We start from the raw sequence: 71,145 nt of genomic DNA, 5'->3' as shown, positions 1-71,145 counted from the left end.
AAGATGTGAAGTTGAGAGCACCGGCTGACGGGTCGCAGTGGAGAAAAATCGAGAGAAAGTACTGGGATGAGTTTGCAAAAGACCCAAGGAATGTATGGTTTGCTTTAAGCGCGGATGGCATTAATCCTTTCGAGGAGCAGAGCAGCAATCACAGCACCTGGCCCGTGACTCTATGTATGTATAACCTTCCTCCTTGGATGTGCATGAAGCGGAAGTTCATTATGATGCCAGTTCTCATCCAAGGCCCTAAGCAACCCGGCAACGAAATTGATGTGTACCTAAGGCCATTAGTTGAAGAACTTTTACAGCTGTGGAATGAAAATGGTGTACGTACGTGGGATGAGCACAGACAGGAGGAATTTAACCTTAAGGCGTTGCTGTTCGTGACCATCAACGATTGGTCCGCTCTCAGTAACCTTTCAGGACAGACAAACAAAGGATACCACGCATGCACGCACTGTTTAGATGACACTGAAAGTATATACCTGGACAAATGCAGGAAGAATGTGTACCTGGGCCATCGTCGATTTCTTTCGACCAACCATCAATGTCGAAAGAAAGGCAAGCATTTCAAAGGCGAGGCAGATCACCGGAAGAAGCCCGCCATGCGCACTGGTGATCACGTGCTTGCTATGGTCAATGATTTACACTACGTAATCTTTGAAAAGGGTCCCAGTGGACTAGCTGTTCCGAATGACGCTGAGGACACACACCCATGTGGAAGAAGAAATCTATATTTTGGGACCTACCCTACTGGAAAGACCTAGAGGTCCGCTCCTCAATCGACGTGATGCACATGACGAAGAACCTTTGCGTGAACCTGCTAGGCTTCTTGGGCGTGTATGGGAAGACAAAAGATACACCTGAGGCACGGGAGGACCTGCAACGTTTGCACGAAAAAGACGGCATGCCTCCGAAGCAGTATAAAGGTCCTGCCAGCTACGCTCTTACGAAAGAAGAGAAAGAAATCTTTTTTGAATGCCTGCTCAGTATGAAGGTCACGACTGGCTTCTCGTCGAATATAAAGGGAATAATAAATATGCCAGAGAAAAAGTTTCAGAACCTAAAGTCTCATGACTGCCACGTTATTATGACGCAACTGCTTCCGGTTGCATTGAGGGGGCTTCTACCGGAAAACGTCCGATTAGCCATTGTGAAGCTATGTGCATTCCTCAATGCAATCTCTCAGAAGGTGATCGATCCAGAAATCGTACCAAGGCTAAGGAGTGATGTGGCGCAATGTCTTGTCAGTTTCGAGCTGGTGTTCCCACCATCCTTTTTCAATATCATGACGCACGTCCTAATTCATCTAGTCGACGAGATTGTCATCCTGGGGCCCGTATTTCTACACAATATGTTCCCCTTTGAGAGGTTCATGGGAGTCCTAAATAAATATGTCCGTAATCGCGCTAGGCCAGAAGGAAGCATCTCCATGGGCCATCAAACAGAGGATGTTATCGGGTTTTGTGTTGACTTCATTCCTGGCCTTAACAAGATAGGTCTCCCTAAATCGTGGTATGAGGGGAGACTGACTGGAAAAGGCACTCTTGGAAGAGACTCAATAATATGCAGGGACGGATATTCTTGGTCTCAAGCACACTACACAGTTCTACAGAACTCTACCTTGGTGACCCTGTATGTCGATGAACACAAGAATAGTCTGCGCTCCAAACACCCGGAGCAGTGCGACGACTGGATTACATGTGAACACATCAGGACTTTCAGCAGTTGGTTGGAAACACGTCTCAGAGGTGACAACACTGTTTGTGATGAGTTGTACTTGTTGTCCAGGGGACCATCTTTGACTGTATTGACTTACAAAGGATACGAGATAAATGGGAATACATTTTACACGATCGCCCAAGATCAAAAGAGCACCAACCAAAACAGCGGTGTCCGCTTTGATGCAGCAACCGAGAGCGGAAAGGATACATATTATGGTTACATAGTGGACATATGGGAACTTGGCTACGGACCTGATTTTAAGGTCCCTTTGTTTAAGTGCAAATGGGTCAATCTGTTAGGCGGCGGGGTACAGGTAGACCCACAGTACGGAATGACAACAGTGGATCTGAAAAATCTTGGGTACATTGACGAACCGTTCGTCCTAGCCAATGATGTGGCACAGGTTATCTATGTGAAGGACATGTCTACCAAACTGAGAAAAAGAAAAGATAAGGAAGCGAATACATCATACGATGAGCCAAAGCGCCACATAGTTCTTTCAGGAAAAAGGGACATCCTAGGAGTGGACGGCAAGACAGACATGTCTGAAGATTATGAAAAGTTTCATGAAGTTCCTCCCTTCAATGTCAAGGCTGACCCAAGCATCCTGATAAACAATGAAGATTATTGTAAGTGCATCTAGTGCCACCCCTAGTTGGTTTTGGAGTATTGACGACAAACCTAGTTGAGGGACTAATGTGTTTGTGAGAATTGCAGGATAACACAGGTAGAAGTCCCTCATTGATTCGGTTTTCCTACCAGAGATGACCCCTAAAAATGTATGAAGACATTGAAGTCATAGGTGGTATATGAAGATATTCACATTGAAGACCATGACAAGAGAAGACTGTTGGAAATATGCCCTAGAGGCAATAATAAAAGCATTATTATTATATTTCCTTGTTCATGATAATTGTCTTTATTCATGCTATAATTGTGTTATCCGGAAATCGTAATACATGTTTGAATAATAGACACCAACATGTCCCTAGTAAGCCTCTAGTTGACTAGCTCGTTGATCAACAGATAGTCATGGTTTCCTGACTATGGACATTGGATGTCATTGATAATGGGATCACATCATTAGGAGAATGATGTGATGGACAAGACCCAATCCTAAACATAGCATAAGATCGTATAGTTCGTTTGCTAGAGTTTTCCAATGTCAAGTATCTTTTCCTTAGACCATGAGATCGTGTAACTCCCGGATACCGTAGGAGTGCTTTGGGTGTACCAAACGTCACAACGTAACTGGGTGACTATAAAGGTATACTACGGGTATCTCCGAAAGTGTCTGTTGGGTTGACACGGATCAAGACTGGGATTTGTCACTCCGTATGACGGAGAGGTATCACTGGGCCCACTCGGTAATGCATCATCATTATGAGCTCAAAGTGACCAAGTGTCTGGTCACGGGATCATGCATTATGGTACGAGTAAAGTGACTTGCCGGTAACGAGATTGAACGAGGTATTGGGATACTGACGATCGGATCTCAGGCAAGTAACATACCGATTGACAAAGGGAATTGTATACGGGGTTGCTTGAATCCTCAACATCGTGGTTCATCCGATGAGATCATCGAGGAGCATGTGGGAGCCAACATGGGTATCCAGATCCCGCTGTTGGTTATTGACCGGAGAGCGATCTTGGTCATGTCTACATGTCTCCCGAACCCGTAGGGTCTACACACTTAAGGTTCGGTGACGCTAGGGTTGTAGGGATAAGTATATGCAGTAACCCAAATGTTGTTCGGAGTCCCGGATGAGATCCTAGACGTCACGAGGAGTTCCGGAATGGTCCGGAGGTAAATAATTATATATAGGAAGTGCTATTTCGGCCATCGGGACAAGTTTCGGGGTCACCGGTATTGTACCGGGACCACCGAAAGGGTCCCGGGGGTCCACCGGGTGGGGCCACCTGCCCCGGGGGGCCACATGGGCTGTAGGGGGTGCGCCTTGGCCCATATGGGCCAAGGGCACCAGCCCCAAGAGGCCCATGCGCCAAGAGATAAGGAAGGGAAGAGTCCCAAAGGGGGAAGGCACCTCCTAGGTGCCTTGGGGAGGACGGATTCCTCCCTTGGCCGCCGCCCCCCCTAGGAGACTGGATCTCCTAGGGCCGGCGCCCCCCCTAGGCTCCCTATATATAGTGGGCGAAGGAGGGCCTCTCAATCCACGCCTTTGGTGCCTCCCTCTCCCTCTCCAACACATCCTCCTCCTCCATAGTGCTTGGCGAAGCCCTGCCGGAGTACTGCAGCTCCACCACCACCATGCCGTCGTGCTGCTGCTGGAGCCATCTTCCTCAACCTCTCCTTCCCCCTTGCTGGATCAAGAATAAGGAGACGTTACGCTGACCGTACGTGTGTTGAACGCGGAGGTGCCGTCCGTTCGGCGCTAGGATCTTCGGTGATTTGGATCACGTCGAGTACGCCTTCCTCATCCCCGTTCTTTGAACGCTTCCGCGCGTGATCTACAAAGGTATGTAGATGCTATCCGATCACTCGTTGCTAGATGAACTCCTAGATGGATCTTGGTGAAACCGTAGGAAATTTTTTGTTTTCTGCAACATTCCCCAACAGTGGCATCATGAGCTAGGTCTATGCGTAGTTCTCTTGCACGAGTAGAACAAAATTTGTTGTGGGCGTTGATGTTGTCAACTTTCTTGCCGCTACTAGTCTTATCTTGCTTCAACGGTATTGTGGGATGAAGCGGCCCGGACCAACCTTACACGTACACTTACGTGAGACCGGTTCCACCGACTAACATGCACAAGTTGCATAAGGTGGCTGGAGGGTGTCTGTCTCTCCCACTTTAGTTGGAGCGGATTCGATGAAAAGGGTCCTTATGAAGGGTAAATAAAAGTTGACAAATCACGTTGTGGCTTTCACGTAGGTAAGAAAACGTTCTTGTTAGAACCCTATTTCAGCCACGTAAAACTTGCAACAACAATTAGAGGACGTCTAACTTGTTTTTGCAGCAAGTGCTTTGTGATATGATATGGCCAAAGTTGTGATGAATGATGAATGATATATATGTGATGTATGAGATGTTCATGCTATTGTAATAGGAATCACGACTTGCATGTCGATGAGTATGACAACCGGCAGGAGCCATAGGAGTTGTCTTTATTTTTTGTATGACCTGCGTGTCATTGAGAAACGCCATGTAAATTACTTTACTTTATTGCTAAACGTGTTAGCCATAGTAGTAGAAGTAATAGTTGGCGAGCAACTTCATGGAGACACGATGATGGAGATCATGATGATGGAGATCATGGTGTCATGCCGGTGACAAGATGATCATGGAGCCCCAAGATGGAGATCAAAGGAGATATGTGATATTGGCCATATCATGTCACTATTATTATTTGATTGCATGTGATGTTTATCATGTTTCTGCATCTTGTTTACTTAGAACGACAGTAGTAAATAAGATGATCCCTCATAATAATTTCAAGAAAGTGTTCCCCCTAACTGTGCACCGTTGCGACAGTTCGTTGTTTCGAAGCACCACGTGATGATCGGGTGTTAGATTCCAACGTTCACATACAACGGGTGTAAGACAGATTTACACATGCAAACACTTAGGTTGACTTGACGAGCCTAGCATGTACAGACATGGCCTCGGAACACAGAAGACCGAAAGGTCGAGCATGAGTCGTATAGAAGATGCGATCAACATGAAGATGTTCACCGATGTTGACTAGTCCGTCTCACGTGATGATCGAACACGACCTAGTTAACTCGGATCATGTTATACTTAGATTACAGGAGGGATGTCTATCTAAGTGGGAGTTCATTGAATAATTTGATTAGATGAACTTAATTATCATGAACTTAGTCTAAAAATATTTACAATATGTCTTGTAGATCAAATGGCCAACGTAGTCCTCAACTTCAACGCGTTCCTAGAGAAAACCAAGCTGAAAGATGATGGCAGCAACTACACGGACTGGGTCTGGAACCTGAGGATCATCCTCATAGCTGCCAAGAAAGATTATGTCCTACAAGCACCGCTAGGTGACGCACCTGTTCTCCCTGCAGAACAAGACGTTATGAACGCTTGGCAGGCACGTACCGATGACTACTCCCTCGTTCAGTGCGGCATGCTTTACAGCTTAGAGCCAGGGCTCCAAAAGCGTTTTGAGAGACACGGAGCATATGAGATGTTCGAAGAGCTGAAAATGGTTTTCCAAGCTCATGCCCGGGTCGAGAGATATCAAGTCTCCGACAAGTTCTTCAGCTGTAAGATGGAGGAAAACAGTTCTGTCAGTGAGCACATACTCACTATGTCTGGGTTGCATAACCGCTTGACTCAGCTGGGAGTTAATCTCCCGGATAACGCGGTCATTGACAGAATCCTTCAGTCGCTTCCACCGAGTTACAAGAGCTTTGTGATGAACTTCAATATGCAGGGGATGGAAAAGACCATTCCTGAAGTATTTGCAATGCTGAAATCAGCAGAGGTAGAAGTCAAAAAGGAACATCAAGTGTTGATGGTGAATAAAACCACTAAGTTCAAGAAGGGCAAGGGTAAGAAAGCCTTCAAGAAGGACGGCAAGGGAGTTGCCGCGCCCGGCAAGCAAGCTGCCGGGAAGAAGCCAAAGAATGGACCCAAGCCCGAGACTGAGTGCTTTTATTGCAAGGGAAGTGGTCACTGGAAGCGGAACTGCCCCAAATACTTAGCGGACAAGAAGGCCGGCATCACGAAAGGTATATGTGATATACATGTAATTGATGTGTACCTTACCAGTACTCGTAGTAGCTCCTGGGTATTTGATACCGGTGCGGTTGCTCACATTTGTAACTCAAAACAGGAGCTGCGGAATAAGCGGAGACTGGCAAAGGACGAGGTGACGATGCGCGTCGGGAATGGTTCCAAGGTCAATGTGATCGCCGTCGGCACGCTACCTCTACATTTACCTTCGGGATTAGTTTTAAACCTTAATAATTGTTATTTAGTGCCAGCTTTGAGCATGAACATTGTATCAGGATCTCGTTTAATTCGAGATGGCTACTCATTTAAATCCGAGAATAATGGTTGTTCTATTTATATGAGAGATATGTTTTATGGTCATGCTCCGATGGTGAATGGTTTATTCTTAATGAATCTCGAGCGTAATGCTACACATGTTCATAGTGTGAGTACCAAAAGATGTAAGATTGATAATGATAGTCCCACATACTTGTGGCACTGCCGCCTTGGTCACATAGGTGTCAAACGCATAAAGAAGCTCCATGCTGATGGACTTTTAGAGTCTCTTGATTACGAATCATTTGACACGTGCGAACCATGCCTCATGGCTAAAATGACCAAGACTCCGTTCTCAGGAACAATGGAGCGAGCAACCAACTTATTGGAAATCATACATACTGATGTGTGCGGTCCAATGAGTGTTGAGGCTCGCGGTGGCTATCGTTATGTTCTCACCCTCACTGATGACTTGAGTAGATATGGGTATGTCTACTTAATGAAACACAAGTCTGAGACCTTTGAAAAGTTCAAGGAATTTCAGAGTGAGGTTGAGAATCAACATGACAGGAAAATCAAGTTCCTGCGATCAGATCGTGGAGGAGAATACTTGAGTCATGAGTTTGGCACACACTTAAGAAAATGTGGAATAGTTTCACAGCTCACGCCGCCTGGAACACCTCAGCGCAATGGTGTGTCCGAACATCGTAATCGCACTCTATTAGATATGGTGCGATCTATGATGTCTCTTATCGATTTACCGCTATCTTTTTGGGGGTATGCTTTAGAGACTGCCGCATTCACTTTAAATAGGGCTCCGTCGAAATCCGTTGAGACAACACCGTATGAATTATGGTTTGGGAAGAAACCTAAGCTGTCGTTTCTAAAAGTTTGGGGATGCGATGCTTATGTCAAGAAACTTCAACCTGAAAAGCTCGAACCCAAGTCGGAAAAATGCGTCTTCATAGGATACCCTAAAGAAACTATTGGGTATACCTTCTACCTCAGATCCGAAGGCAAGATCTTTGTTGCCAAGAATGGATCCTTTCTAGAGAAGGAGTTTCTCTCGAAAGAAGTAAGTGGGAGGAAAGTAGACCTTGATGAAGTATTACCTCTTGAACCGGAAAATGGTGCAGCTCAAGAAAATGTTCCTGAGGTGCCTGCACCGACTAGAGAGGAAGTAATGATGATGGTCAAGATACTTCTGATCAAGCTCCTACTGAAATTCGAAGGTCCACAAGGACACGTTCCGCACCAGAGTGGTACGGCAACCCTGTCTTGGAAATCATGTTGTTAGACAACGGTGAACCTTTGAACTATGAAGAAGCGATGGCGGGCCCGGATTCCGACAAATGGCTAGAAGCCATGAAATCTGAGATAGGATCCATGTATGAAAACGAAGTATGGACTTTGACTGACTTGCCCGTTGAGCGGCGAGCCATAGAAAATAAATGGATCTTTAAGAAGAAGACAGACGCGGATGGTAATGTGACCATCTATAAAGCTCGGCTTGTCGCTAAGGGTTATCGACAAGTTCAAGGGGTTGACTACGATGAGACTTTCTCACCAGTAGCGAAGCTGAAGTCCGTCCGAATCATGTTAGCAATTGCCGCATTTTATGATTATGAAATATGGCAGATGGATGTCAAAACGGCATTCCTTAATGGTTTCCTTAAGGAAGAATTGTATATGATGCAGCCGGAAGGTTTTGTCGATCCTAAGAATGCTGACAAGGTGTGCAAGCTCCAACACTCGATTTATGGGCTGGTGCAAGCATCTCAGAGTTGGAACATTCGCTTTGATGAGATGATCAAAGCGTTTGGGTTTACACAGACTTATGGAGAAGCCTGTGTTTACAAGAAAGTGAGTGGGAGCTCTGTAGCATTTCTCATATTATATGTAGATGACATACTTTTGATGGGAAATGATATAGAACTCTTGGACAGCATTAAGGCCTACTTGAATAAGAGTTTTTCAATGAAGGACCTTGGAGAAGCTGCATATATATTAGGCATCAAGATCTCTAGAGATAGATCAAGACGCCTCATAGGTCTTTCACAAAGCACATACCTTGATAAGATATTGAAGAAGTTCAATATGGATCAGTCCAAGAAGGGGTTCTTGCCTGTGTTGCAAGGTGTGAAATTGAGCTCAGCTCAATGTCCGACCACGGCAGAAGATATAGAAGAGATGAGTGTCATCCCCTATGCCTCAGCCATAGGTTCTATTATGTATGCCATGCTGTGTACCAGACCTGATGTAAACCTTGCCGTAAGTTTGGTAGGAAGGTACCAAAGTAATCCCGGCAAGGAACACTGGACAGCGGTCAAGAATATCCTGAAGTACCTGAAAAGGACTAAGGAAATGTTTCTCGTTTATGGAGGTGACGAAGAGCTCGTCGTAAAAGGTTACGTCGACGCTAGCTTCGATATAGATCTGGATGACTCTAAGTCACAAACCGGATACGTGTATATTTTGAATGGTGGGGCAGTAAGGTGGTGCAGTTGCAAGCAGAGCGTCGTGGCGGGATCTACATGTGAAGCGGAGTACATGGCAGCCTCGGAGGCAGCGCATGAAGCAATTTGGGTGAAGGAGTTCATCACCGACCTAGGAGTCATACCCAATGCGTCGGGGCCGATCAAGCTCTTCTGTGACAACACTGGAGCTATTGCTCTTGCGAAGGAGCCCAGGTTTCACAAGAAGACCAGGCACATCAAGCGTCGCTTCAACTCCATTCGTGAAAATGTTCAAGATGGAGACATAGATATTTGTAAAGTACATACGGACCTGAATGTAGCAGATCCGTTGACTAAACCTCTCCCTAGAGCAAAACATGATCAACACCAGAATTCCATGGGTGTCCGATTCATCACAATGTAACTAGATTATTGACTCTAGTGCAAGTGGGAGACTGTTCGAAATATGCCCTAGAGGCAATAATAAACGCATTATTATTATATTTCCTTGTTCATGATAATTGTCTGTATTCATGCTATAATTGTGTTATCCGGAAATCGTAATACATGTGTGAATAATAGACACCAACATGTCCCTAGTAAGCCTCTAGTTGACTAGCTCGTTGATCAACAGATAGTCATGGTTTCCTGACTATGGACATTGGATGTCATTGATAACGGGATCACATCATTAGGAGAATGATGTGATGGACAAGACCCAATCCTAAACATAGCATAAGATCGTATAGTTCGTTTGCTAGAGTTTTCCAATGTCAAGTATCTTTTCCTTAGACCATGAGATCGTGTAACTCCCGGATACCGTAGGAGTGCTTTGGGTGTACCAAACGTCACAACGTAACTGGGTGACTATAAAGGTATACTACGGGTATCTCCGAAAGTGTCTGTTGGGTTGACACGGATCAAGACTGGGATTTGTCACTCCGTATGACGGAGAGGTATCACTGGGCCCACTCGGTAATGCATCATCATTATGAGCTCAAAGTGACCAAGTGTCTGGTCACGGGATCATGCATTACGGTACGAGTAAAGTGACTTGCCGGTAACGAGATTGAACGAGGTATTGGGATACTGACGATCGGATCTCAGGCAAGTAACATACCGATTGACAAAGGAATTGTATACGGGGTTGCTTGAATCCTCGACATCGTGGTTCATCTGATGAGATCATCGAGGAGCATGTGGGAGCCAACATGGGTATCCAGATCCCGCTGTTGGTTATTGACCGGAGAGCGATCTCGGTCATGTCTACATGTCTCCCGAACCCGTAGGGTCTACACACTTAAGGTTCGGTGACGCTAGGGTTGTAGGGATAAGTATATGCAGTAACCCGAATGTTGCTCAGAGTCCCGGATGAGATCCCGGACGTCACGAGGAGTTCCGAAATGGTCCGGAGGTAAAGAATTATATATAGGAAGTGCTATTTCGGCCATCGGGACAAGTTTCGGGGTCACCGGTATTGTACCGGGACCACCGGAAGGGTCCCAGGGGTCCACCGGGTGGGGCCACCTGCCCCGGGGGGCCACATGGGCTGTAGGGGGTGCGCCTTGGACCATATGGGCCAAGGGCACCAGCCCTAAGAGGCCCATGCACCAAGAGATAAGGAAGGGAAGAGTCCCAAAGGGGGAAGGCACCTCCTAGGTGCCTTGGGGAGGAGGGATTCCTCCCGTGGCCGCCGCCCCCCTAGGAGACTGGATCTCCTAGGGTCGGCGCCCCCCTAGGCTCCCTATATATAGTGGGGGAAGGAGGGCCTCTCAATCCACGCCTTTGGTGCCTCCCTCTCCCTCTCCAACACATCCTCCTCCTCCATAGTGCTTGGCGAAGCCCTGCCGGAGTACTGCAGCTCCACCACCACCACGCCGTCGTGCTGCTGCTCGAGCCATCTTCCTCAACCTCTCCTTCCCCCTTGCTGGATCAAGAAGAAGGAGACGTTACGCTGACCGTACGTGTGTTGAACGCGGAGGTGCCGTCCGTTCGGCGCTAGGATCTTCGGTGATTTGGATCACGTCGAGTACGCCTTCCTCATCCCCGTTCTTTGAACGCTTCCGCGCGTGATCTACAAAGGTATGTAGATGCTATCCGATCACTCATTGCTAGATGAACTCCTAGATGGATCTTGGTGAAACCGTAGGAAAATTTTTGTTTTCTGCAACGTTCCCCAACAAAGACACCACATGAAGCCTATGGAGCTCGAAGACTTAGATCTTTCGTAGTTCGTTTTCTTTTGTGTTGAGTCATAGGAACCACCGTACTGTTAAGTGGGGTCCAAGAGAACCAGTCAGAATGACTGAAGTGATGCCTAACCAAAACCTATGTCTTCGAGTGAAGACTTTGAGAGCGAATCTTGTCCAGAGTCGGACAAGTCAGCTTTGCTTGTAGCCCAAGTAAAGTTGCCGTGTGAGTTTGAAATCTGACCGTTGGAACACGTGTCAGTTCCTTAGTGACCCAGGGTAATTTCGGACAAATCAGGTCGGGTTGCCAAGTGGCTATAAATAGCCCACCCCCTACAACCATAAGCGGTTGGCTGCTCAGATTGAGAGTACGGCTTTTGTCGTTTGAGAGCAACCCACCTCGAAGCCTTTGAGAGAGAATTCCTTGCGAGGATAAAGCCCTAACCACCCAGTGCCAGAGAGAATTGGGCATCACTTAAGTCTTCTTGTCTGTGTGATCTGAAGACTTATTACACTTGAGGACTGTGCATCCTCCAACCGGTTAGGCGTCGCATTCTGAGCATCCAAGAGACATTGTGGATTGCCGGTGAACGAAGTCTGTGAAGGTTTGGGAGTCTACCTTGAAGACTTACCAGAGTGATTGGGCGAGGTCTATGTGACCTTAGCTCAAGGGGAATACGGTGAGGATTGGGTGTCCTGAGCTGCGTGTTCAGGACTGGGTGTCCGGGACTGTGTGTCCTAAGGTTTAAATACCTAGCCGCCCTAACCATACATACAGTTGTCACAGCAACTGGAACTGGTCCAACAAATCATTATCTTCAACGAGTCACTGGTTTCATCTTCCCTTCCCTTTACTTACTTTTACTCCTTGTGAAGTCATTGTATGATTGCGCTATCTTTTGTCTTCACTGAGTGAGTGCGTGTTCTGTTTGGCTTCATAATATCTTCCTACCTGATCCTTACTACCTAGCTGCTATTAGTCCTTGTGCTTTCACTTCATTGAATACTTGACTATGGTATGCCTAGTGTAGTCTAACTTCCGCTGCATGGTAATAGGTTCATTTCTATCGTTTGTCTTCATAACTTCCACATTTTGAAGACTTTCATAAAAATCGCCTATTCACCCCCCCTCTAGTCGATATAACGCACTTTCAATTGGTATCAGAGCAAGGTGCTCCCTTGTTCTGTGTGATTCGGTTTAACCACCTGGAGTTTTAGCTATGTCGACTGCAGGGATAATTAAAGTCTCCGCTGCGTGCCCCGTCTTCGATGGAACTGAATATCCCTACTGGAAGAATAAGATGCGCATGCATCTTGAAGCCATTGATGTCGACATATGGTATGTCGTCGAGAACGGCGTTCCCAAGGCTGGAGAAGGTGTCACTGCTGCTGATGTCAAGAAATTCGTGTAACTAGACTCTACTGCCAAGAATATCATCTGTGGTCATCTGACCAAAGGACAGTATGGCCGTGTGAGTGCTTTGAAGACATCTAAGCTGGTCTGGGACTAGCTCTCCAAGGTCAATGAAGGCGTCTCAACCCAGAGAGATCAGAGAATCAGTGTCCTTCACAACCTCTTCATCCGCTTCAAGCGAAATGACAATGAGAATGTCCAGCACACATTTGACCGACTCACTGACATCACAAATGAGCTTCAAGCCCTCGGCGCTACTGAGATCACCAAACATGAAGTCGTCAAGACACTATTGAGATCACTTGATAGTTCGTTTGACATTCTAGCCCTGATGATTCAAGAACGTCCTGATTTCAAGACACTCGATCCGTCTGACATACTTGAGAGGCTCAACACACATGAGTTTCAGCTTTCTGAGAAAAGAGATATCTACGGTCCAAACTATGGGCGAACTCGTGCCTTGAAGGCAAAAGCTGTCTCCTCATCTGAAGAAGAATCTGACAGCAGTTCTGATGATCCTGAAGACATTGGAAGGGAACTTGCTATGCTTGTCAAGAAGTTCCAAAAATTCACCAAGAAGAAAGGCTTCAGAAAGTCTTCCCGATCAAGCTCAAGGAATGATGAAGCTTCTGCTCATGACTACAAGAAGAAAACATGTCACAAGTGCAAGAAACTTGGCCACTTCATCTCTGAGTGTCCACAGTGGGACAATGAGAACAAAAAGAAGAAGAAGAGCAAGGAATATGACTCTGACGACAAGAAGAAGAAGAAGAAATACTCAAAGTCTTCTTCCAAGTCTTCCTCAAAGTCTTCATCACACAAGAAGAGCTCATCTGGCAAGGCACATGCGTTTGTTGGCAAGGAAATGGATTCAGAGGAGGAGTCTGCTTCTGAGGAGGCGGAGGTGGAGTCTGAGGAGGAGTCCGACTCAGGCGTCGCAAGTCTGGCTACAGCATACGTTGCCAAGTCCATCTTCAACACTGAAGACAATGACTTCATCACCGACACCGATGCAAATGACAAGGACTACTCCGCTTCTACCTATTGCTTCATGGCACGCGGTGCCAAGGTAAACACACGCACTACTCACTATCAAACATCTAGTGATGATGACTCTGATTGTGATTCAAAACCCAGCTACAAAACACTTGCTAAAATTGCAACTGAACAACAGAAAGCAATGGAACATATTCAAAAACTGTTAGACAGAAGCGATGATCTGTTAGGTGCTGAAATGACTCGATCTGAACCCTTAATTGAAGACATAAAAAATCTTCACGTTAAGTATCAGGAACTTGAAAGTCGTCATGATACTCTCTCAACAACTCATGAAAAGCTTTCCTATGATTATCTTTAAAGGAAGCAAGATCTTGAGAAATTGAGAGTGGTTCATGAAGATCTTCAAAAGGAAAACGAGTCACTTCGCGCCAAACAGATCAGTCCTGCTCAGGAAGGATTTGAACCACCATGTCTTAAATGCATTGAGCGTGATAATGCTACTTCTGTTGCTGAATGTTCTACTGCTACTACTGTTGCAATATCTTCAACTGTTGATGTGGTAACTAACCCCTCTGCTGAGGATACCACTGCTATTGCTAATGAGAATGCTAGGTTGAAGACATTGCTGGAGACAGGGATGTACAAAAGTCTTAAAGGGCATCAGACCCTATGTGATGTCCTCAAAAAGCAGATTCTGAACCGAAACCCTAGGAAAGAGGGTGTTGGGTTCGTAAGGAAAATGAATGCAGATGGCTCTTACTGGAAACCTGAGCAGTACCCCAAAACCATGTGGGTTGCTGCAAAGGAACCTTCAGCAGATCAATCCAATCTATCTGGCTTAACTTGTGCTAACCCCATTATCATTGATGAATCCTTTGATGCAAACTATATACTGTTTAAGAATCAGAATGGTGTAGTGTTTGCCAGGTACATTGGTACTAACTACAGGAATGGACCACCTATGAAGAAGATCTGGGTTCCGAAAAGGCGTCTAGAGAATCTTCCTGTGAATGTCATCATGACACCTCACGTGAAGAAGACAAACCTCAGACCAAAGGCTTCATACGGTCCAAAGGTTTCATACAGGCAGAGGACTCACCTGAGTCGCACTAACGCAAATGTTTTGCAGGGAAACCATACTCAGGCATATGAATATGAGAGCGGTTCATCAAACCGCCATGTTCATAAGACCAAGAACTATTCTGCTTATTCTTATGAGTACTATTGTCCGCCTGCAAGACTGTTTGCTAGGGCTTCAAAGCCAAAATTCTCAGATGCTGCACTTAGACTTATTGCTTCTAAGCCACCCTTGAAGATGTGGGTGGCTAAGAAAGCTTAACTCTCTTTTGCAGGGAAAGGTCTCTAGCAGAAAACCAAAATCGTCTGATGCTATTGCTGGGGACCTTAAACATCTTGTAGGGCGCAAGATCAAATGCCCGAATGGTCTTACTATGTACTTTGTTCCTAAATCGCTTGCTACTCTCCCTGTTAGTCCTAATCTGGATCTAAGCTTTCATAACCCACTGGTTCGTCAAATGTTTTTGCTTCACAATGCTCTTGGTGAAGCCTATCCCCCTAACTGCACTGTAGGGTACGACACCAGCGTCTTCAGAATGGATTATTGATAGTGGGTGTACAAATCACATGACTGGCAAAAGAAGCCTTCTTATGGACTCAACCTTACGTCCATCCGACAAGAGCCACATCACATTTGCTGACACTGGTAAAAGTAAGGTATTGGGTCTAGGTAGAGTTGCAATCTCAAGGGATCAACACATGGATAAAGTCATGCTTGTTGAATCCCTTGGCTTCAACTTAATGTCTGTCTCAATGCTTTGCGATTTGAACATGATCGTAATATTTGGAAAATATTGTTGCCTTGTACTAATGGAATCTGACAAGTCTCTAGTGTATGAAGGGTATCGAAAAGATGATTTGTACATGGTAGATTTCTCAGCAGGGCCACAGCTTGCAGTGTGTCTTCTAGCAAAGGCTTCAGAATGCTGGCTCTGGCATCGGAGGCTTGGGCATGCTGGCATGAGGAACCTCCACACCCTTGCGAAGAAGAAGCATGTCATAGGCATCGAGGGCGTCAAGTTCAAGAAAGATCACTTATGCGGTGCCTGTGAAGCAGGGAAGATGACGAGGGCCAAACACCCCTCGAAGACAATCATGACCACTACTCGACCCTTCGAACTGCTTCACATGGATCTTTTCAGTCCCACTCATTACTCAACTCTTACTACTACTGCTTGTCTCTATGGCTTCGTTATTGTTGATGATTATTCTAGATATACTTGGGTGCACATAATCCTTTACAAGACTGAAGTGCAGGATGTCTTCAGACGCTTCGCAAATCAAGCTATGAACAATTATGGCGCCAAGATAAAGCACATCAGAAGTGACAATGGCACTGAATTCAAGAACACTGGCCTTGATACATATCTTGATACCTTGGGCATCACACATGAATTCTCAGCCCCGTACACGCCACAGCAGAATGGCGTCGTCGAACGCAAGAACAGAACACTCATTGAGATGGCCAGAATGATGCTAGATGAATACAAGACCCTAAGAAAATTCTGGCCTGAAGCCATTGATACTGCATGCCATACAATCAATCGTGTTTATCTTCACAAGCTTCTGAACAAGACATCTTATGAGCTCCTTACTGGCAAGAAGCCAAATGTCAGTTACTTCAGAGTATTTGGCGCAAGGTGCTGGATCAAGGACCCACATCACACCTCAAAGTTTGCGCCAAACGCACATGAGGGTTTTATGCTTGGATATGGAAAGGATTCACACTCCTACAGAGTCTTCAATCTCTTTCATTACAAAGTGGTTGAAACAGTGGATGTGCGGTTCGATGAGACCAACGGTTCACAAAGAGAGCAACTGCCAAATGTGCTGGATGAAGTTCCATCCAGTGAATCAATCAAGCTAATGGGAACTGGAGAAATTATACCTTCTGAAGCTCATCCTGAAGAAGAACTTATCATCTCAGCACCTGATCAACATGAAGACAATGCTCAGCCTGAAGACATTCCTTCTAACAACGACAATGATCAGCAAGAGCAAAGTCTTCGCCCTGTACATCCTCGCATTGCCAATGAAGTGCAGATTAAAAGAATAATTAACAGCATCAATGCACCTGGTCCACTCACTCGTTCAAGGGAAACTCAGCTAGCAAATTTCTGTGGGCACTTCGCATTTTCTCAATAACAGAACCCAAGAAAGTTGAAGAAGCCTTCATGGAACCTGAATGGATTCAAGCTATGCAAGAAGAGCTTCAACAGTTTGAGCTGAATAATGTATGGGAACTGGTTAAGCGTCCTGATCCACGGAAGCATAATATAATAGGCACCAAATGGATATACCGCAACAAGCAAGATGAGCATGGTCAAGTTGTCAGAAACAAAGCTCGTCTCGTTGCTCAAGGATATACTCAAGTGGAAGGCATTGACTTCGATGAAACATTTGCTCCTGTGGCTAGACTTGAAGCCATACGCATACTGCTGGCCTATGCAAATCATCATAACATACTTCTATATCAAATGGATGTGAAGAGTGCTTTTCTCAATGGCAAGATTGAAGAAGAAGTGTATGTTGCACAACCGCCTGGCTTTGAAGATCCAAAACACCCTGACATGGTATACAAGCTCAACAAGGCACTGTATGGCCTCAAACAAGCCCCTCGGGCCTGGTATGACACACTCAAATATTTCCTGAAGAGCAAAGGCTTCATACCTGGTTCCCTAGACCCCACTCTGTTCACAAAGACATATGATGGTGAACTGTTTGTGTGCCAAATATATGTGGATGACATTATCTTCGGCTGCACCAATCAGAAGTACAGTGAAGAGTTTGGATATATGATGCAAGAGCAATATCAGATGTCCATGATGGGGGAGCTAAAGTTCTTCCTCGGTCTTCAAATACGACAACAACGCAATGGCATCTTCATATCTCAAGAGAAGTATCTCAAAGATTGCCTGAAGAAGTTTGGTATGCAAGACTGCAAAGGCTTCACCACACCAATGCCAACCAAACATCATCTGGGTCCCGACGACAATGGTAAAGAGTTCGATCAAAAGGTATACCGCTCCATGATTGGTTCTTTACTTTATCTATGTGCATCTAGGCCAGATATTATGCTTAGTGTTTGCATGTGTGCTCGATTTCAAGCGGCACCAAAGGAGTCGCATCACTTAGCCGTGAAGCGAATTCTTCGATATTTGGCTCACACCCCAACTTTAGGATTATGGTATCCAAAGGGCTCAGAGTTTGATCTGGTTGGATTCTCGGATGCTGATTATGCTGGTGACAAAGTTGATCGCAAGTCTACATCAGGCACATGTCACTTTCTAGGACGATCACTTGTATGTTGGTCTTCAAAGAAGCAGAACTGTGTATCTCTCTCCACTGCTGAATCTGAATACATTGCTGCTGGATCTTGCTGCGCTCAGCTTCTGTGGATGAAGCAAACACTCAAGGACTATGGCATTCATCTGAAGCAAGTGCCACTTTACTGCGACAACGAAAGCGCCATCAAGATTGCCAACAACCCAGTTCAGCACTCGAAGACAAAGCACATTGAAATTCATCATCACTTTCTCAGAGATCATGTTGTGAAGGAAGACATTGATATCATACACGTCAACACTGAAGAGCAATTGGCAGATATCGTCACAAAGCCCTTGGATGAGAAGAGATTTTGCAAGTTACGGTGTGAGCTAAATATCCTGGAATCCTCAAATGTCCTGTGATCAGGCACACATCCTAACCCTTATGCATATTGATGACTTAGATGTGCAACACACGAAGTAGAGTATCTCTTCAATCAATGAAGACATACATTCTAAGTGTGAATACATTAATATGGAATTTGACTTCGGAGCGCCACGATAATTGTGCGCCGTGTCTGGGTCTAATACTTCCTATACGGTGGGTAACACCACCACCAAATGTTTTATTTTGTAGTGTTTCTCTCATGGCATTACCTTGCAATGTCTTCACATTTGGTTTGGCTTCGATCTCAACATATCTTCATGATTATCTTCACTATATTGATTATATATATATATATATATATATATATATATATATATATATCTACTAGTGTTCTGTCCTCTACAACATTCACTTATAGCTATGTCTTCGTGTTGAATCTTTTGAACTAAGTGAATGTGATCGGACCCTAACCTCTCTATGCTTTCTATCTCAAACTCTATCTCGCCAAGTCATATGCATTCTATTGAAACTGTCGAATGTCTTCTCTGCGTCCTTGTCAGCAGAAGATACAGAGACAACCATTAAGTCCGTTTTCAATGCTCATTCCTCCACATGAAATCCGGAGAAGTAGGAACGACCACCTGACAATCCAGGCGTGCGTGGGACGTGGAACAAACCCCAAAATTCCGCATAATGGCCACGTGTTCCTCAGATGCGAATCGCCAGGGGCACTTGTGTAATAGCACAGTGCCGCCCCTGTACCTATAAATACACACTTCACAGCGGTCATTATCTCTTCTTCCACTCTCGCACGAACCCTAGAGCCACCGCTAGCCCTCGACGACGCCGGCGACGAAGCGCTTCGCTGCCGCAACCTCTCCGACGCCGTCTTCACGCCGACCGCGGACATCGTCCTCTCCGCCGTCGCCGTAGGTGTCCTCCGTCGCCAAGTTAGGGCACGGAAGATCGAACTGCTCGGCCTCATCTTCCACTCCGTCTAGCAGTTCTTAGTGTGGTAAATAAAACTTCCTTTTTACAGCACCGATTGATCCTATGGATTTGTCACTTTCTACCACAAGCAGTTTCTGTTCACACAAGTTAGATCTCTCTCATACTGCATCTCATAACATGCCTAGTATATTCACTTGTGCTTCACAAAGTAGTTAGATTCCTCACTTGTACTGATCTGTGGATTCGTACAAATATAGAACCAACTCCTTATTTATGAGTGAATGTCTTCGCACAATGAGGTCAATGTCTTCTAAACTGATTTATCTTCAAAATCTTCTGAGAATGCATATGACCTCTTCCCCTTCCCTCGCACCTTAATGCTGTCACAGGTACATGTCCGTGGGAGAATCCTTTGGTTCTCATAGTCTGCATTCATTTGCAGAATTCTTACAGCATCACATAAATTCTCCCGAAGCCAGTTCCTGTTGGTCCAGCAAGTGAAAACCTTTGAAGCCTTTGAACGTCTTGAAGCCTTTCAAGTTAAAGTTTATGGCTTCAGAGAAAGCAGCAAGGAAGGGTGGCAGAAAGCGTCGTGGTGAAACATCCAGAGATCTGCCAGATGAACTCTCAGAAATGTACAAGACAGATCCTGAAGAGGATTACGATCAGCGCAAGACCCGAATCCAATGGATTCGAAGATATTGGGCAGAACAATGGTTCAAATACCGATTTGTTACCCAGGAGTATGCTGAGAAAAACGCCATGAAGAGACCGTGGGGAGACATACTATACAAGAATCTTCTACCCAGGTCCAGAGATGAAGCTATTGCACAAGGCTTCTATCCCTGCATGGTCCATGGGCCACAGCCAGCTGACGCACACCCATCGTCACTACTATGGTGTCGTGATGACAATCTGTTCAAGCGCAACTTCCAGTTTGCCCAGAACTCAGCGAAGCAGAACAAGAAGAATTTTGGGTTAGACTTCAACCCTGGTCCATCATCTCCAAGGGCAGATGGCACACGACATGCAGAACCCAATGTCATCGGTCCTTTCGACAACCTTGAAGGCCTCATCACCCGCATCCTAGCTCAAGGGACTGCAGTAAATGAGCCTGCAACTGAAGCTGAATCAGAAGAAGCTCCTGTAGAGCTGAAGCTGAAGAAGCCTAAGGCTTCAAAGCCTGCCCCTTCACCAAAGATCTCACGGGTGAAGCCACTGGCAACTGCACCTCCTGAAGACAGTGTGCAGTCTGAAGACTTATCTCGCATCTCCAAGCCCCAGAAGGTCAAGATGCCTCTGCCACACACCGGCCGAGAGCTAACAGCTGCTGCCATTCTGCGCAATGACGACATTGATCTGTCAAGTGATGAAGATCTTGCAGATGACGCTCTTGAGCAACTCATCAAGAGCAAAGAAGAAGCAGAAATCTTTAATGATCTGCCTCTCTTTGATGTGACCATCATCCACAACTTCATTGACGAGTGGTTTGACACGCCAAACATCAGCTTTGAAGATCTGCAGCTACCCATTGGCCTCAGTGTCGCCTTCCATGGCGCCATTGCTTCAGAGCTCGCTATTGCCCAGTGCATTGTTGAACTGAAGCAAAAGATTGACTATGAAAAGGCTCAGTTCAAGAAGCATATGGCCAAGCTCAGCGTGCAGGAAGTGAAGAACTTCAAGAGTATGATGCACGAGCTCAAGGAAGCCTTTGTAAAGAAATGTGCAGAAGCTCAGGGTTCGCGTGAGCGCATGAAGACTCTGGCTAACAGATGTGTGCAAGCCTATAATGAGGCTGAGAAGCGCAAGGCACTTGGGCGTCCTGGCATCGACCCCAGGATGGCCGCAAAGAAGAAGAAGAAGCCTGCTACGGCTGAACCTGATGCACCAAGGCAGGAAGCAGTTCCGATTGTCTTCCCAACTAGACTGACTGGCTCGAAGCCAAAAGGCCGGTCAATAGCTTCACAACTCAAGAAGACAAGGACTGCTGAGGCTGAAGCTAGGAAGAGGAAACACTCTGAAGCCTCTCCTACTGCCCCATCCAAGAAGAAGAGGAAGACCAAGAAAGATCGGGCTGCTCCCACAAAGCCCTTGATAGTTGAACCTATTTCTATGGTCTATCCTGAAGCTGAACGCCAACTGACAGTCCATGAGCCTGCTTCCACAGAGGCTCATGAAGCTGAAGACATTCCAGCGGCTGATCCCATCGCTGCTGAAGACATTGTTCAACATGACAATGTAGAAGATGATGCAGTCCTTCCTCAGTTTGAAAATAGCGAACTCATCAGCATTGGTCGTCCACTGACGCCAATTGCACAGGATGCTTCATGGACGGATCGCCCACAAGAGGAAGAAAACTATGAGACCCAGCCCACTCCAACTCCACAGGCGTCGTCTGTGTTCCACAGGCTTCGCAAAGGTCCAAGGCCTCAAGTCTCTGCTGAAGACATTCCGGCTGCATCAGCCGCAGAAGGAGTCCCACAAGATCCCACTCCCCTGTCCCACTAAGAAGCAGTTCTCACGGAGAACGTGCTTGTGACTGACCCTCCAGCTCGTCAAGTGGAGGATGAAAATCTTGAGGCTGCCACAACCACCAATGAAGCTAATGTGGAGCCCTCCCCAACAAAAGCTTCAGAAGACAGCGAAGCCACTGATCCAGCCACTTCTGTTCCTGAGTCTGCTGTCGGTCCCCAGTTCGACTATCATGTTGAGCACAGGCCTCAGGTACAGAAGTCAATCCCAAGATTGCCAAGGTTCCCAAATCCTGCATCAGCACCTGGCTCCTTCAACATCAATGGCTTCAGGGCAGACAACACGTTCTTCAATAGCTCCAGGAATCCCTACTCAAGGGAAAGGATATCATCTGATCGGTTCTGGAGCTATCCTCAGCGAAGCTATTATTCATGCATTCTTTACAACCAAGGTCGCATCTTCTCCACACAAGCGCCTTGACGTTGAAGCTATAGCTGGTCTGCCCTGTCTGGAAGAAGCTTTGGATTGCTTCAAGGAAGTTGGACTGCTGCCGTTCATTACTAACGAAGAGCATTGGAATGAAGAGCTGCTGCTTAAATTCTATGCCACACTTCACATCAGAGGGTACAGCAAAGATCCGAAGACTTGGGTCCTGGAGTGGATGACAGGCAACGTTCATCATGAAGCCAATGCATTTGACATCATTGAGCTCACTGGCTTGCCTACTCCTGGCGATCTTTTCGAGCATGGCTGTCAGCTGCATACTGAAGCTATTGAAAGCATCTTTCAGAAGCCAGAACCTGATATGAGTCAGATGCTCAGCATGATGAAGCCATTGCCCCAAGATGCTGCTTATCCCACGGAGTTCTTCGTTGAAGACCTTGAGTATCTGCCAAGAACCATCTATCACATCATCAGGCGAACTCTCTGGCCCATCAAAGGGCACTCTCCAAATGCCAAGCTTGAGGGTGCAATGAAGATTTTGATATTCTATATTCTTCATGGAAAATGCTTCAATGCACAGGAATTCTTCATACGTCAACTTGCTGCATCAGGCACTGATCTGTTTGGTTTGAAGTTCTACGCCCCTTGGGTCATGCGGCTAATCAAGCTACACTCCGCTATCTCGTATCAGCCCTCAGCCCGCAACCATCGGATCTTCTTGCCTGATGTGGATATGTCTACTGAAGCCATATATTCTGAGCCTGCCAAGCAACCTCTAAGTCTTCAAAATGCAGAACATCAGAGTTTTACTCAGAATGTTGAAGGTGTTGAAGCAGTCTCTCGGGTGTATCCTTTGGCTGGCACTACACGTGCACCACACCCTGCTTCCACTGAAGCCACTGACAGTGCAACTGCTCCAAGACCCAAGAAGCGCACTCGTGTTCTCAACGACCGAGAGCTTCTTGTGGCTCTTCATCAGAAACAGGATAGGCATCATGACTGGCTGAAGCGCCAGATGAAAAGCCTCTTGGTGGAAGTTAATCGCGTTCGCAATCTTGCCACCAAGAATTCTTTCGTTGCCCATGAAACCTGTCGCCGCACATGGAAAGGGCTAACAATGATGTGTTCTGAAGCTGATCTTCAAGAGGATGGCTTCACTGAGCGATTCAAGTTTGACTCCACACCTCCTCGAAGGGCTGTGCTGCTAGGAACTCCATCACTTGAAGACTCTGAGTTCTCTTCATCTGCTGCAACAGTGACTGCCAGAATTATCAAAGATGAAGACGATGCTACTTCACCGCCACCTCCTTCAGCACCGCCAAGCTCTTCAGCACCGCCAAACACCACCAACGACCCTGCTACCTCACCTACTCCTCATGGGAACGAGTAGAGACTCTATGTCTTCAAACCTTTTTGGTCCTTACTAACAAAAGGGGGAGAAGCATATGAGGTTGATAGTCTTCAAGCGGGTCCATATGGGTGGGTGCTTTATATTTTTCTTCGTGCTTACAACTCTCGGTTTTGCTACATTTGGTTCTTATGAGTTGTAACACCTAAACTAGATGGTCGTCTGCTACTTATTTGCCACCTTGTTTTGCGAAGATAAATTCCGCATGTGCGACGATAAATTCCGCACTTAAATCATTCTGCAGACGTCCATTTTCCATTATGCATGTCATTATCTTCATATACTTTCACATGCATAGTGGATTGTCATCATAAGTTGAAGTGGATCTCCACAAGTACAACCTGCCATGTGCATTTGCATTCCAAAAGCAAATTACTTATATGCACATCTTCAGGGGGAGCCCTTGCAACTTATGAAGACAATCCCTTATCCTTCACAGTTTCAGAGATTATATTCCCCGTTGAAAACTTCAACTAGTTTGTCATCAATCACCAAAAAGGGGGAGATTGTAAGTGCATCTAGTGCCACCCCTAGTTGGTTTTGGAGTATTGACGACAAACCTAGTTGAGGGACTAATGTGTTTGTGAGAATTGCAGGATAACACAGGTAGAAGTCCCTCATTGATTCGGTTTTCCTACCAGAGATGACCCCTAAAAATGTATGAAGACATTGAAGTCATAGGTGGTATATGAAGATATTCACATTGAAGACTATGACAAGAGAAGACACCACATGAAGCCTATGGAGCCCGAAGACTTAGATCTTTCGTAGTTCTTTTTCTTTTGTGTTGAGTCATAGGAACCACCGTACTGTTAAGTGGGGTCCAAGAGAACCAGTCAGAATGACTGAAGTGATGCCTAACCAAAACCTATGTCTTCGAGTGAAGACTTTGAGAGCGAATCTTGTCCAGAGTCGGACAAGTCAGCTTTGCTTGTAGCCCAAGTAAAGTTGCCGTGTGAGTTTGAAATCTGACCGTTGGAACACGTGTCAGTTCCTTAGTGACCCAGGGTCATTTCGGACAAATCAGGTCGGGTTGCCAAGTGGCTATAAATAGCCATCCCCCTACAACCATAAGCGGTTGGCTGCTCAGATTGAGAGTACGGCTTTTGTCGTTTGAGAGCAACCCACCTCGAAGCCTTTGAGAGAGAATTCCTTGCGAGGATAAAGCCTAACCACCCAGTGCCAGAGAGAATTGGGCATCACTTAAGTCTTCTTGTTTGTGTGATCTGAAGACTTATTACACTTGAGGACTGTGCATCCTCCAGCCGGTTAGGCGTCGTGTTTTGAGCATCCAAGAGACATTGTGGATTGCCGGTGAACGGAGTCTGTGAAGGTTTGGGAGTCTACCTTCAAGACTTACCAGAGTGATTGGGCGAGGTCTATGTGACCTTAGCTCAAGGGGAATATGGTGAGGACTGGGTGTCCTGAGTTGCGTGTTCAGGACTGGGTGTCCGGGACTGTGTGTCCTAAGGTTTAAATACCTATCCGCCCTAACCAGATGTACAGTTGTCATAGCAACTGGAACTGGTCCAACAAATCATTGTCTTCAACGAGTCACTGGTTTCATCTTCCCTTCCCTTTACTTACTGTTACTCCTTGTGAAGTCATTGTATGATTGCACTATCTTTTGTCTTCACTGAGTGAGTGCGTGTTCTGTTTGGCTTCATAATATCTTCCTACCTGATCCTTACTACCTAGCTGCTATTAGTCCTTGTGCTTTCACTTCATTGAATACTTGACTATGGTATGCCTAGTGTAGTCTAACTTCCGCTGCATGGTAATAGGTTCATTTCTATCGTTTGTCTTCATAACTTCCACGTTTTGAAGACTTTCATAAAAATCGCCTATTCACCCCCCCCCCCTCTAGTCAATATAACGCACTTTCAATTATCCATGGTTACGGCGCAATAAGCAAATGACACAAGCGAAGAAAAAGTGAAGACACTCTCCAGCAACTTTGTACCACATGAACATGCTACCATTGTCCGTTTTGTACATGCACATGCTATCTGGGTGAAATTTTGATACCATCCCAACTTTCAACTTTTTCAGAGTTCATTTGAAATGCTTTCATGTCTTATGGTTCGGCCCTCATAATACCATGACCATTAGTCCCTGGCCCATGCCAACTTTCAAACCGGGACTAAAGGGTTGGTCCTCGTTGCGGGCCGAGTTTAGTCCCACCTCGCCAACCGAAGGGGGCTCACACCGGTTTATAAGCCCTTCCCTCTCTGCCTTGTTGAGCTCCTCTCAAAGTGAAAATAGATGCCCTAATAGAGAAAAGTTTAACCTAAATTCATAGTGAATTTCTCTGAAATTCATAGAAATTTACTAGGAATTTAGGTTGAATTTTCTCTATAAGCGCATCTATTCTCATTTTTTTAGTAAGTTAATCACAAACTTGTGATTCAAACAATTTTCAAAGAATTCAAATTTTAACTATTCAAATTTGAAAACTAATGACACTAACAGAAAGTTTATAATTTTTCTAAAACTAATGGCACTAACAAAAAGTTTATAATTTTGCTAACCTAAAAGCAAACAGAATTAAAAATTAAAGCAAAAAACAAAAGAAAATAAATAATGCAAAAAACAAATCAAAAAAACAGGAAAACACTATTTTTATAGTAAAGTTAATCACAAAATAAAATAAATAAAGCAACAAAGAAAACAAAAAAAACAAAAAACGTGTTTTCAAATTTGAAAACTAATGGCACTAACAGAAAGTTATAATTTTTCTAAAACTAATGGCACTAACAGAAAGTTTATAATTTTGCTAACCTGGAAGCAAACAGAATTAAAAATTAAAGAAAAAAACAAAAGAAAATAAATAATGCAAAAAACAAATCAAAAAAACAGGAAAAAACTATTTTTATAGTAAAGTTAATCACAAAATAAAATAAATAAAGCAACAAAGAAAACTAAAAAACTAAAAAAGTGTTTTCAAATTTGAAAACTAATGGCACTTACAGAAAGTTTATAATTTTTCTAAAACTAATGGCACTAACAGAAAGTTTATAATTTTGCTAACCTAAAAGCAAACAAAATTAAAAATTAAAGCAAAAAACAAAAGAAAATAAATAATGCAAAAAACAAATCAAAAAAACAGGAAAAAACTATTTTTATAGTAAAGTTAATCACAAAATAAAATTTAAAAACTAATGGCATTACAAAAAGTTTATAATTTTTCTAAAACTAAAAGCATAAAGAATTAAAAATTAAAGCAAAAAACAAAAGAAAATAAATAAAGCAACAAAAAAACAAAAAAATGCCACCTACTGGGCCACCACGGCCTGAATACGACTAGAAACCCTACCATGGGCCAGGATTCAGGCCCGCAGCAGGCCCAGTAGGCCCACAGGTATTGCAGTGACAGATTAGGCCCGAAAGCCTGCAGTTGAGAGGAGCTCGGGAGGGTGGGCGCAACAGCGCTTATAAACCACTCCCGAGCCCTCTCAACTAGCGAGGTGGGACTAAATTTTTGGGCGCGGGGCAGCACAAGGCCATTGGTCCCGGTTGGTGGCACCAACCGGGACTAAAGGGGGCATTGGTCACGGTTCGTGGCATCAACCGTGACCAATGCCCCCCTTTAGTCCCGGTTGGTGCCACCAACCGGGACCAAAGGCCGCCGCTTCCCGCCCTTTGGACTGCTGAAAAGAGGCCTTTGGTCCCGGTTGGTGGCACCAACCGGGACTAAAGGGTGGCATTGGTTCCGGGTTGAGCCACGAACCGGGACCAATACCTTTCCTATATAACCAAACACTTAGGAAATTTCCCCCACCCGCCATTCTTCTCTCCAAACGCCGCCAGGCTGCTGCGCGCGCTGCTCCTCGACGCCGGCTGCCCCGACGTCGCCGTTGCCTCCCCTAGCCGCACGAGGTCGCCATCACCGCCCGCTCGCCGTCGCCCGTGCCCTCGCCCGACGCCGTCGCCGATCGCCGCCCTGTCCCGACGCGCGTCGCGCGCCCCGGCCCACCCGTCGTCGTCGCCCTGCCCCGCCCGTCGTCGTCGCCCTGCCCCGCCTATCGTCGACGCCCCTGCCCCGCCCGTCGTCGTCGCCCCGCCCCGCTCGTCGCCGTCGCCCCGCCCGTCGTCGTCGCCCCGCCCCGCCCGTCGCCGTCGCCCCGCCCCGCCCGTCGCCGTCGCCCCGCCCCGCCCGTTGCCGTCGCCCTGCCCGTTGGTCCGGCCGGCGCCCCTCCCCTATTTTTTATATATTATATATGCTTGTGTATATTGCCTCTTTGTGTATATTATGTATATATGTCAGCATATGTATTGTGTATATTGCTTCTTTTCAGATTTTTTTTCATATATATGTTTGTATTTTGTATTTTTCTTTTTTATAAAAATGTATATATGTTTTTATGTTCTCTGTGTATATATGTTCATATATGCAAAAGTTAGGTTTAAATATTTAGAAAAGGATTATCTATATATGTTCTCTAATTTAGTACATTTTAGGTTACTTTCATTTTTAGAAAAGTTTTATATATTTAGGAGAGGAAAAAGAAAAATAAGAAGAGGAAAAAGGAGAAGAAGAGGAGAGGAAGAAAAGGAAGAGGAGAAGAAGAAAGGAATAGAGGAGAAGAAGAAAAAATAGAAAAAATTTCTATTTTTTCTTCTTCTCCTCTATTCCTTTCTTCTTCTCCTCTTTCTTTTCTTCGATCTTCTGCTCTATTCCTTTCTATATGCAAAAGTTACAATTTTAGAAAAGTTTTATATATGCAAAAGTTACACTTTTAGAAAAAGAAGGATAGGAAAGAAGAAAGTAAGAAGAGGAAAGAAAGAAGAAGAGGAGAGGAAAAGAGGGGGAGAAATAAATAATTAAGAAGAAGAAAAAAGAAGAAAAAGAAGAGGAGAGGAAAAGTTTTATTCTATTTTCTCTTCCTCTCCACTATTCCTTTCTTCTTCTCCTCTTTTTTTTCTTCTTTTTTTCTTCGATCTTCTCCTCTAGCTATTCCTTTCTTCTTCTCCTCTTTCTTCTTCTCCTCTTTCTTCTTCTTCTTCTTCTTCTTCTTCTTCTTCTTCTTCTTCTTAATTTTTATCGGGAACGAGGGTGTCGAGGATCGCCGAGGGGTCGAGGGTCGGGAACTAGGGTAGAGGCTCGAGGGTCGTTAAGGGGTCAAGGGTCGAGGGTTTCAGGGTCGAGGGTTCGAGGGTTCTATAGGGTCTAGGGATCGAGGGTCGAGGGTTCCAGGGTCGTCTAGGGGTCGAGGGTTCCAGGGTCGTCGAGGGTTCGAGGGGTCGAGGATCGCCGAGGGGTCGAGAGAGGTTTCCTAGTGTCAAAGTATTGAAGAAATCCAGGGCTTCATCATTAGCCGGAAGTAACCAGGGCATGACGAAGTCCTCCAAAATTATTTTGGAATGGTGTCCCGGATAGGATAATTTGCATTTTTGTATAAATTTCAGCAAAGGCCTTCCAAATAACGATATTTGGAAGGTGTTCCTGAACTTTGTACCAAAAAGCGAATTATCTTATCTGGGACTCCGTTCCAAAATAACTTTGGAGAGCTTCGTACCATCATGCACATGTTACTTTCGCCTAATGATGAAGACATGGTTTTGTTGAATCCTTTGACACTAGGCAACCTTCCGACCCCTCGACGATCCTCTCGAACATGAGAGGAAGAACAGGATAAAAAAGAAGTGGAAGAAGAAAAAAAAGAGGAGAAGAAAGAATAGAGGAGTCTTCTCCTCTATTCTTTCTTCTCCTCTTTTTTTTCTTCTTCCTCCTCTTTTTTTATCGGGAACGAGGGTCGTCGAGGGACATATAGATGTAGTGTCGTCGTTGTCGATATATACCCCCTCCCGATAGCTTCAACACGTGGGCGGGGGTCGAGGCCACTAATTAATATATATGATTCCTTAGTATGATTAGGTAGCTAGTTCTACGTTTAGCACTAATATATCCATCTGTCATGTTTGAATAATAATTGCCATGTTGTAAATATTTGTAGAAACTATGGACACCGCCCTAGACGAAGCAAAAGAAGCGTTGTTGAGGGACATAATCGCAGAAGGAAGTGATGCCGTCTCGTTGTTTCTCAACGACGCCGATGGTCTGGAAGGAGAGGGTGAACAAGCTGGCTACGGTGACCTAATGCCGGTGCAAGAAGAAGAACATGAGGACGGCTCCGGTGACCCAATGTCGGTGCAAGAAGGAGACCGTGATGACGGCTCTGGTGACCGAACCGAGTCCGGCCAGGTATATATATTAGTTAAGCCTGTGCTGACTAGCTGATTGATGCATTCATTGTTTTGGTATGTACACATATTAATTAAGTCTTTGTTCTTTTTTCTAGCCCTCCAGATCGAGCACAACTTCGGTAAAGAGACGAGGCCCGAAGAAAAAGTTGAGCTCGGATGAAAAGTTTGAGATCATAGCAATCGCGCCCGACGGCCAACCGATTGAACCCCTCCGGACAAAGAGCGCATTTGTTGCTCAGTGCGGGGTTCTGGTTAGGGACAAGATCCCGATAAGCATCCAGCAATGGTTTAAGCCGGCTACAGAAGACCCTGAGGTGTCTTATGTCAATGATATGCAGAAAAATGATCTTTGGACTGAGCTGAAGTCAAATTTCACCCTACCGCCAGAGGATAATCCAGAGAACCCAGTTAAAGAGCAATTAATCAAGTCTTTTGCTCTTAAGAGGATGGCAGAACTATTCAGGAGGTGGAAGAAAGAGCTGAATAAGTTTGTCGAAAATAATGAGACACCAGAATTCAAGGGCAGATATGAGAAGATCAGAGATCACTGGCCCGCATTTGTGGCCCACAAGACATCAGAAAAGATTAAGAAGATGTCGGCGACAAACAAGCAAAATGCTGCGAAGAAGATGCTTCACCATCGCACGGGGTCAGGTGGCTACCTCGTAGCCCGGCCTAAGTGGGCCAAGACTGAGAATGATCTGGTTGATAAAAGGATCGAACCAGAGACAATTAGCTGGCCAGACCGTTGCCGGACTTGGTTCTTCGGGGCTGGCGGAACCTTGGACCCTGTAACAGGGAAGTGCATTTGGATGAACAATCAAATGGACATACCAGTCAGGAAGCTTAAGCAGTATATCGAAGCAGGGAAGCAAGGGAAGTTCTTTCGAGACAGAGAGAACGACGAGCTCACAATGGCCCTCGGGAATCCTAAGCACCCTGGACGGACACGAGGCACGCCAGGCTCCATTCCGTGGAAGGTTGGGTTTCCGGACGCAGGCGGTTACAAATCCCATGAGAGGAGGAAAAAAGTGCAGCAGACCCAAATGCAGGCGCTGCAAGCAAGGGTAGACCCGATAGAGGAACGAGAAGCAAATCGCAGCAAACGTACTGCCGAAGCCTCCCCCAAAGCTACCCCGCCATCTTAGCGCAGAAGCAGCGTGGCTTCCACCGAGCTGCTTCAGCCGGAGCATGCCTTGATGGCTCCTGCCAGCTATCCCGTGGATGCTATCACGGAGTCTCAAAATTGCCACCTTATGACGCAATGGATGAATTTGAAGGTCAAGGCGGTTGTTGGCTCTGTTTATCCTACTGAACCCGGCACAACTTTTCACTGCCGGCCGATTCTAGAAGGATATACTAGGGTGATGGTGGATGAAATAACGGAGGGATTTGAGGACCTCCAGCTTGACCACCCTACCGGTGAAGGGGAGACTCGGCTGGGGTCTGCTCTGAAGACTCCATGCCTATGGCGTAAGGAGCTCATCAACCTTCCGAACTGGACGCCTCCTCCTCCTCCTCCTCCGGCGAGTCAGGGCACTCCGCCTCCTCCACCGCCTCCTCCTCCGGCGAGTGACGATCAGGGCCCTCGGCCGGCTCCTTCTCCGGCGCGTGGCGGCACTCCGCCTCCTTCTCCGGCTGCACCGACGCGCCCGAGCAGCCAGCCTCCTCCTTCTCCGCCTCGTCAGCAAGGGCGAAAGAGACCTGTCGCCGCTCCAGTTGCTCCGGCGCGTCGTAGTCCTTCTCCTCCGCCTCGTAAGCAAGTAAAGAAGACAACCGCTCCGTCTGCTCGGTCGGCGTCTAGCAGTACAACCAGAGGTGGGAGGACATACAGATTCGGTCCTTCTCTGAAGACTCCAGAGAAGTTACCATATGAGAGGACCCCGGAGGAGAACGCCGAGATCGCGCGAACCGAAGTGGATGACTGGTTTCAAGGGTTGAGAGCAAAGAGACATCCACCTCCGGAAGAGAAGGTAGATCCGGTGAAAGTGAAGCGCACTCTGGCTGCCCTGGCAAAACCACTCAAGTCTCCGCCGAAAGGCAACTATGAGCGCATTATTGCAAAGACATGGGCCGAAGCGGAGCGGTCGGGAAGTACAGTCAGTGATCAAAGGCTGAAAGAATGACGAGCAGCTGGGAAACAAATTGCCCAGCTCGGCGAGCAAGCGAAGCAATCATGCCCCCCCCCCCTCAAGGTGCCTAGCGACATCGTCGATCCGAGGATGGTGCCCGGTTATGGCAATGTTGACGATTACCTGCCCGACGATGTACATTATGATCCCATGGAGGTGCAGATACACAGATACGAGTACGGGAAGCCTCTCGTCAAAGATGAAAAATCTTTAACAACGATGATGCGAAGATTACATGATTGGTACTTGAAAATCTGCAGAGAGTCTGGGGGGAGGAGTACTTTGTATGCGAGAGTTAAACCGGAGCATGACCTTGTTGGAATTGAACTGTTGCCTATTCCATTTGAGGAGTTCTATCAGTTTTTCAATCAATTGGCCCTCGATAAAACAACGATCACCTGCTACTGTCTGTAAGTACTACTACTTCTGTCATTAAGTCTCTCTATATAGCTCATCTCTTTCATTGCATGTATTTATAATTATCCTCACTAAATTATGCAGAATGAAGATCGGCGAATTGAATAAAAGACAAATCGGTGATATTGGGTTCGTTAACACATATCTCATAGATGCAACTGAGGTTCAACATCGTCCCGGAGATACCGAGGCCAACTTGCTACGATCATTCAAAAAAATGAAAACAAAGATATAATACTCTTTCCTTACAACTTCAAGTGAGTGTTACTGTCTTGTGCATATTTGGTTTCCCTTATATATTAGTCCAGGTTATAGTAATGTAATTGATGAGTTATGCATGCGTGTGCAGTTTCCACTATATTCTCCTAGAGATTAGGCTTGAGCAGGGAGTAGTAACCGTCTTGGACTCTAAACGAAAAGATCCCCAGGAGTATGCGGACATGACTGAAATCCTCAAGAAGAAAATTAAATCGATCATTATCCACCATATCAGCAACTTTGTTCATTTCCTGATATCAAGTAATTGTTTTCTTTGTCCGGCAGGGTTTGGAGAAAATTCACCAGAAAAGTTCTGGGACTGCCGAAGGAGCTGGAATTTAGACACCCGAAAGTAAGTACTATAGTAGCATGTTCCGCGCATCTCCTAGTGATTCAAGCGCTAGTTTCATCAATACCATTTAGCATTCTTGCTTATCAGTTTGATTGACCTTTATTTCTTGTAAAGTGGTTGTGGCAGGAAAAAGGAAATGATTTCTGTGGATACTACGTCTGCGAGTCCATCCGCCACACGACCTGTGAGCGGGGCGGGTACTCTGACGAACAATATGAAGTACGTAAATAACAACATTCACAATTTTATTTTATTACCATTATTTGTATTGAGTTTCATTCATTCATATATATATATGTATTGACCCCCTTCTTCAAATTAGATGTTTCGGAAGCGGGGTGAACTCCTAGCACCAGCTCGCATGCGAGCAATTCAAGAGGAATTGGCGGCATTGTTTCTTGACCAAGTGATCGCTGAAGACGGAGAATACTATGTGGACCATGAGTCCGTATGATTATATTTGTAAGAGATAATTATTGTATATATGTAGCCGGTAGTGTCGGATAGATATACGAGAACTTGTTGTTCGATCAATCTCTTGGAGAAGGAGAGGTGGTCGATATCACTTCTCTCTGTATGCATATATGTTCATGACGATCTTCTGTTTTCTTCGTTTGCTTACTAGCTAACTAGCGTGTCTAGTCCTCTCTATACGTATGTATAGTACGTAGCGTCGACCAAGCACGGACATAAGAGAGGACACTTCTCTCTATTAATTATAGCTAGCTAACACAATATATGAAACACCTAAATTAACCCTTCAAAACCCCCAACCCCCCCCCCCCCCCTTTAAAAAAACAAAAACCCCATCCATAGAAATACTGACGCGTGGATGCCTATTGGTCCCGGTTGATGCCACCAACCGGGACCAAATGGGTCTCCTGCCTGGGCTCTGCGCACTGCCCACGTGGAGACCCATCAGTCCCGGTTCTGGATTGAACCGGGACTAAAGGGTCGGGGCATTAGTACCGACACTTTAGTCCCGGTTCAGAAACCGGGACTAAAGGCCCTTACGAACCGGGACTATAGGCCCTTTTTCTACCAGTGGTCGTGCGTAAGACGTCGTACAGATATCAGTATTAGAATCTAGTAGCCGGATAGCCGCGACATGAGGATGGAGTAGCCGATACAGCCCAATTAACGACGCGTTTGGTTCGGCCCCGGTAACGCATTCGCTTCGCCGTATCAGGAAGCGCCGCTTCCGATTAATTTTACGCAATACGTCTATTGTTTGGTTGGTGCGGCCGAGTCCTGTTTTTCTAATCCCCTCCGATCGGGCGGTTTAGCTTTTCTGAAGCGATGTATCAGGAGGCGCTGCTACGGAAAACGTCGTGCGCAAAACAAACGCCAGCTACGGTTTTGGAAGTCGGTGTAATCGGAAGCCGCGCCTTTTTTGCGGAACCAAACGCGTCGTAAGCATCTTGGTTCCTGTCACATCACCGGCACACAGAGGTCACGTTGATGACTACTAACCCGTCAATGAAGAAATTGAGAAGCCACGGTTTACACGTCCAAGGGGTGGTCCAGGGAATTCGTGGACGATGATAGCTTTGCCCCGATTTTTCCAGTCAAATGTTGCGACCGTTTTATACTCCACTCGCTCGCCGTTCACATATATCATTCTTCCACCACGGGCCACGACAATCCTCTCATACGCCTCCCCCACACCTAGCCACGGCCATATCTTTCTGTTCCCATGGCTACTGCTAGCGGCTGCTTCTTGGTGTTCATCTGGGTAGTATGTTGGCTCCCACTGATGCTCGCCGGGCCTGAGGATCAGCTAGGGGAAGGCTGCTCAAGCTCGGCCAAGACGTGCGGCAACCTCACCATCTTACAGCCGTTCTGGCTCAGGGATGAGGAGACGGGAAGATCGTGTGGTCACTTGCCTTTTGAGGTCCGTTGCTCAAACGAAAGCATACCAGTTCTCTGGAGCTTTGACTTTGCAATCATGGACATCTCCTACGAGGAACGCAATTTGCGCGTCGTTGATTCATACAAAGTGAAGCACTTGAACTACACCAGCGGCTGCAATAATTTCTGGCCATGGAACACCTCCGTCGAACTGGCACCTCCGTTTAAGGTCAGCCCTGCCAACCTGAACCTCATCTTCTACAACTGCACGAAGAAGACGGTGGCGATGGTGAAGGTGAGATGCGTGAACGCGAGCATCATGTTTGTTCGCGCGGGAGTGCGTCACCACCCGACCGGGAACTACTCCGGCTACGCTTTGGAGGGCTGCAATGCTACCGTCGTCCCGGTGATGAGTTCGACGAGCAAGGCGAACGCGAGCGACTACGAGCATATCATCAGCGGTGGTTTCCTCTTGACATGGCAACCGGACGCATGTAAGTTCACCCGCCTACTCATCTTTTAATCAAGTCTGTAGCTAAGCCAGGACGTTCAGTACTGCCTGTTGTGTAGTACGTACGTGTGACGCCCCAGAAACTACGGGTGTGGCAAACATGCAAACTAGTGCTCTCGGTAGGTACGTACCCCTGTGCGTCATTAGAAGTTCGTTAACAAGTTGAACTGGAGTGTGGTACAGAACAACAGGTGGCTTCTAGAGCCAATATCGATTCTGGTCTGAACTCTGAACTCTGGACTTATAAACACTCCCTAATATGAACTCTGAACTTCTCAGCTCTCTGCCTAATCTGAACTCTATATATACTTCTTTCTGCTTAGTCAGAAACTCAGAACTCTGAACTTCCCAAGTCTGCACGGCCAACATTGGCACCATGGGCTTGTTCATTGATCCACTGGCAGCCCAGTAGCAGCAAATGGACTTTTCAAAATTAGGCCTAACCCTATATTCATTTTTCTGGGGCAATTTTTTACCCAAATATGGTGACTTTAGTCCTTTTTCTGGCGCCTGCTTGCATAGTCTGGGCAGCCAGCGAAGTGGGCCAGCCAGTTGCGCAGCCAAATAATACATACATTTTTTTAAAATATTTGTCGGAATTCTTTTGAATGATATGGTATATCCAAAATCAGTCGATATGCCACGAAAAAAATATCGAATATTCATGTATGAATATATTTATATCGCAAGTAATTCTATGTTTGCACTAGTTTCAAATTATTAATATATTTCAGAAAAATGGTAAGAATAATAAAAAATGTTCATGGATGTAAGAAGAGATGTTTTTTATATTTGACAAATAAATATTCATGTATTGCAAAAACACATTTTCATGTTGTTAAGAAGAAGTATGCCTGCAAATGAGCATTTGTTTACACCATAGTAATGTAAAAAGTAAATAAAACAAAAAACTGAAATTTGCAAATTAAGGCAATAATGCTTTAAAAATATATAAGTAAAAGTAAAAACAATGAAATAAAAAAATCAAACAAAAAAATAAATAACAAAAACTAAAGTAAAATGGAAAAAAATAGAAAATGAGCTCAAAGGAAAATAAATAAACATAAATAACTTAAATGAGCTCAATTGGGCGCTCGACTGCATCCGCTATTCTAGCAGAGCGTCACTTCCCTCCCACTCAAAGCGAAATTGGGATTTCAGGCCTACAAGGAAATGATGCAAAAAGCCGTTTACTGGGTTCTTGCAAAAGAAACCCGTTGTCTGGTGAAACTCGTGACCAGGGTTTTAAGGCATGGCCGAGCCGCCAAGCCCTTAATGTTTCGGGGTCTCTTGAAATGTAACCACATAAACATTAAATTTGTCTAAAAAAACATAAACATTGAATGCCATAACATATTGTTTACTACAATGAAAAACACTTGGCCAGGTGATAAACAATGTTTCATTAACATTGTATACATATTAGGGTTTTCTCTATGTTTGCTACAACGAAAAAAGGGGTTTCTCTATTAGGATAGATCAATTGATACAGAGATGGCTTGGCCTCCTTTTCCAATGAAAAATAAAAAATCGGCTCAAGGATTGCTTTTGAATTTTGACACAAGGTGAGTGGCAGTTTTTTTTGTGGAGTAATCCAATCCTATGGGAAGAATTCTAAAGACTAAAACCCTACACAATCTGTTTTAATTCATTTGATTTGAACAAATAAAAAACTAGTCATTCCACATGATTTGTTATTTCTAAGTTGATTGATAAGTTACAATTTTCAAAAGCTAAGTTGGCCGAGAAGTTGGTTGAGAAGTTTTGATTTTTGTATTGGATACTGTCACGTGGCAAGTGTGAACGTTGGACAAATACCAGAATCTACTCCTCAGCAAACAAGATCACAAAGTAGCCGGAACTTAATATCCTGGTTCCAGTCACATCACTGACTCGCGGAGCTGACTCCGTCAAAGTCGTCACACTCAAATTTCAGAAGACATGGCTTATTAGTCCATAAGGTCATTATTGGGAAACTACCTGCACAACGATCGCTCGGCTCGAAGTTCCAAGTCTAATGTTCCCGCCAATTGTACTCCTCTTTACATACCATATAGGTGGCTCAAGCTTCGACCACGGTACTACTACTACCAGCCTTTGTCGTTCACCACAATCGCTCCAAATCTTCTGCTCCGATGTCTCCCAGCTGGTGATGGTTCTTGGTCTTCGTCGGGGTGTCGTGGCTGCCATTGATGCTAGTTGTGGCCGAGGAGCATCAGGGGGGAGACTGCTCCGCCCAGAAGTGTGGCAACGTCTCAGCATCTCCCATTCGTTCTGGCCCTACGATAGAGATACAAGTAGATCATGAAGTTCTGATCCCTACCAGGACTTCGATGTCACTTGTACTAACAATAGTTATCCATCTCTACGGAGCACCATGCCCTTCAACAAGGGCTTCAAAATCCTCAACATCTCCTACGAGGGGGAACGTAGCTTCTACACGGTTGTTCTGGGCAAGTTCAACGTTTAGGATCTCCTCCAACAACTGCCAGGCACCGTCCTACAACACCTCAATCAAGCTGAACCGCATGTTTAGGATCTCTCCCGTCAACTGAACCTCATCTTAAAAAGACACAAATCGCGGATCTGAAAAAAAGTTCATCGATTTTGAAAAATATCTTTCATGGATTCGCAAAAAGTTCATCAATTTTAAAATAAATCATGAATTTGAAAAAGAAAGTTCATAAACATAAAAAAGTTCACAAATTTGCAAAAAATATATTGAAGTTGAAAAAAGTTCACACATTTAGAAAAATGAAGAAAAACTGAAAAAAGAAAACCCGTAAAAACGTGTAAAGAGCGAAACAAAAAAGGTAAAAAAAACACCCTGAAAGCTTCCCAAAACCAGCGAATGAAGTACCCTGGAAACCTCTTGATGGGTCGGTCCGCAGAACATCGATCGAGGGGGGCGGGGGGTGCGCCACATACGGGAACGCTGTTAATCGGCGCAAAATGCCCCAAATAGGATTCAACGTGGATTATGGTGCTTCATTAACCTCGGCGCCGGCACAAGAGATTGTCTAGAGGTGAAAACAATATTGGGCTGGGCTAGGGCCAGATCTTGACCCTGAAATATTCTGATTGATGATACTGTACTGTAGAATGCTTTTACTTCTTGTACTTTTACTGATGAATCTAGGAGCTCAAATGTTGAGTCTCATAATCTAGCTTGGCATGCTCTTACGTTGGATCAAGGACAGCACCTTTGGTTGGGTCAGCGACATGATTCAAACGTAATACCAGTTTCTATACCACTTGATGAATAAAGTCTAGCAGATTTCTCAAAAAGAAAAAAATCAGCCCGGGGACTTCTTTTTGTATAGAACTCGCGGAACTTTATTCGACAAAGATCACCAGAAAAGCCAACGGTGAAATCTCCATGGGGCCTAGTGGCTAAGGATCTAACGGTTTATTCTACACAATATTTTGGAATTAGTTTCAATAAAAAATATTTTATGCCGTGAAAGACCCTAATAATTGTACTTGTATGTATTTGATGTTTTATATGTCCTTGTAGAATTCGTTATTTCTAATTCAGCCAAATTGCACATAACAAAAGATAATACCGCAAAATAAATTAAAGTTATCTGGATCTACTACCTCCATCCCACAATATAAAAATAGTTTTTGAAGCTATTAATTAGTTTGAACTGGACTTCTGCACGCAATTTCTAAACTGTCCAGCCCAGTACAAGTGTGAATGTTATGCTGAGACAAGAGTCTACTAGATAGACGACAAGAGCACAATGTAGCCGGAACCGAAAGAATCTGACTAAGCATCTTGGTCCCCATCACATCAGGGGCTCACGGTGGTCATGCCTTACCCGTCAAAGTGATCATTCGGGGGATTTGTGGACGATGATAGGTTGCCTCCATTTCCCTGTCAAATACGCCCGCCATTGCACGGCTATTCGCTCGTTCACATATATCATTCGCACCTCACAGCAGTCCCCAGCCCCCCAAAACCATGACTCCTCGGCGTTGTGCGATGCCTCCTCGGCGTTGCTGGTTCTTGGCGTACGTTTGGTGGCTGCCACTGATGATCGTGGCGGTCGACGACCAGAAGGGCGAAGGCTGCTCGGCCAAGAGATGCAGCAACTACACCATCTCCCACCCATTCTGGCTCGTTGACGACCAGACGGGAAGATCATGTGGCCACTTGGGCTTTGAAGTCACTTGCCGTAGCAACCGCACTCCAATTCTTCGGAGCTCTGTGGACGACGGTTTTGAAATAACTGGCATCTCCTACGAGCAACGGAGTTTGTGTGTCGTCGATCTATACAAGCGGAATCACCTGCACGACACCAACAGTTGCCATGTCCCGAGCTGGAACGCCTCCGACCAATTGGGCGTCCTGTTTAGGGTCGACCCCGTCAACCTGAACCTCATCTTGTACAATTGCACCAAGGCGGCGGCGGCCATGGTGGCACGTCGAAACAGGGCGATGGTGCCGATAAGATGCGGGAACAGGAGCAATGCCTTTGTGCGCGCAGGAGGGCATTACGATGCTACGGACGACTATGCCAGATACTATATGGAGGGCTGCGAAGCAACCGTTGTGCCGGTGCTGGGCGTTCACGGCATGGCGAACGCGAGCAACTACGAGCAGCTCATCAGTGGTGGATTCCTCCTGACATGGCAGACCGGTAAGCTTGCTTCTCAGATTAGCACTTCTTTTCACTCCATGAAATCTTGTATCACCTACTCCCTTCGTCCTATAATATAAGATCTTATTACACCCAATCTATTCATTATAGGACGGACTGTATGCTAGCCCATTTTAGTTGAATTATGGTGTGTTAGCCCATGATGATAAGTCAATGGTCTTGTCCCCCCGGAGATAGCGTAAAGTTATGCAAAAATCCGTTTGAATAAAAAAGATTAAGCCATGAAAGACACTAATCATTGTATGTATTTTATGCTCCTAAGTCCTTGAAGAATTTTGTTATTTCTAACTCAGCCAAATCGCACAATACAAAAGCTAACACTGCAAAATAAATTAATGTAAACTCTAGGTTGAAATTACCAAGAAGGGTTTTTACCTCGCTTTATATATAAAGCAACACAACCAAACAAATACATGATGATGAGAAGATCCTCTTACAAAGCATATCAAGAAAAATACAATAAGAATGCAGGAGCGTCCACGCCCTACCACAGAGCAACCTAGACTATCGACAAGGAAGGAGACTCGCCGCCAAGAGAAATCGCCGGACCTCGTTTAGCCACTCACGCCAAGTTGCCGCCGAAGAGGACCCCATGCCCTCCCGCTCCAGAATGTGGGGCCTGAGCCTGCCTATGGAAAACGAGCACTATGAGTAGAACCAAACGAGGACCCGTGAAATGGACTTGTCCCCTGAGAAGAAAGAAATTTTCACTGCGCAACCTCAATAATCGATCGGTGTACGCAGATGAAACTTATTTTATAGGATATATTTTTACCTGCCATGTGTGAATTTGCCAAAGATTAGAATTTAGATGCTAGATAACCGACAAGAGCATGTAGTAGCAGGTACAAGAACCAGCCTAAAGCATCATGTTTGCTGTCACATCAGGGGCACTTGGAGCCACGGAGGTCACGTTGATGGCTTACCCGTCAATAGGGTTAGAAATTCAAAAGCAACGCCTTACCAGTCCAAAGGTGATAGGGACGATGATAGCTTTGCCCCGATTTTCCAGTCAAATGTTCCGACCATAGTAGGTACTCCGCTCACTCGCCTGTCCACATATATCATTCTTCGAGCTTGGACCGCGGTATCCTCTGATAGTCGCCTGCGTCTCCCCCATCTCGCCACAGCCAAATCTTTCTGTTCCGATGGCTAATACTAGCTGCTGGTTCTTGGTGTTCGTCTGGGTAGCATGGTGGCTGCCACTGATGCTCGCCGGGGCTGAGGATGAGCAAGGGGATGGCTGCTCGGCCAAGACGTGCGGCAACCTCACCATCTCCCACCCGTTCTGGATCCTCAACATGGAGACTACAAGATCGTGTGGTTCATTGGATTTTGAGGTCGTTTGCCTCAAAGACAGTATTCCAGTCCTCCGGAGCTCTGTGCTCTTCGGCTTTGCAATCATGGACATCTCCTAAGAGGGACACAGTTTGCATGCCGTTGATCTACACAAAGAGACATACTTCAAAAAAGAAGAGGAAGACTTCAACGTCTCCAAAAGCTGCCATTTCCCCAGATGGAACACCTCCGTCAAACTAGCCCCCCGTTTAAGGTCACCCCCGCCAACGTGAACCTCATCTTCTACAACTGCACAAAGACGGTGACGCTGGTGGAGGTGAGATGCCCGAACGCGACCAACGCGTTTGTTCGCGCGGGAGTGCCCTACGACGCGACCGGGACCTATGCCGCCTACGCATTGGAGGGCTGCGATGCCACCGTCGTGCCGGTGATGGGCTCGTCCTCGGGCTCGGCGAATGCGAGCAACTACGAACAGCTCATCGAGGATGGCTTCCTCCTGACATGGGATCCACCCCCTCCAGGTAAGTTCACCCGTCAAATCACCTTTTGATCAAGTTCGCAGCTTAGCTAGGATGCTCAGTGGGTGATTTGCTGGATTTCCATGATCGATCAAGCCGAGGATAAGGCTAAAGTCGACCGAGTGGCGGATGTTCGCCGCAACTTCGGTTGTGGCAAGCATGCAAACTAGTGCTCTCAGTAGGTACGTAGTTGTGTGAACCATTAGAAGTTCTTTTTTTTATATAAAAGAGAGCTTGCCTCTCCGATTTCATATAAAGAAATCATCCGTTCACAGACCCATTAGAAGTTTGTATAGCAAGTTGCTTCTAGGGCAAAAATCGATTTATGGTCTGAATTCTGAACTTCTCAAGTCTACACCACGGTGAAAATTGGCATCAGGGACTTTGTACACTTATACACTGATGCGTGGGCAATAGACTTTTCGAAATCCAGCCTAATGGGCCTATAATTATTTTCTAGGGCATTTTTTGACACAATGATATTGTTTTAGGTCGTCGTTAGTCGTGGAGCCGCCGGGATTTCCTGTATCACGCCTAAAGCAGCAAAATGCCACTAAATCAAGCGATGGGCGACGGCCCAAAGAACCATGCCTCGTCTCGCTGGTTACCCTCGCTCGCATAGCACATTCCACGCACCTCTTTTTCCTTTTGCCCCTCCTTTGGAAAAAACCAACAGCCCCGTGTAAAATAAAACTGCCCCCTCTTTGTTTTTGAAAAGTTAATGAATCCATAAAATATTCAAAAAATTTAAAAAATTCATGAATTTTAAAAACCGATCATTTTTTCTTAAACGTTCATGAATTTTTAGAAGTGTTCATGAATTTGAAAAACATCAATAATTCCAAAATGTACATATTTTAGAAAATATTCACAATTTTAACTAATGTTCAAGAATTTTTTAAATGAAAAAGGAAAAAACCACCAAAAAAATAGCGCGGTACTGAACCTTCCCAAAACTGGGTGGGATGCTCTGGTATTATTTTTTTGACTCGTAAAAAGATTTTATTCCTCAAACTAGGTGGGATGCTGCGGTAAACACTATGTCTGGGTCCGTCCATTTAATGAACAATACGCGGGGTACACATTTTTTATGAAACGAACCACTTAATGAAATCACTAATTAAGGGTTATCCCTTGTAAAGATCATTACATGTTGTTTTCTCAAAACCTGCTTTAGCCCAACTGGTAGGGCATGTGTGCTTCGCGCACGAGGTCTTGGGTTTGAGTTCCCCAGATCGCACACCTTGGGTGGAATTTTATTGCGAGAAAAAAAATGCGAGCGTTCGCTAGGAAACGCCTTACAGCGAACGACTCCAGATAATCTACCTGGCGTCCATGCCACCGTAGGCGTAAAATAGTGGACTATAGTTTGGAAAAGTAAGTCGATATTGTTTTATGAAGAAAAAAGGAAATGTGAAAATAAGTAAAATCAAAGAACTGAAATTAAATACCTAAAAGTCTAAAGGAAAAGACCAAACAAGAAATGAGCTCCCGAGTGTATCCTGTATTCTATCAGGGCATCCCTGCACTCAATCAAATAATCAATCAATAGTAACCAAGGATAGGCCTGAAGTTTATCGTTTGGCAGACGTTAGTGCATCCGGCCAGCGCGTCACTTCCTCCCTCCTGCTTGCATGCCCAAGATATGGTGGGCGACTTGACCATAGCCCCTATACTAGTCAAATTGACACGTGCTGACAAGCTTGTTTTGGTTACGTTTTCTCCTGACCAGTCGTCAATTTACCGTCAAAGTGGTTTACCCCGGAAAATTTTACAAGTCATTGCTTACCAGTTCGTGGAGGATGACCGCTTGGTCCAAATTTCCAGTCAAATGTTCCGGCCTACGCTAATACCCCGCTCGCTTGCCGGCGTCCGCTTATATGTTATGGTTCGTGCTTATTCTCTCATCCCCATGATCACCTATCCAGCCACCTCCATTTTCATTCGCGGCAACATTTTCAAATCTTATTCTCCGATGCCTCGGAGCAGCTGGTTGTTAGTCTTCATCTCGGTTTGGTGGCAGCGAGCGATGCTCGCCGGGGCCGAGGAGCAGCAAGGGGAAGGCTGCTCGAGCTCGACCAAGAGGTGCGGCAACTTCAACATCTCCGAACCATTCTGGCTCTCTAACAGTGAGGCGCAAAGATCATGTGGCCCCCAGGACTTCGAGGTCGCTTGCCATAACAAGAGTTTTCCAGGTCTACGGAGCTCTATACCCTCGGCCTCGGGCCTCGGCTTTGCAATCATCAACATCTCTTACAAGGAAAACAGTTTGCGCGTCGTTGATCAAGGCAATCTGGAAGTACTGCAAGCCTCCAACAGCTGCCATGGAACGATATTGAACACCTCCGTCAAGCTGGCCCAACCGTTTAGGATCAATCCCGTCGGCCTGAGCCTCATCTTGTACAACTGCTCGGAGGAGGGCGCAGCCGCAGCGGCGACTGTGGCACGTCGGGATAGAGACCTGGTAAAGACCGGAGTGAGATGCCGGAACGAGAGCAAGGTGCTTGTCCGCACGGGAGTACCTTACGACGCGACCGGGGACTACGGCGGGTACGCTTTGAAGGGCTGTGAAGCTGTCGTCGTGCCGGTGATGGGCTTGTCGGGCGAGGCGAACATGAGCAACTACAAGCAGCTCATTAACGATGGCTTCCTCTTGACATGGGATTTGCCGCAAGCTCTGCCTCTCCCTGCACCTGCACCTCTTCATACGCCTGCACGTACACGTAAGTTCACCCGTCAAATCACCTTTCATTCAGGTTTGTAGTACTAGCTACGATCAGTGCCTATTGTGTAGTCCTACGTATGACGTCCCAGAAACTTCGGTCGTGGCAAGCATGTAAACTAGTGCTCCCAGTAAGGACGTAGCCATGTGCATCATTAGAAGTTAGTTAACAAGTTGAAGTGGGGTGTGGTACAGAACAACAAGTGGCTTCTAGGGCCAAGATAAATTCTGGCCTGAACACTGAGCTTCTCAACTCTGCCTAGTAGGTACTCTGTACTTTTGCCTAGTCTGAACTCTGAATTTCTCTTGTTTTTTTCTCTCTTTTTTTGAGTGGATGAACTCCGAACTTCCCAAGCCTGCACTACGGCCAAATATGAATAATGAACTTGTTTACTGATCCACTGACAGCCCAGTGGCAACTTTTCGAAATCCCACCTTATGGGCCTATATTCAATTTCTGGGGGATTTTTTGGACCCAATGAGTGTTCTTTTGGTTGTCCTTGGTGCTAACTTTTCGCTTGTCGTTCCCAATCATGAACTCTAGTTATTTAGTGGTTGGTATATAAAAATTCAAGTTAATATATCAAGAAAAAGCTGTAGTCCGCATAAAAATATTATATCAAAAGTAAACCTATTTCTTGTAGTCCAAAGTTAAATGTGTTGATAGGTTTTTTTTGAAAGAATGGTCATGGCAATAGAAAAATCTTCATGTACCTCAAAAGGGATGTTTATGCATTTCATAAAAAATATATTCATGTATTTGAATACACATGGTTATGTCTTCAAAAAGAAGTGTGCATGTACATTAGAAAATAATGATCATTTATTTACCCCAAAAGTAAAGTAAAACGTCAGTAAAGTACATAACTAGAGTTCAAAAGATAAGGTGGTGGTGATTTACGGAGAAACATAAAGTTAAAGTTAAATAACAAAAAAATCTAAAGGAAAAGGTCAAACAAAAAATTGATGAAAAGGAAAATAATAATAATAATAACACAATAGTGAATTAAATAAGATATAACAACCCAACAATTGAGCGCCTGAGTGTATCCTCTATTCTGGTAGGGCATCCCTTAAGTCGAAGAGAAACTAAGATTTCCATGCATTTTAGGTCTATGGGGCAATAGTGCAACATGGGTTTCCGAGTTGTAGCAAAGGGAATCCACCGTAAGGCGTAGTCCGTGACCCGGGTTTCAAGCCTGGGCCGTGCATCGCCAAAGTCCTTTATGTTTCGGGGGCTCTTGAAACGTATCCGCTTAAACAATATGTGACATGGAATATTGTTTACTACAACGAAACACTTGGATAAGTGATAAAAATTGTTTAGTTAAAATCATACAAATTTAGGGTTCTTTATTAGGTGGATCAATTGATTCAATGCCTAGAGATGGTTTAACCTCTTTTCAATTGAAAAATAAATAAAAAAGTTGACTCAAGGAGAATTTTGCTTTGGAATTGTATACAAGGTGACTGGCATTTTTGTTGTTGTTGAAGGAATCCAGTCTTTAGATTCAAACATGTTCTGTAGAAAGAATTCTAATGACTAAAACCCTACAAAATATGTTCTAATTCATTTGAATAGAAAACCCATCCATTCTACGGATTTGCTGCTTCTGATAAGTTGGTTGAGAAGTTGCTTTTCAAATGCTAATGTTATTACAAGAAAAACAAGGTGTAATACCTAAGTGTAGAAATGAATTCATCAACATACAATTTTCATACCACTAAGTATCGTATGCATAGTAATTTCGGTGTAATGTGCAACAGAAAGTTAGAGGATTTATCTTTAGTATTCTGCTCTTAGATTCCAACATGTTCTGTATAAAGAATTCTAATGACTAAAACCCTACAAAGTATGTTGTAATTCATTGGAATAGGAAACACATCCAATCTACGGATTTGTTGTTTCTAAGGCCTTGTTTGGATCCTCTCCACTCCTCAAGTGCGCTCCCGGAGCGGGGAGCGGCATCGAAGTGCACGGGCTCCACAGAGTCAAAAGAGCGGAGCAGAACATCAGGCAGTTCATTTTTCACGGAGTGGCTAAAACCGAACTCCACGGGCTCTGCGTAGTCAGAAACCTGGAGCGGATTCGGTGGAGTGGATGGGCTCTAAGTTGGTTGAGAAGTTGCTTTTCAAATGCTAATGCAATTACAAGATAAAAAAGGTGTAATGCCTAAGTGTAGAAATGAATTCATCAACATACAATTTTCATACCACTAAGTATCGTACGCGTAGTAATTTCGGGGTAATGTGCAACAGAAGGTTAGAGGTTTTAGTCTTCAGAATTCTGGCCCGAGTCACATCACGGGCTCATGGTGGTCATGGTCATGGCTTACTGCGTCAAAGCCGTTACACGGAAATTTCAGAAGTCACTGCTAACCAGTCCAAGGGTTCAGTTCGGGAACTTCGTGCAGGATTACTTGCCCCAGTTTTCTAGTCAAATGTTCCGGCCACTAGTACTCGGCTCGCCCGCCGCCCCATATATTGTTCGTCCTTCGACCACGCACACCCCAAGTCCCGGTAGCCCATGACCACCGATCCAAAAATGTCTGCAAGCAGCAGGTTCTTCCGGGCACTGTGGCTACCACTGCTGCTCGTCGCCGCGGCGGCTGACGAACAAGGAGAAGGCTGCTCTAGCTCGGCCAAGAGATGCGGCAACGTCACCATGTCCGGCCCGTTCTGGCTCGCCGACGAGGAGATCGGCAGATCATGCGGTTCCCCGGACTTCGTGGCCGTTTGCGACATCAACTTCACCGGATTTGCTTCTCCGGTTTTACGGAGCGCTATGCCCTTCAGCGACGGCTTTGCAGTCCTCGATATCTCTTACGAGGACCGCAGCCTGCATGTCATTGATGTGGGCAAGCTGCACGTGTTGCAAGTCGCCAACAGCTGCCATGTACCCATCTGGAACAGCTCCGTCAAACTGCGGCCCTCGTTCAGGATCGACGCCGCCAACCTGAACCTCATCTTCTACAACTGCACGGAGAAGGCTGCGGCGGCGGCCGTGGCACGTCGTGATCGACGTCTGGCGCGGACGACGGTGAAGTGTGGGAACGAGTGGGAGGTGCTTGTTCGCGCGGGAGTGCCTTACGATGCGACCGGGAACTACGGCGGCTACGCTTTGGAGGGCTGCCACGCCGTGGTCACGCCGATGATGGGCTCGTCAGCGGGGACGAACGCGTGCGACTATGAATGGCTCATCAGAGGTGGCTTCCTCTTGACATGGCATGAACCTCCTCGCCGTGCACGTAAGTTCACCCGACAGATCATCTTTTTATCAAGTTCGTAGCTTAGCTAGGTCATGGGGTGCCCTTGCTTGGATTTCCCCCTTATTGACCTATAAGCCATCAATCATGCATCATGCATTCATGCTAGTAGTCACTAACCGAGGATAATGCTGAAGTTGATCGTCACCAATGGTCCGCAGCCGGGCAGCGAGGCACTTCCTGCCCAAGATGTGGGGTGATGGACGACCATAGCCTATGCTAGCCAACTTGATATAACCCATTTTCCAGAAGAAAGTTAGATATTTCTCGCATATAATTTTTCGGCATTGTGGCATATTAGGGCATCTCCAACAGAAGTCATCAAATCTCCCCCATATGTCCGCCGGACAAAAAGAATGTCATCCAACATGGCTCATCAAATTTGTCCGGACAGTATGGATCCCCTTGTTCGCCCCCAAATCGGGAGGAGCTCTAGGGGAGGCTGGACAGTCCCGGAAACCGTCAATGTAGTCTTGGACGGTTGGACCCCATCACAAATCCACTTTTTTTATAAAAAAAAACTGACCATTCTACAGGATTTGCTATTACTAAGTTGGTTGAGAAATTTTGATTTTGAAATGCCAAGGTTAGAAAAAAAATGCCTTAAAAAAGGAAAGTTAGAGGGCTGTTATCTGCCACATGTGAACGTTGCACAATTATCAGAATCTACTCATCAGCAAACAAGAGCACAAAGTAGGATGAACTTAAATGATCAGGCTAATTAAGCATTCTGGTTCCAAGTCACATCACTAGTCCACGGGGTCATTTGTCATGGCTTACTCCGTCAAAGTCGTTACACGCAAATTTCAGAAGCCATGGCTTACTAGTCCATGGGGTCATAAGTGTGAAACTTCCTGGACGGTGATCGCTTGGCCCCCGTTTGCAGTCAACTGTACTCCGCTGGTTCGCCACGCCATATATGTGGTTCAAGCTTCGACCACAGTACTGCCTCCCTTCATCGTTCATTCACCACAATCTCTCCCAAACTTCTGCTCCGATGTCTCCCGGCTGCTGCTGGTTCGTCCTCGCCGTCCCCTTGGTTTGGTGGCTGCCATGGATGCTCGTACGTTGAGGCCGAGGACGGGCAGGGGGTGGTAGACTGCTCGGCCATGAAGTGCGGCAACGTCAGCATCTGGGATCCTTTCTGGCTCACCGACAAAGCTACGGGAAAATCATGCAGTCCTGATCCCCACCCGGGCTTCGACGTCGCTTGTACCAACAACAGCGATCCAACTCTACGGAGCTCTATACCCCTCAACAATGGCTTCGAAATCCTCAACATCTCTTACGAGGAACGCAGCTTCCATGCCATTGATCTCGGCAAGCTGGACGTGTTGAACGCCGCCGACAAGTGCCGTGCGGTGTTCTATAACACCTCGGTCAAACTGAAGGGCCGCCCGTTCAAGATCGCCCCCGTCAACCCGAACCTCATCCTGTACAACTGCACGGAGAAGGGCGGAGCTGCGGCCGCGGCACGTCGGAACAGAGAGCTGGCGCCGACGAACGTGAGCTGCGGGAACGAGTGGGCGGTGTTTGCCCGCGCCGGAGTACCCCACGACGGCACCGGGAACTACCACAATTACGCTCTGGATAGCTGCGGCGCCGTCGTGGTGCCGGTGCTGGCCTCGTCGGGGGCGAACGCGAGCCACTATCTATCTTTCTACGAAAACGCTACACCTACGTAGTGTCTACTTATGATACGTAACTTGCCCAAACAATTTCTCTCGTTCCCTGATTTTCACTGGTGTGGGCCCGTCCCACCCCCTTCGGTCCAATCCCAACTATCCACATTTTCTGTTTCGTAAAAAACGTAAGTTACCCGGTTTGGACCCAGTAACTCAATGCCAACTTTTGGCTGTTGAAATGAGACGCGTGGTTTTCACTAAGAAAAAATCCGGCTACCTTTTTACCTCTGTGATCTTTGCAGTATCCTTATGTCTGTCTGCTCATGTAACCAGATCGATGGGTGTTCTATCGCTTTCAATTCAGAGGCCGGGTGTTTTTTTTTGGAGTAAAAGAGGGCTTCCCCTTTGATTTCATTAACGAAACCACGAGTCGAAACACCAACAACGTCTCCCCTAGAGTTCAAACTACTACCTGATTCGCAGAGGCCGGGTGTTTTTTTTTGAAGTAAAAGAGGGCTTCCCTTCGATTTCATTAACGAAACCACGAGTCGAAACACCAACAACGTCTCCCCTAGAGTTCAAGCTACTACCTGATTCGCAGAGGCCGGGTGTTTTTTTTTTGAAGTAAAAGAGGGCTTCCCTTCGATTTCATTAACGAAACCACGAGTCGAAACACCAACAACGTCTCCCCTAGAGTTCAAGCTACTACCTGATTCACAGAGGCCGGGTGTTTTTTTTTTGTGAAGTAAAAGAGGGCTTCCCTTCGATTTCATTAACGAAACCACGAGTCGAAACACCAACAACGTCTCCCCTAGAGTTCAAGCTACTACCTGATTCGCAGAGGCCGGGTGTTTTTTTTTTTTGAAGTAAAAGAGGGCTTCCCTTCGATTTCATTAACGAAACCACGAGTCGAAACACCAACAACGTCTCCCCTAGAGTTCAAGCTACTACCTGATTCGCAGAGGCCGGGTGTTTTTTTTTTTGAAGTAAAAGAGGGCTTCCCTTCGATTTCATTAACGAAACCACGAGTCGAAACACCAACAACGTCTCCCCTAGAGTTCAAGCTACTACCTGATTCACAGAGGCCGGGTGTTTTTTTTTTGTGAAGTAAAAGAGGGCTTCCCTTCGATTTCATTAACGAAACCACGAGTCGAAACACCAACAACGTCTCCCCTAGAGTTCAAGCTACTACCTGATTCGCAGAGGCCGGGTGTTTTTTTTTTTGAAGTAAAAGAGGGCTTCCCTTCGATTTCATTAACGAAACCACGAGTCGAAACACCAACAACGTCTCCCCTAGAGTTCAAGCTACTACCTGATTCGCAGAGGCCGGGTGTTTTTTTTTTTGAAGTAAAAGAGGGCTTCCCTTCGATTTCATTAACGAAACCACGAGTCGAAACACCAACAACGTCTCCCCTAGAGTTCAAGCTACTACCTGATTCGCAGAGGCCGGGTGTTTTTTTTTGGAGTAACAGAGGGCTTCCCCTTCGATTTCATTAACGAAACCACGAGTCGAAACACCAACAACGTCTCCCCTAGAGTTCAAGCTACTACCTGATTCGCAGAGGCCGGGTGTTTTTTCTTTGGAGTAAAAGAGGGCTTCCCCTTCGATTTCATTAACGAAACCACGAGTCGAAACACCAACAACGTCTCCCCTAGAGTTCAAGCTACTACCTGATTCGCAGAGGCCGGGTGTTTTTTTTTTGGAGTAACAGAGGGCTTCCCCTTCGATTTCATTAACGAAACCACGAGTCGAAACACCAACAACGTCTCCCCTAGAGTTCAAGCTACTACCTGATTCGCAGAGGCTGGGTGTTTTTTTTTTGAAGTAAAAGAGGGCTTCCCTTCGATTTCATTAACGAAACCACGAGTCGAAACACCAACAACGTCTCCCCTAGAGTTCAAGCTACTACCTGATTCGCAGAGGCCGGGTGTTTTTTTTTGGAGTAAAAGAGGGCTTCCCTTCGATTTCATTAACGAAACCACGAGTCGAAACACCAACAACGTCTCTCCTAGAGTTCAAGCTACTACCTGATTCGCAAAGGCCGGGTGTTTTTTTTTGGAGTAACAGAGGGCTTCCCCTTCGATTTCATTAACGAAACCACGAGTCGAAACACCAACAACGTCTCCCCTAGAGTTCAAGCTACTACCTGATTCACAGAGGCCGGGTGTTTTTTTTTTGTGAAGTAAAAGAGGGCTTCCCTTCGATTTCATTAACGAAACCACGAGTCGAAACACCAACAACGTCTCCCCTAGAGTTCAAGCTACTACCTGATTCGCAGAGGCCGGGTGTTTTTTTTTTTGAAGTAAAAGAGGGCTTCCCTTCGATTTCATTAACGAAACCACGAGTCGAAACACCAACAACGTCTCCCCTAGAGTTCAAGCTACTACCTGATTCGCAGAGGCCGGGTGTTTTTTTTTTTTTGAAGTAAAAGAGGGCTTCCCTTCGATTTCATTAACGAAACCACGAGTCGAAACACCAACAACGTCTCCCCTAGAGTTCAAGCTACTACCTGATTCGCAGAGGCCGGGTGTTTTTTTTTGGAGTAACAGAGGGCTTCCCCTTCGATTTCATTAACGAAACCACGAGTCGAAACACCAACAACGTCTCCCCTAGAGTTCAAGCTACTACCTGATTCGCAGAGGCCGGGTGTTTTTTCTTTGGAGTAAAAGAGGGCTTCCCCTTCGATTTCATTAACGAAACCACGAGTCGAAACACCAACAACGTCTCCCCTAGAGTTCAAGCTACTACCTGATTCGCAGAGGCCGGGTGTTTTTTTTTTGGAGTAACAGAGGGCTTCCCCTTCGATTTCATTAACGAAACCACGAGTCGAAACACCAACAACGTCTCCCCTAGAGTTCAAGCTACTACCTGATTCGCAGAGGCCGGGTGTTTTTTTTTTTGAAGTAAAAGAGGGCTTCCCTTCGATTTCATTAACGAAACCACGAGTCGAAACACCAACAACGTCTCCCCTAGAGTTCAAGCTACTACCTGATTCGCAGAGGCCGGGTGTTTTTTTTTGGAGTAAAAGAGGGCTTCCCTTCGATTTCATTAACGAAACCACGAGTCGAAACACCAACAACGTCTCTCCTAGAGTTTAAGCTACTACCTGATTCGCAAAGGCCGGGTGTTTTTTTTTGGAGTAACAGAGGGCTTCCCCTTCGATTTCATTAACGAAACCACGAGTCGAAACACCAACAACGTCTCCCCTAGAGTTCAAGCTACTACCTGATTCGCAGAGGCCGGGTGTTTTTTCTTTGGAGTAAAAGAGGGCTTCCCCTTCGATTTCATTAACGAAACCACGAGTCGAAACACCAACAACGTCTCCCCTAGAGTTCAAGCTACTACCTGATTCGCAGAGGCCGGGTGTTTTTTTTTGGAGTAACAGAGGGCTTCCCCTTCGATTTCATTAACGAAACCACGAGTCAAAACACCAACAACGTCTCCCCTAGAGTTCAAGCTACTACCTGATTCGCAGAGGCCGGGTGTTTTTTTTTGGAGTAAAAGAGGGCTTCCCTTTGATTTCATTAACGAAACCACGAGTCGAAACACCAACAACGTCTCCCCTAGAGTTCAAGCTACTACCTGATTCACAAAGGCCGGGTGTTTTTTTTTGGAGTAAAAGAGGGCATCCCTTCGATTTCATTAACGAAACCACGAGTCGAAACACCAATAACGTCTCCCCTAGAGTTCAAGCTACTACCTGATTCGCAGAGGCCGGGTGTTTTTTTTTTGGAGTAAAAGAGGGCTTCCCCTTCGATTTCATTAACGAAACCACGAGTCGAAACACCAACAACGTCTCCCCTAGAGTTCAAGCTACTACCTGATTCGCAGAGGCCGGGTGTTTTTTTTTTGGAGTAAAAGAGGGCTTCCCCTTCGATTTCATTAACGAAACCACGAGTCGAAACACCAACAACGTCTCCCCTAGAGTTCAAGCTACTACCTGATTCGCAGAGGCCGGGTGTTTTTTTTTGGAGTAACAGAGGGCTTCCCCTTCGATTTCATTAACGAAACCACGAGTCGAAACACCAACAACGTCTCCCCTAGAGTTCAAGCTACTACCTGATTCGCAGAGGCCGGGTGTTTTTTTTTGGAGTAACAGAGGGCTTCCCCTTCGATTTCATTAACGAAACCACGAGTCGAAACACCAACAACGTCTCCCTTAGAGTTCAAGCTACTACCTGATTCGGAGAGGCCGGGTGTTTTTTTTTTGAAGTAAAAGAGGGCTTCCCTTCGATTTCATTAACGAAACCACGAGTCGAAACACCAACAACGTCTCCCTTAGAGTTCAAGCTACTCCCTGATTCGCAGAGGCCGTGTGTTTTTTTTTTGGAGTAACAGAGGGCTTCCCCTTCGATTTCATTAACGAAACCACGAGTCGAAACACCAACAACGTCTCCCCTAAAGTTCAAGCTACTACCTGATTCGCAGAGGCTGGGTGCTACATGTTGTGTGCTCCTTTTTTTAACGGTGTGGTACAATTAGTTGGTACTATTACTTGCACAAAGCTTTGGCGGTAACCATGTGGGTAGTATCCGTTTAGATTAGTAGCAGATGCTCATGAACACAAGTGGAAGGGAAGGCAATACACTACAACTAGACCACCGTACGGCTGACGACTCGATCGGCTTAGTATGAACTCTGCACCCTGAAGTCGGCACTAAACAACTATGGTGTCGGGTCGGAAAATACACGGTTGCTGCTGATTGTTTATATAGTTAGAACCTGGTGAGTACTTACCAGGTTGTAACGACTAACGACCATGCGCTTGGTACCCCTTTGTGGACAACGTCTGAATATAGCATCAGTTTTATTGCCATTTGGTGTCAATTGTTATATTGTTACGTTTATTACTCCCTCCGTCTGAGAAAACTTGTCTCAATCTTGTCACTCACATGGATGTATATAGCACTAATTTAGTGCTAGATACATTCATTTAAGGGACATGTTTTTTCGGACGGAGGGAGTATTAATAAACAACCACTCACTACATAGTGTTGTCTTCGGTGTATGTACACGCCATGACCAGCATGGAGGTTGCTAGCCCGTGCTTACCATTCACGTGTGCACGACTACTGTTTATAATATCTAAACGTCCATGAATTTAGGAATGTTCATGTATTAGAAAATAAAGAAAACCAGGGAATGAAAAGCGACAAACACAAATAAAAATGAAAAGGAAAGAAAAATGGAAGAAAACTGATGAAAATAATTATAAAAAAAGATAAAGAGTTGAAAAAACTAACAAAGAATAGCTGCGACTCATGCCAAAGTTGGGGCCATCCCATAATGCTCACTCTATGCGATTTAGCACAATCTGTTGCAACTAGTGGTGAGTACGAATTTCCCCAATGGTGGAATCTGGTCAGCGTAGCCTGCTACCCGGGTTTTGAACCTTAGCCCTTGGCCATGGCCTTCCGATTCCTCTGAATAGTTGTTTTTTTTTAAGTCCTCTGAATATAAGTGATTTTCCATACACCAGCCAATATATATAAATTGTACATCTATCTGAATAAAATTAGTTCCCCAAAAAATATATGAATAAAATATGTGAAATTCCATGTTCGAACTCGAATTCTCCCTTACGCAATTTCTAAAAAAGGGCAACCCAGTGACGTATCATGCTATAGAACCTTCTTTTCTATAGGATACAGTAAGTAACCTGTCAAGTGTGATGGTTGCAGCAATATTAGAGTCTAGGTAGATAGAAGACAAGAGCACGAAGATGCCGGAAACGAAAATCAGGCTAAGCATCTTGGTTCCAGTCACATCACAGGGCCATGGAGGTCATGGTCATGGCTTACCTCGTCAGAGGGAACCCTGCAATTTTATAAGTCATGGCTTTGGCTTGGACGATGATCGTTTGCCCCAGTTTTCCAGTCAAATTTGAACCACTCACTCTGCCGTCCGCCCGTCCCCATATATCGCTCCTGCTTAGACCACTGTTTTCTCTCATCCTGTAGCCAACCTCCCTTTGTTGTTTCATTGCAACCTTTCCAAGTCTTGTGCTCATATGGCTCCGGGCTGCTGGTTCTTCCGGGCCCTGTGGCTACCACTGATGCTCGCGGTGGCTGCGGCCGAGCAACAAGTGGAATCCTGCTCGGCCAAGAAGTGCGGCAACACCACCATCTCCGACCCATTCTGGCTTGCTGACAAGGAGACCGGAAGATCATGTGGTTCCCCAGACTTCGAGGTCGATTGCTACAACTACAAGGGAAGTTCTCCCGTTCTAGCGGGCTCTATACGCCTCGGCCTCGGGTTTGCAATCATGAGTATCAATTACAAGCAGCGCAGCTTGCGAGTTATTGATGCAGGCAAGCTGTTATTACTGCACGGCTCCAACAGCTGCGGAGACAACGGATTATCGATCTGGAACACCTCTGTCAAACTGAGCCATCCATTTACGATCGACCCAGACAGCGTGAATCTCATCCTGTACAACTGCACGGAGAAGAACGGAGCAGCCGCTACGGCACTCAGGGACAGGGAGCTGGTGCAGACGAGGATGAGTTGCCGGAACAAGAGCAAGGTGTTCGTCCGCGCCGGAGGGCGTTACAACGATACGGGCGGCTACCGCAGCTACGATGGCTGCGACGCTGCCGTCACGCCAGTGCTGGGGGCTTACGGCGAGGCGAACGCGAGCGACTACGAGCAGCTCATCGACGGTGGCTTCCTCTTGACATGGGATCCACCCCTTCCTGCACCTGCACCTCCACCTCCACCTCCACGTAAGTTCACCCGCCCGCCAAATCATCCTTTTATCTAGGAGTAAGTACTTCATCATACAGCAAGCAGTCAATCATGCCAGTCCCTTATTGATGACATCTTTTTCTGCGGTTCACTGCATATATCTTCGGTTCGTTGGTGCCATGCAATTGGCCTTGCGCTGGTTAGTGCTATCCTTCCATTTTTGGCTTGATGGTTGTGTTGTGTTGACCTCGTAGTACCACGATTTGATGGACGGTTGGGGTAAACGTCTACGGTCGTCTCCCTTCCATTTTGGCTTGAAAGCACTCTCGCCTCTGTTTCAGCTGTTAGTTTCTGAGTTGGGTGGCAGTGTGCCTGTCTATCTTTGATCTTTCTATCATGTTTGGACCCACTAACTGCATGCCAACTTTTGACTGTTCAAACGTGACACCTAGGTTTCACTAGGAAAAATCCTGCTAGCCTTTTACATGTGCGATCTTTTTCAGTGTCCGTTTGTGTGCCCATGTAATTAACCAGAGAGATAGATGTCTTATGGCTTTCAGTTCAAGTTCCCGGGTGCTTTGTGCGACCTTTTCTGTAAACAAAGAGTTCTCTCGCCGGCAACTACTGCACTACACAGGTACCGTGGTACGATTAGTTGGAGTACTACTGCTTGCACGAAGCTTGGGCGGCAGCAATGTGGGTAGCACGATCAGTAGCAGATGCTCATCAACACAAGTGGAAAGGAAAGGTAATGGAATACGAACACCCAGCCTACCGTACGGACGACGACTGGATCAATCACCCTAGCTTGAATTCTGAACCCTGAAGTCGGCAGTAAACAACTCTTAAGGTCGGGTCCGAAAATGCATGGTTGCTACTGATTGTTTATACGAAATTGCTTTACACGCGACACTTCCCGCACGATCATCCAACGACGCGTCCTCGCCAACAGCGCTTCCTGCATGCACGCTAGCTATAGACGCTGCCAAGTAGGATCGTGCAGGCGTCGGCCGTAAATTTGTATATACACAGGCAGCGCTGTTGTTTATATACTCCAGCCTCCAGGAGTAGTTAGAACCTGGTGAGTACTTACGCGGTTGGTACCCCTTGTGGACAACGTCTGAACACAACATCTGTTTTATTGCCATTTGGCGTCAATAAGTACTACGTACTCCATATTGTTACATTTACTGTTAATAAAAAACCATTCACTGCGCAGTGTTGTCGTCGGTGTGTGTACACGCCATGACCAGTACGCATGGAGGTGCTTACCGTTCACGTCTGCACGACTACTGTTACCAGTCCTCGCACAAGCCCAAGTAGATATCCAACAAGAGCTTGCACTAGCCGGCATCCTGGCCGGCCCGGTCCGGTCGCATCACTGCTCGACCACGACCGGGGATGGTGGAGTTCTCGTGCATGTGTGGACGCTGGCTACCCACCCCAGCTTTGCAGTCAAACTTTCCGGCACACCACTCACACTTGGCAAAGAGAAAAAGGACTCGTCACTCACTGACTCCATCCTCATATGACATATCCCCTCGCTCGTGCCATGAATATCGCAGCTCATCTCCTCCATCCACTTTGTGCCAAAAGATTATATCATCCTCTTCGTCACCAGAGACTACGGTCGGATTCTTCTCTTTCGTATGTCCCCATGGCCCGGGCCTTGCCTCCTCCTCTTGGCCGCCGCCGCCGTCGTCTCGGCCATAACCCGGGCACCGATGCTCGCCGTAGGGGCCTGCGGGCCGGAGCTGTGCGGCAGCGTGACCGTCTCACGCCCGTTCGGGGTCGTCCATGGCTCTGAGGAGAACCGGTGCGCCCAGATGGGGTTCCAGGTCCACTGCAAGGACCACGTCCCCTACCTCGGGTACTACGAGCCCGAGTACGGCCTCCGGATCCTCCACATCTTCGTCCACAATGGCTCCTTGCTCGTCTCCGACGTCCACAAGCTCGGAGACTTCTCCAATGGTTCCAGCTGCCATGTCCCCACCGCCAACACCGCGACCAAGGTTGCCCATCCCTTCTCCATCAGCCCGCAGAACCAGAACCTCGTCTTCTACAACTGCACGAAGCGGCCGGCGCCGCGGACGGCGCGCCGAGCGGGGCTGGTGGACACGGTGTGCCGGAACAACACGTTTGTCCGCGCGGGAGGGCGGTACAACGAGACGGTCGGGAGCAACGGCAGCTACGCTCTGGAGGGCTGCACCGCCACCGCCGTGCCGGTGCTTGGGGCGACTGCGGAGGTGAATGCCAGCCACTACCAGCAGCTCATCAGCGATGGCTTCCTCCTCACCTGGGAGCCGCCGAGTGCCGGCAACGGTGAGTTCAGTCGTTGAATTGATCACTTTTTTTATCGAGTTCCTAGGAATCGATCTGGCCTCAGCTTCAGTTCATTATCTACCGGGCCATGCATAATTAATGGCGGGTTGGCAAGCCGTCGCCGTCGCCGTCCCCAGCCGTGGCATGCATTGCGGCTCTGGAACGGCATCCCACAGATCAAGGCGATATACCAAAGTAAATAAATAATGCAAATGGAAAACAGATAGCTCGTTGACTCTGACCGGTCAAGCCGCCATGGCCACCGTCCTTCATCTTCAAAGTCGCACATCCCGCCATCCGTTCAGTCCCGTTGCTCTCGTTAACTTAGTCCTCGTCCTCGGCCGCTCCGGTTAGTCAGCCGCTCCGCTTCCCATCCCAAAATATCCCAATCCATGCCGCCGCTCCAGCCACTCCTGCTGCTGCTGCTCTCCGCTTCCTTTCTCCGGCTGCCTGCTCGCCCAAGAGATGCGGCGACCTGAACATCACCTACCCGTTCTGGCTGGAAGAGGGCGGCGGCCGGACGCCGTGCGGGTCCCCGTCCTTCCAGCTCAACTGCAACGGCGGCCACGCGTTCCTCAGCCGCTCCATGCTCGGGCAATACCAGGTCGCTCGGGTCTTCGCGGAGAACTCCTCCCTCGTCGCCGTGAACCACAACCTCCTCGTCCCACCCCGCGCCGGCTGCCTGCCGTGGTGGTTCAACATCTCGCTGGACGCTGGGCCTCGGGCTGGGGCCCTACACCATCAGCGGGAAGAACCGGGAGGTGCTCGTCTTCTACAACTGCACCAAGCCGCAGCAGGTGGCGCCGCCGGGGTTCAACCGCACGCGCTGCGCCGACGGGTCATTCTTCCGGCTCGGCGGGGAGTATGGCAGCCACCGCGAGCTGGCCGATCTGCCCCCCGCCTGCAACCTCTCCGTCGTGCCGGTTCTTGGTTTTCCGGACGGCGACGGCGACGACGACTATGTCCAGAGCATGAGGCAGGGGCTCCTGCTCGAGTGGACGGTGCCGTCGGACGACTGCCCCGAGTGCGAGGCAAGCGGCGGGCAGTGCAGGTACGCCAGCGACGGCACCGGGTTTTCCTGCAACTGCTCCGGCGTCGCCCACCGCGAGAAGTGCGGTGAGTTGACGAAAATTAACTGACAGCGCCAACCATGAATTTGCCTAGTCAATTCCTATTTCTTTGAACATTTCTAGTGCTAGTGGCCGATTCAGCATTTCAGCTGATCCAGTAATGCCAACGTAGGTACAGATTTACTGCGTTTTACGTCGCTGTTGCTAGGGGAAATATAGAATGCTGGTTGGAGACGGATATTGTGGTTTCAACTCTTGGGTGCTTGCTTGGTTTCTTGGAGCTCCTGCAGATTACTGTTTTGTTTTTGGTAGTTAGTGAAGTCAGTCCACTGATTGAGAGATTTATTAAGCATATCGATTCCTAGTCAATTTGTTGAATTAGTCAGCATTGCTATTCAACAAAGATGCCGAGCCGACGGTAACGTGTTCCTGGTTTCGTTCCAAGTAAACTACTCCCGGAAGGAATTGCCGATCGACGCGCTTAGTACTTTTCTATGCCCTGGTTCGAGTTTCAAAATTCGGACATGTGGAAGTCAATATATTGCAACTGTTTGTTGTTGAATTCGTTAGGGGTGCAAAGTTGAATTGAACGCTGTAGGTAGTTTCGCTGGGTTTTTTTTTTTTGGAATTGTTCGGATTGCTTACAACATGTGTCACGTGGTAGTTTCAGTGGGTACTTAGAGGTGTTGATGCACTTGGTAACTGAGTGTTGCACTGCATAATACTCCCTCCATTCCAAAATAGATGACCCAACTTTAGACTAAAGTTAGTATAAAGTTGAGTCATCTATTTTAGAACGGAGGGAGTATTAAGCAGTGCAAAAGAGTGGCGTGATCCTACCGGTATTACCAAGCATAATGAAAGCTTACGGCCCTTAAGTTAATACATATTGTCTTTTTTTGTCTGGAGAGATGACCAAAGGAACCAAATATAGGGTACCAGGCACCAAGCTGTTTCAACGCAACCATCTTATCAGCTCTGTTTGTTTTCAGGAAAACTATGATATAACAGTTACATTGCTGTTAGATTTTGGCTTACATTTTGATAATTTCTCCTGAATCAATGCAAATGTATGAATCCGTTATTTCTCGCACCACTTTTACGATCTGAATGTCTTGACTGTGGCTTCTATGAATTTATTTTCTTCAAATATATTACCACCTTGAATTAAAAATCTGAAATCCAGCTGTTGCTGGATTTTCCTCATTAACCAGTCAGAGGAAAGGGAGTTTGGCTTTACATAGAAGCTGGCAAAGTTATCATGACAATGCCGATTCATACTACAAAAAGTTCCTTTCATTTGTCAATCGACTACTGTACTTGTTTATTACTTCATAATGTTCAAAATATTTACAGACTCTCCTCGCAAAAAAGAACAAATATTTACAGACTCTTCTTATGCAGGGCGCCGTAAAATGGCAACGGGGACGATTCTTAAAATAGGTGAGTGTCATTCAACTCTCAAGCTGCTCGTCCCATCTTTTCTTCGGTTCTTATTTCCTGTGCTCCATATTGTACCCGAATATGGAGAACAAGAGGTGAAATCTCATGATGGAGAATTAGCCAGATCCCTTGGTTGATTCATATTGCTAATGTGTTATATTGTTTCTGTGGACAGTTGGAGCAGGACTAGGTGGTGCTGTACTCATGGCATGTCTCGGCTGTTTTGTCTGGTACAAACGCAAGAAGAGGAAACAAGCTATAGCTTCAAATGAGTTCGTGCGAAGTGGATCCTCAATGACGTCATATAGTAAAGACCTTGAGTTGGATGGTTCTCCTCATATCTTCACTTTCGAGGAACTCGAAGTGGCTACTGATGGATTTAGTGCTTCAAGGGAGCTTGGTGATGGTGGTTTTGGTACTGTCTACAAAGGTAAAACACATGTTTGCCGAACCTGTTGCTTGTGAATCTTAACACCTCAAATTGCAAATAAATTACAACTTTGAATATTTGAACTGTATGCTTTACAACTTTGAACTTTTTTTCATTCAGGAAAACTAAAGGATGGGAGAGTAGTTGCGGTGAAACGCCTTTACAAGAACAACTACAGACGGGTTGAGCAGTTCCTGAATGAAGTTGACATCCTTTCGCGCCTGCTCCACCAGAACCTTGTCATCTTATATGGATGTACGTCGCGTATGAGCCGTGACCTTCTCCTGGTGTACGAGTTCATCGCAAATGGCACGGTTGCGGACCATCTTCACGGATCCCGTTCGGTGGAACGAGGGCTCACATGGCCTCTAAGGCTGAACATTGCCATAGAAACGGCTGAAGCACTAGCCTACCTACATGCGGTTGAGATCATACACCGAGATGTGAAGACAACCAACATATTGCTCGACAACAGCTTCCATGTCAAAGTTGCAGACTTTGGGTTGTCACGCCTGTTTCCGCTTGAGGTTACCCATGTGTCGACTGTTCCACAAGGCACACCGGGCTACGTCGACCCAGTGTACCACCAGTGCTACAAGCTGACCGACAAGAGTGACGTGTACAGCTTCGGTGTTGTGCTAGTGGAGCTGATATCATCGAAACCTGCTGTGGACATGAGCAGGAGCCACAGTGAGATCAACCTGGCGAACATGGCTCTCAACAGGATTCAGAACCATGAAGTTGTTAAGCTAATTGATCCAGAGCTCGGCTACGACACCGACCCCGAAACAAAGAGGACAATCGATTGCGTCGCCGAGGTGGCCTTCCAGTGCTTGCAGCTGGAGAGGGATCAGAGGCCGTCGATCAAGGAGGTGGTGGAGATCCTGACTTGCGTCAGGGGCGGAGACTGTCGGGCTAATAGCATGAAGAAGAAGGCATCTCAGAAAGAGGACGCGTCTTTGCTCAAGGATGGCTTGCAGTTCTCGCCCGACACAGTTATACATAGATTCTATAGCCAGTCAACTAACCACTCGGTTGCGTCAAATGCTAGCGGATTATCTATAATGGCAAATGCTGAAAAGAATGCCGCATAGGCCCTTTTGGCACTCTTTGACATTGACAAAACAGAAAATAATATTAAAGCTCGGCAAAATGGGGTATCTGATGTGCTATAATGTTTTGACTGCCGAGTTTGCATACGACCTCGGATGGAGATGATACAAAAAATCAAAGTTGTATAACTCTTTTCCTCGAGCAGTTAGGATTAGCCAGGCAAACAGGAGCCTAGCGGGTCCCTTTGCGTGTCGTCTGCGCCACCACTAGTTTCATCTCCCTCTGTCAGCTGCTCCGGTGGCGGGAGGGAGGAGGAACCTCGGATTTGTCCGTTGGGTGTGTTCTCAGTAGGGTTAGGGTTGAAGGAGTCGCTGTTCAGGCCGTCACGATGGGATCGCATCGGAATAAGTTTCCCTAGGCTCCGTTCACGCTTGGGGGGGGGGGCTCTTGCAATCATCTAGGAGCCAGCGGGGTGGAGGATCCCCGGATCTCATCGAGGCCGTGGGCTATGGTGTCTAGAGGTTGACTGGCACTGGCCGGGTTGATCCTCAGGTGGGTGGTGGTTGTGTGGAGGTCTTCTTCCTCGTCATCGATATGATTTTTTGATGTTGTTATCCCTCCTTCTTTGTGTTGTTGCTGAAAGGATGTCCTGCTTTGCCCGGGTGGTTGGTTCGGCCACTGCGCAGGAACCGAATCCTAATTCTCTTCCATCTGGAAGGGGCACATATAGTGGTACCAAAAGCCACATATGGCGAAGGCTGGTGCAACCGTGTTTGATGCACATGTGTGTCCTTGTCTTTTAGGTGTCGGAGCGAAGAAAAAGGGGAGCAGCGTGGCGGCGAAGATGATGACATGATTGGGTCTGGCTACAAATTCTTATGTTGTTGGAGTCTTCTCGCAAGGTTCGGGGATGATGACACATAGCTCTGGAGAGATCTTAGTGTTTTATTGGTTATTTTAGGGTGACCTTTGTTATTATGGTTCATTGTGCTTGTGTCAGGGGGGTGCTTGTACTGATTAAAGACTTTGTATCATTTTGTAAATTGAATACAAGCATACTTTCTCAAAAAAAATTGTTCATCTTTGACGAGAAGAATAATTTTCATGTTGAGCACTTCTTCATTTTAGGCCATCTAAATTATACCTTTTGCCATGCCAAAATATGGTGTCAACACACACCCCTGCAAAGCGTAAACAAATTATAAAAAGCATGAAATTTCTCATGGTGCCCTCATATGACACCTACGGATTGTGGTAAAAACTAGAAAAAGTTCCACGAAAGTTGTCACATACACTTCTACAAACCGGGCCATCTCTGGAAAAAAATCATGATTTCGAGAGGGGATGTGTCAAGTTTGAAGACGATGTGACTGCTACTTCATCCGTTGTCCTTGAAAAAGAATCTACACTAAATATGCACCATTTCTATATTTAAGCCATTTAGTGCATTTCTAGTCATTTACTGCATATAATTCATTTTTAAACTACAATTGCATGAAAAAGTTGTCAAAATTGGGTTGAAAAACATATTTGTGTTCTTGAGTCCATGTGTAACCTTGTCCTAGAAAAGGAAAGGAATTTCAATCATGAGGGTGCCAAGACTCAACACCAAACATGTTGTTTATTGATTTTTAATTTTGAAAAATGCAAACAAATATAGAAAAAGCATGAAACTTGGCAGTGTGCCCTCATATGACACCATAGAATATGATGAAAAATCGATAAGGTTCCGCAAAAGTAGAATCGTAAATGCTAGCGGATTATCTAACATCAAATGCTAAAAAGAATGTCGCCGAGGACCTTTTTGGCACACCCTTTGACACCAAGAACAACTGTGCAATCGACCAAAAAAGGGAAGTCTCCTAATGGCAAAAAAATCATGGTCAAAACCAAAGGCCCTGTTCTGCCGTACAAGGCCAAAAAAATCATGGTCGAAGCCAAGCAATGCCACTACACATGGGAAGATGCAAGACACACAACATGGTAAGACGTAGCACCACGATGAGCACTACCACATAGCACAGGAACACACAGCATCGCTAGCGCTCGAGGCTTATGGTCGTCAGTTCTGAGATGTAGGGGTGTTGAATAGTTTGAGGAATGGGGGAAGAGGAAAATATAATGGATAGATGCTTGATCCATGCAGGCGGTTCTAGCTACAAAGCCATCTCGAATAATTACAAACTTGAGGCAATTATGTTTCTCTAAATTGCATCCATCTATTAGTACACGTGGTTCCAAAATTTCACCGCCTCCACCACGGAAATAACTGCCTCCCACTGGACTATTACAAGTGGATTTGTAACGTGGAGATAGAACCGCCTCCAAGACCCACTGCTAATGCCCGTTATTAGTTTGTCGTCCATTTGGTGATCCACATTAGAGTTGTCCTCAAACTGTCTCGGGAACAATCAGAGGAAGAAGCGGCCATAGGGATCAAGGTCCAGGTGACGGGCATCAAGGAGCCATTGAGAGATCCATCAATGGAGCGGGCATGGAGGAGCCACTGATGGAATTGCTTATTGTTTGCAATTAATGAATATAAATTTTCTACAATATCTTGACCTATTACAAACATGAGAAGAACACAAGACATTAAATTAAACTAGCATGACCGCGTGCACGCGTGGGAGGGGCAGTGTGGATGACGCCTGGACCATAGGCCCCGTAGATGCGTGTCTCGGTGTTACCAGGCTATGCCTTAGTCCTTAGCCGGAGAGGATTACTCACACATCGCAATCGAATCACAATTTAGAGACATTGTAGATAGGTTTATTTGAAGATGGATGATTAACCATGTTATCATGTTGCTAATCTCAATGGGTCTTAATTACAACTATTGGTAGTATGGAGATGGTGATGACAACTGTGGTGGAGAGAGCCTTTATATAGTGCAGACCGGCGGGATAGAGTTTTGGGGACACCTCATTACGAACTGGACCTCGGCCCAATAAAAGAGATTCATGTGCTGGCGTCATGAAGGCGGTGGCACCTTGTACGATTGATACGATACATGTAATACAAAATTTCAATATGTATAATTTTTTAAAAATATGTATTGTATACTTAATGTTTTAATATGTATTTTTTTGTTTGACGGCCTTTAGAAGTCAAATTACGATTTGGTGGTGAGTGTAATGTTTAAAACAACCAAGAGAAAATTTGGGAGGTCCATCAAGTTTTGCCTAGAATCACACATTATGTAGTTTGCATATGAAGACATGGCTTACTGAAAATACAAGGAAAAAAACTTTAAGGAATTAAATATGTCTTCGCATAGAGGCTAAAGCACTGAAGGTATTTCTCAAAGAAGAACAAAGAAAACTGAAGGTGAATTAAACTGAAGGTATTTATACCGTGATATCTCCAAAGTTTATGTTGGAAACGGCGCTGCCACTGCTTTTTGGCTTGACGTATGGTTGACCGACAATACGCTTGCTGCTCGATTCCCTGCTATTTTCTCTCACTCTACTAGGCCGAATGCTTTGGTGGCTAGGGTTCTAGGTGATCCGGTTTTGTGTTTGGACCTTCGCCCCAGGATTTCCTCGATTGCGGAACAGGAACTTGCCGCGCTGCGTGTTATGATTGCCACTGTAACTCTAAACCCTTTAGTGGCTGACCGTCGTGTTGGACGTATCGACAACAAGCCGATCTCGGCAAGATCAGCATATGCTTCTGTGTTTGCAGCTAGGCCGGAGGACAGGTACGCCACGGCTACTTGGAAGAACTATGCTCCAAATAGGTGTCGGTTGTTCACTTGGCTAGCCTTCCGGGACAGACTATTTACAAATGATCGGCGTTTCCGGCATGGGATGTCAAGCTCCGATACTTGCCCATTTTGCGATGAGCCAGAAACCACAAGTCACTTTCTGTTGAACTGCCACTCCATCAAGTTGCTTTGGGACAATCTTCTTCTTCGTCGTCCTCCAGAAGTCGAACATATTCAAGATATTTAGTCTAACCCCTCAATTGATAAAGTTCGCTCTACCGTCATCATTGCCATTCTTTGGTCTATTTGGAAGCGGAGAAATGCTATGGTCTTCCGTGCCCACGATGAGGATCTGTATGTCACTCTACGACGATCTGGAGAGAATCTTGTGTTCTGGTCTAATCGCTGCAAAATTGCGGTCAAGCAGACCCTTCTAAAGGACTGGGGTTCCATGTTGTATCACTTATCTACGAGAATTTAGCTTATCATCTGCCATTTGTTGGGGGCTGACCCCTTGTAATCTTTCTTTTCTTCACCCTATGTAACTACCTGAATGTTGTCATCTCTCCCTGGATAATATAAGTTCAGGCTGGCGTAAGCCCGCCGTAGTTTCCCGTCAAAAAGAAGGTGGGACAGAAGTCACGGAATCAACATTCAGAGCATTCAGGTTAGTGATCATTGTGGACCCACGATTAATGAAAGCTGAAGGTGAGACAGAGGTCACAGCGTATTGATCGGCTAGAAAGCATTCGCTGTATTGATTATACTCCTCTGTTCAAAAATACTTGTCAAAAAATGGATGTATCTAAAAGTAAAATACGTTTAGATATATTCATTTTTCCGACAAGTATTTCCTGACGGAGGAAGTATTTCAGACCCTTTGTAACATATTGATATTCTTGTGCATAGTTTCCTTACTCAATTCTTAAGCAGATGATTACTCAATTCTTAAGCAGATGTTTCTGTGGAAAAACCTGTCCGTCGCTAAGTTTTCAGTGGCGACCTAGTTCCCGTTTGCCAGGCAGCCATTTTCAGCCAGCCCAACGAATCTTTCCAGCTACGTGAAAAACGAGAAAACAAAGGTCATTTCTCTTGATCCTTTCCATCCGAACTACAAGGAAAAAATAATGATGGTCAAATTTTGTTTGTGTATGCAAAATCTGCATTGCACTAAAAAAACAAAGGATTTATTTCTCATTTATTCATCGCCAAATCTGTTGGCGATTACGCAAGAACAGACAAGACAGGGAAAAGAAACGCACTACAGATATGTCTCATCAGAGATAAGACTCGACAAGAACAAAGACACAACTATAGCATAATTTTAGGTTGCAGAACTCTTACACACATCAACCAAACTGGCTCCGGCCCAAAAGATCATCATACGTCGACGATACGCGTCCACTCAGCCGGAGATTTCGATGGCCTTCACCTGGGGCTTCTTGACCTCTGCTTTGGGCACGGTGACGGTGAGCACACCGTTCTCCAGCCCGGCCTTCACCTCCTCCACCTTGGCGTCCTCCGGCAGGCGGAAGCGCCTGACGAACTTGCCGCTGCTGCGCTCCACACGGTGCCACTTGTCGTTCTTGTCCTCCTTCTCCTTGGTGCGCTCGCCGCTGACGACGAGCACGTTGCCGTCCTCCACCTCCACCTTGACCTCCTCCTTCTTCACACCAGGGAGGTCGGCCTTGAAGACGTGCGCCTCGGGGGTCTCCTTCCAGTCCACGCGAGCGTTGGCGAACGCGGCCGTCTCGCTGCTACCAGAGATCTTCTTCCAGTGCTCTTGAAGCGTCTCGAGCACTCTGCAATCGATGAGCGTTTGGTCATCTTTCGGTTTCCAGCTCGGCTCCACGAGCTTCTCCTTGTTTCTATTTTGGGCCCATGAAGGTGCTACCGTGTTCTAGAGTGCGCTCCTGCTTTGGCGTTAGTGGGCCTTCTCCATTATATTTCTCTGTGCAGCTCCAGTAGCACCCCAGCAAGTACTCTGGAATGTGATGGGTGGGGCCTTTTCTAGAAGAAGACATGGGGAACTCGAGATGCCGAGCATACGACCAACCGAGAAGAGGGTCAATCAAAGACCAATCAGATTTTGGCACGGCATAAAAAGAAAAATAAGATGGCCTCAAGTGAAAGGATTTTCAGCATGAAAAGTTTCACATCGTCGAGTAGAACAACTTTGATGTTTAGGTTATCATCGTCCGACCCCATCTTAGGGGCCGAAACTGTACTCCGAGTGGCAGAATTTATTGTTCCGAGTGCTTTTCGACCGGTTACGCCTTTAAGACGACCTCGGATGAAGGAGCGCTCTACATGGATTGTCTTCTTCTCGTATAGGCGATCGATTTTCATATATAAATCATCTCAATCCGAGTTTGTATGCAAAAGTTAGAGACAATACACTCCAGGTTGAACCTAAATGGAAATATGACGCGAGATACCAGACACCTTATCTGATAGGTCGCGTGAGTCATTTGGCCATCAAGATGGCATTGAATCGAAAAACCTTCAACACGAAAAAGCTTCGTCTCGTTGAACCGATCGATTTTCATATATAAATCATCTCGATCCGAGGCCGTATGCGACCTAGAGAGGCAAATCAAGATCAGGTTATGTTTTCAGTCGGAAAATCCGAGTGAAAAGGTTACCATCCGAGTGAAAACTTACCAATCGAGTAAAAGATTGCCATCCGAGTGGAAATATAGTCATCCGATTGAAAATATAGTCATCCAAGTGAAAATCTTATCATCGGAATGAAAGCTTGCCGATCGAGTAAGAGATTGCCATCCGAGTGGAAATATAGTCATTCGAGTGAAAATATAGTCATCCGAGTGAAAATCTTATCATCGGAATAAAAGCTTGCCGATCGAGTAAGAGATTGTCATCCGAGTGAAAATATAATAATCCGAGTGAAAGATTGTCTTCCAAGTGAAAATTTTGCCATCCTAGTGAAAGTTGCCATCCGAGTGAAGAAGTCCAGTTGAGCGATTCGAGTGCTCCGACCAAAAGCTCAAGATGTGCCCGAAAGGTTATCTAGATGACCTCAGATGAAAAAGTGTTTAACACGGAAGTTGTGCGTATCATCAAAACGGTAAACTTTGGTTTTGGAGTTGTCATCAACTGAGATAATATACGGCCTGCAAATTCATTACGAGACTCGGACAGTACAGTTAGCTGCAAGACCGAGTCCGACTGGAGGTTAAAGATGGCTTCGTCGAGTGTTCAAGATGGCCTTGTTTGGAAAAATGATCAACATGAAAGTTGTCTGTCTCGTCGAGACGCAGAGATTTGATATATTGGCCGTCTTGATCTGAGGTCATATGCACATTCTACGGCCCGCGCAAGGAGGGAAGCAGAAAATTGGGCCAGATTCAGACTGAATCAGAGTTGGAATAGAATTAGGACTCTAGGACGTGAATTGATGTAATTTTCCATGTAAGGAGAGCCTAGTTGAATCATTTTCTTGTACGGGAAGTCCAGCCGCCTCTTATATATGTTGGGGATGACGGCCGATTGAACAACACATAATCGAACAAATTAATATATTACTTTTTCATCTATGTTTTATCTCTCCATCGTTTTTCTCTCTCGTTCTTCGTTGTTCCTCGAGTTTGAGAGCTGTGAATCCCAAGGCTCTAAGGGCGAGCGAATCGACCTAAGGCAGCCCATAGCCGTCGAACTCCTTGACAGGGTCCCTCTCGGGTGTGCGAGGTTTCGGGTCTCGAAAGTGCCCAACTATTGGCTTGCGTATCGTGCTGTTGGTCGAATTTCCTCCGACGTGAGTTGCTGTGCATCACCCCGGCGTCGAGGATACACGTGACGTGTTCGTATGTCAATATAGCGATCGATTTTTCCCGGTATTAGGCTATTCACTTCGATTCGTTCAAGAATTGCGAGGCAGCAGGAACCGGAGTAGGGATGGAAGTCTGTTCGCGATCATCGCAAAGTCGCAATGTTAGGCGGTGCTGGTTGGAAATGCGAGCGACGCACGCTCACCAGACCATGATCGAGCGTTTTTTTTTCTTTAGTGAAAGCCATGATCTGCTTTTTTTTAGGGGCTAACCAAGTTTTTATTGCTCAAAAACCACGTTAAGTGGAATACAAAAAGGATCATGGGGTTCCAGAAACCATAAATGCCTACCCCTATCCAAAGAGTGTGCAAACTTAGCTAACCTATCGGCATTGCTATTACACGCTCTGCTTTCGAAAATAATATTACAATTGAACCCTACTAAAAGATTTCTAATTTCCGAGATGATTGCTCCGTAGCTTCCATTGCTTGCTGTCTTAATATCATTAACTACTTGCTTGGAGTCCGATGCTATAACAAAATCAGTCAATAGTAAATCTTGTGCCAGAGCAAGACCTTCCCTGCATGCAATAGCTTCTAATGTTGCTGCATCAGTTATCCCATGTATCACCAATGCTGAACTGCCCATGAAGTTTCCATTGTTACTCCTGCACACCGCCGCCGCAGCACCACAGTTGCGGGTTTTGGAAACTGCCGCGTCCACGTGGATTTTAGCATGTCCACGATCCAGTCCAGGAGCTCAACTAATCAGCGATAGCGGCCCAGATTCCCTTCTAATTCCTAGCGCTCAGTATATAGGCCTATATAAAATTTATGGGCCCTGTGCGGGCTGCACAGTGTGCACACCTATGGGCCCGGCCCTGCCCGCGGGCCAAGCCTGGGACTAGGTTTTGAGCCCGAAGGCCGGGCTTGCTATAATTGCGATTTAGGGAAGAGCCCCGGCCAACGGTCGCCGTGCTTTTTCACTGACGCACCGGATGGGCCTCAATTCTAGGTCCGACGGCCAGGCCAGGCTGGATCTGGGCCTAGGTTTTCTGC

The 71,145-nt window shown here is 46.2% G+C and overlaps 4 protein-coding genes and 1 pseudogene across 8 annotated transcripts; 4 read left to right on the top strand and 1 right to left on the bottom strand.

The window, feature by feature from the left end:
* Nucleotides 1–34,756: 34,756 nt before the first annotated feature.
* Nucleotides 34,757–36,162, top strand: LOC147978046 (uncharacterized). Its single transcript, XM_087546098.1, has 2 exons — nt 34,757–35,474; nt 35,530–36,162. Exons 1-2 carry the CDS (start codon nt 34,822–34,824, stop codon nt 35,651–35,653), a joined length of 777 nt encoding a protein of 258 aa, XP_087402224.1. The 5' UTR covers nt 34,757–34,821; the 3' UTR covers nt 35,654–36,162.
* Nucleotides 36,163–36,557: 395 nt separating this feature from the next.
* On the top strand, nt 36,558–40,216 carry LOC147978045 (uncharacterized). Its single transcript, XM_087546096.1, has one exon. It carries the CDS (start codon nt 39,455–39,457, stop codon nt 40,211–40,213), a length of 759 nt encoding a protein of 252 aa, XP_087402222.1. The 5' UTR covers nt 36,558–39,454; the 3' UTR covers nt 40,214–40,216.
* A 1,086-nt stretch (nt 40,217–41,302) lies between these two features.
* Nucleotides 41,303–43,717, top strand: LOC147978044 (uncharacterized; annotated as a pseudogene).
* Nucleotides 43,718–43,867: 150 nt separating this feature from the next.
* LOC125542464 (LEAF RUST 10 DISEASE-RESISTANCE LOCUS RECEPTOR-LIKE PROTEIN KINASE-like 1.2) lies at nt 43,868–62,778 on the top strand. Of its 5 annotated transcripts, XM_087546095.1 has the most exons (6): nt 57,665–58,594; nt 58,818–58,944; nt 59,607–59,710; nt 61,069–61,107; nt 61,283–61,537; nt 61,658–62,778. In XM_087546095.1, exons 1-6 carry the CDS (start codon nt 57,922–57,924, stop codon nt 62,629–62,631), a joined length of 2,172 nt encoding a protein of 723 aa, XP_087402221.1. In that variant the 5' UTR covers nt 57,665–57,921; the 3' UTR covers nt 62,632–62,778. The 5 variants fall into 5 exon arrangements, with proteins under 5 accessions (XP_087402217.1, XP_087402218.1, XP_087402219.1 ...); XM_087546091.1 differs by lacking the exons at nt 57,665–58,594; nt 58,818–58,944; nt 59,607–59,710 and adding an exon at nt 43,868–44,694; XM_087546092.1 differs by lacking the exons at nt 57,665–58,594; nt 58,818–58,944; nt 59,607–59,710 and adding an exon at nt 47,224–47,941.
* Nucleotides 62,779–67,470: 4,692 nt separating this feature from the next.
* Nucleotides 67,471–68,507, bottom strand: LOC125546525 (16.9 kDa class I heat shock protein 1). The gene is made up of 2 exons (XM_048710756.2): nt 68,457–68,507; nt 67,471–68,199 (listed from the first exon to the last, which is right to left on the bottom strand). The coding sequence occupies exons 1-2, from the start codon at nt 68,505–68,507 to the stop codon at nt 67,705–67,707; spliced, it is 546 nt and encodes a 181-aa protein (XP_048566713.1). The 3' UTR covers nt 67,471–67,704.
* Nucleotides 68,508–71,145: the final 2,638 nt, after the last annotated feature.

The sequence above is a fragment of the Triticum urartu genome, chromosome 3A (assembly GCF_056163025.1).
Source record: "Triticum urartu cultivar PI428250 chromosome 3A, HENAU_Tu73, whole genome shotgun sequence".
Lineage (NCBI taxonomy): Eukaryota > Viridiplantae > Streptophyta > Magnoliopsida > Poales > Poaceae > Triticum > Triticum urartu.
The sequence above is the reverse complement of the archived record's forward strand: the minus strand, read 5'-3'. Positions and strand labels throughout refer to the sequence as shown.

Excerpts from the sequence above, each read along its gene's own strand:
- LOC125542464 (XM_087546095.1), top strand. The coding sequence starts at position 57,922 with ATGTCCCCATGGCCCGGGCCTTGCCTCCTCCTCTTGGCCGCCGCCGCC. Across the intron at positions 59,711-61,068 it reads CGCCCACCGCGAGAAGTGCG|GGCGCCGTAAAATGGCAACG; the intron begins GTGAGTTGACGA and ends CTTCTTATGCAG. Across the intron at positions 61,538-61,657 it reads TTTTGGTACTGTCTACAAAG|GAAAACTAAAGGATGGGAGA; the intron begins GTAAAACACATG and ends TTTTTCATTCAG.
- LOC125546525 (XM_048710756.2), bottom strand. The coding sequence starts at position 68,507 with ATGGGGTCGGACGATGATAACCTAAACATCAAAGTTGTTCTACTCGAC. Across the intron at positions 68,200-68,456 it reads AAGTTGTTCTACTCGACGAT|AACACGGTAGCACCTTCATG; the intron begins GTGAAACTTTTC and ends AGCGCACTCTAG.
- LOC147978045 (XM_087546096.1), top strand. The coding sequence starts at position 39,455 with ATGACTCCTCGGCGTTGTGCGATGCCTCCTCGGCGTTGCTGGTTCTTG.
- LOC147978046 (XM_087546098.1), top strand. The coding sequence starts at position 34,822 with ATGGCTACTGCTAGCGGCTGCTTCTTGGTGTTCATCTGGGTAGTATGT. Across the intron at positions 35,475-35,529 it reads TGGCAACCGGACGCATGTAA|TACTGCCTGTTGTGTAGTAC; the intron begins GTTCACCCGCCT and ends CAGGACGTTCAG.